General features: G+C 42.2%; 2 protein-coding genes across 2 annotated transcripts in view; one reads left to right on the plus strand and one right to left on the minus strand.

Moving 5' to 3' along the window:
* Positions 1-1,135: 1,135 nt before the first annotated feature.
* LIPA (lipase A, lysosomal acid type) lies at positions 1,136-35,295 on the minus strand (the record flags this gene model as incomplete). The annotated part of the gene is made up of 9 exons (XM_080693785.1): positions 1,136-1,384; positions 2,382-2,453; positions 10,155-10,226; positions 10,990-11,136; positions 14,564-14,700; positions 16,411-16,520; positions 18,965-19,163; positions 33,330-33,447; positions 35,191-35,295. The coding sequence occupies 9 exons, from the start codon at positions 35,293-35,295 to the stop codon at positions 1,151-1,153; spliced, it is 1,194 nt and encodes a 397-aa protein (XP_080549911.1). The 3' UTR covers positions 1,136-1,150.
* Positions 35,296-68,365: 33,070 nt separating this feature from the next.
* Positions 68,366-72,089, plus strand: part of LOC308262411 (interferon-induced protein with tetratricopeptide repeats 2-like) — a gene marked incomplete at both ends in the record, with an annotated part of 20,525 nt that continues 16,801 nt past the window's right edge. The window contains 3 exons of the mRNA XM_080694829.1: positions 68,366-68,392; positions 70,943-70,980; positions 71,851-72,089. The exon at positions 71,851-72,089 is cut by the window's right edge and continues 1,153 nt beyond it. Coding sequence (XP_080550955.1) covers positions 68,366-68,392; positions 70,943-70,980; positions 71,851-72,089 — 304 coding nt within the window. The remainder of the gene's footprint in view (positions 68,393-70,942; positions 70,981-71,850) is intronic.

Genomic DNA, 72,089 nt, shown 5'->3' on the forward strand with positions numbered 1-72,089 from the left:
CCTTTTAAATGTTACAAAATAGTATTAAGACTGACTGCATGCATTAGTAGATGCCACGTATTGTTTGTTATTGTAGTTAAAGTAACTACATCAGAAAATCCTATCAGTCGTCATTCGTCCATCTGAGTCTGGTAAGGAAACAATGCTATGAGAAAAGTAAAAAATATGGGCTTCCTGATAGAGATGCAAAGCAGGCTTATTAAAAGTACAGACACACGCACACACGAGTTAAAAATGAATTCCTGAGCTGAACTTTAATGTGAAAACATCCATTCACATTTCATCTGAGTGAAAATGAATGAGGACACTTCTCACGGCAACCGCGGGGCTCTGGCTCCACAGACGTCCAGCACGGAGCTCCATCTGGCTCCTGGACCCGAGAGTTTGTTAATTTTTGGAAAAGTAGTACAGTCTCTCCACAGGACTTCTAGACAAGTAGAATTATGGCCCGCCACACAATCTAGTGTTCCTGAACGCAGGCAACTGAGCGCATCCATCTTCAGCCTATTTGTAGAATTTTTTAAAATCAGTGCAATGGTTTTGAAGACTCTAGCAAACTACTTTGGCCTGAGCAATTTAAGCATTTGCTATTTAGATGTGATAAACCTCATTATAGGATTTTATTACTGGCATAGCTTGGATATCACTGGACTTGATTAGACACCTGGAGCATAAAAACAAGATGTCATTTCGATCCCTAAATACAAGACTAAGAGTACTTTAAGGCAAGAAAATGAGAATCAGGGATTCTTTATACCATTCAAGGCAATGACAGATTATTTACTAGTGACAAACACAGTTTATATTTTCAACACATGATGTCCTGGGAAGTATAAAAAGGCAATAGAGCAGGTTTTACATTGTAGGCAGAACGGAATGGATATAATGCCCTTGTCACATGTCAGTATTTGTAAAAGACTTAAAAGGACTGAACACTGTGGCTGAGATACTAGCTGTATATTCAGTCATACAGAAACAGGATACAGCTAGTGTGTTCTAATCTTAACGAGAGAGAATTGGGCATCTTCAAAGTTACAATTTCCTTGTGTATTAAAATACAAAAAAAAACTTGAAAAAGAAAAATGAGAGTACAGAAATTAAGCAAAAGCATTTTCTGAGGACTTGGTGGCCCCCATCTCGGGTCTGGCTTTCACGGGTATTTCCTCATCAGTTCGATCATTTCCTTGTAGAGACGCCAGGGGGCATCCAAGCCCCAGATGAAGTCGAGGTGCTCCCACTCGGGGATGTGCTTGTGGTACATCAGGTTGGGGATCTGAGTCAGCAAGACGTTGACGTCACTGGCGTCCGCAAGCCAGTCGTGACCCCCGCTCCACACCGCGGTGGGCAAGAGCATATCCTTCACGTTGTACGTGGGAGGGTAACTCTAAAATGAGAGGGGGGGGGGTTGCCATTGTTATCATTTTCAAAATCACAAGAGAAACACCATCTCCATTCAACAGTTTCCAGTACGTCTGATAAGAGAATGAGAGACTAAATTTCAAAGATCACTTTTAGTATTAAAAAAAAAATCCAACCCACAAGAAAAAAAATACAAACTGTGGGGATGCCCCCGTCTGCAGGGCACAGCAATGACTAACTCCCAGTGGGGAAGACTGCTGGCCCCAGGGAGTAGATATGAAGCAGGGGAACCCCAGGTAGTTAGGCAAAGGCTTTGGCGTTAGAGCCTCCTACTTTCTCCTTCTGGGTGTAAGAGAAGTCATGGAGCTGCTTATTCATCTTTAAGTCAGAAATAATCGTGCCAGCTGAGCGTAGTGGCACAGGCCTAAAATCTCAGTACTTGGGAGGCTGAGACAGGAGGCTGGCAGGTTTGCAGTCAGCCTCAGTCACTTAGTGAGGTCCTCTGCAAGTCAGAGAGACCTTGTTTAAAAATAAAAAAAAAAGTAAAAATAGGGCTAGGGGGTATGGCTTATTAAGAGGTAGTACACACCCCGAGGTTCAATCCTTGGTACCACTCCCCCCAAAACGTAAGGAAGGAAGGATGGATCACATCTAGGTCACCAAATTGTATTAATTATATAAGAAAAACCCAGGCTCAAACAACGGTAGTTTTATTTGTGCAGGGGCAGGTGTGAGCACTGTGGTCTGGCCAAGGATCCCCCGTGACCACATACTGGTCCGAGAGCCACCTGCTCTAAGAGTCCCTGTTTGTGATCATTCTGAGTGGTGCATCACAGTGCTGGATCTTACTTAGAGCCAGCAAAAAGGTAACAAAAAGAGGCTTAGGCCACCACACCAATTGCAAAGCCTGAATCGCCCTGCAGCAGCCGCTGAGGGAAGCAAACTCCATCTCACCAGTGCTCCCAATGGCTTCCTTGACGAGTTTTCAGGGCCCCATTAAATTAAAAGGCTGAAAATTTTACCTGGTTGTAATGAAGGTGATTCTTGGCGCTGCTCCCCCAGTCAAAGGCTTGAAACTTTTTAAACCTGATAATCTAAAAAGATAATTTGGGGAATAAAAGTTACTTGACATTGAAGTCTGAGATAATTCCATAGGCTGCTGGAGTTGGCTACTGTCTTCAGAAACCAGTTTTATACCCAAATCCAGATTTACTCATTCATTTCCACATAAGACGTTAGAGAAGATGGAACTGTTTGATTCTCTTTTGCTGCCTGACTCAATTTCTCATGGTAAAACTGGAAAGCAGCGGGCGCACGACACAAGAAAGCAACTGCACAAATGCTTTGGGTGCGCTGCATCGGTGCTTTCCCACTGGAATCTGCATCTTAAACTTTTTCAAAGAGTTTGTGATTTTATTTGGAAATACAGGCAAATACACAGTGCATTATGCAAGGGCATTTCTGGCAGTGGTGGCCGCACAGACAACGGTAGTCTCATAAGACAACACCCAGCTGTTACCGCTGCATGCGTTTGTGTAAGCACACGCCGTGAGGTTGGTACAATGACCAAGTTTCTCAGGTACACACCTGTTGAGAAATGCCTGATTTATATAGATAGAATTAGGTTGTCAATGTAGCCATCCGGCATGTATAATACATTATTTGTTTGTATTCAATGATTTCATTGACTTAACAACACTTTTTCTTGAAAGCTGGTATTATAATCATCAAATGGTACTGTATGCCAGCACAGTTCCAATGAGCTGCCGATACTATAGCTATGAAATAAAATTGCAGAGAAAACTTAAATGTATGCGTATTTAGAAACACACAATAAAGATATTTAAAAATTCACTTACTTTTAAAATCATATATATTCATACTTCTTGTATACACCCAAATGTAAAATACATCAAAAATTAAACCCCAAATGGACAAATCAAATAAATTAGAATTATAAATTCTGGCCAGATGGTGGCGCCTGGTTAAAAAAAATAACAGCCATTCTTTGTCAGATGCCTTTGATTTATGAGAAGTTCCAGTCCTCCTCAATTATAAAAATCTACTGTTGGGTATAATAAAAGACAGTGTAAGACTGCTACAGGATGTTTAGCCTATGTTTTTGCCATTGCAAATGACAGATGCTAAGTAACTGGCGTATTTAATAATACATATAGCTATGGTACCATATGTCTGTTCCCTCTTTGTCAGTGAAAAATCACCAAATGGAAACTGCCCTGCCACATCACAGACATAAATCTGCCCCTGTCTACATGCCTTCCAGCATTTATAAAAAACACCAGCCATGAGCATGGAGTAAGAGGGAAATATGCTCGCAGCTTAAACGTCCAAACCTGGCGCTGGTCCTCAGTCTTTGCACTGCCCTCTTAAGGAAGTATCGCCAAAGGCGGGAGGTGTGAAAATTACTTACAGTAGCCAAAAAAACCTATTTTCAAATAATTTATATAATTTCTACATGAAATTATAATAATTATAATTCAAATAATAATTTCTATAAGGAATATTAGGTAGAAAAAGACACAAAATGAAATTAAATATTCACTATGGTTATACTGTGATAATCTAATATAGAGAAAAATCGAGAGGAAATGCTTATAAAACATAACAATGAAGTGACATATATATATATATATAATTTTTTTCATTTTTTATTTTATTTTATTTTTTTGGTGGTACTGGGGTTCCTGGAAGCCCTTCTACCTCTGGGCTACACTCCCAGACCTATTTTTACATTTTTTTTTTTTTAATTTGGAAACAGGGTCTCCTAAGCCAGCGCGCACAGCTGGCTTCGAACCTGCGTGATCCTCCTGTCTCTGCCTCCCAAGCGCGGGAATTACAAGCGTGCACCACCACGCCCGGCTCATGAAGTGAAATTTTAAAAATTAATTTTAGGTATCAAATACTAATGAAAAATTGGTTAAATTTTCTAAAGTACAGTATGTATCAGAAATCTTAAATATGTATACCTCTCATCACTTTTTACATCTTTGAATGTAGCATCCTAAGAAAATAATCTTCCTGATGTCTAAGGACAACTCTGTCTATTTCTATAAAAATCAAGAATATTTCTCCCAGGATGGTTCACTATTGCAAAACTACTAACATAGCCAAAAAGAAAATGAGAAAAGATAATAAAATTCACACAACAAAAAACTGGCCTCATCATGAATACTTTTAAATTTTAGTTAATGATCTGGAAAGGCATTTTTTATTATGGGAGAAATTAGTTGTCCCTCAGTGCCATCCTTGTTTTCTTCTTTTCAGTAATAGAATTCTTAATGCTTGCTGGAAGCACAGGGCTGCCAGGTTCGAATCCTCCTCCCAGTGTGAGTGGCCAGGCTGTGGCTGACACTGGCTTCTCAACTAGCTCCTGCACGCAGAGCCACTTGCCCTGGCCTTCCTCTCTCCGACCCCCCAGGGGCTGACACAGACATGGAAGCGACACACACAGCTTCCACCAGGCAGAAAAGGACAGCACCCCAAGAGTGCCAGCTACACGTGGGACCCTGCACGACCTTGTGGGGCAGTCACGGCATTCTATGCTGGGGGGCTGCTGTTGTCTCAACTGTAGTATGAGAAAGAAATAAACTATTTAGCAGCTATATTTGGGATTTCTGAATAGACTGTATCTAACAAATACAATACTATTTATCTAAATGAAAAGTTACTAAAAAGTACATGTAGCATGATCCCAATTTTGTAATTTTTGATTATACCAAATTATTAATTATGATCACTGTTTGGTAGCAGAAATACCAGTGATTGTTTTCCTCTCACTCATGCATTCTCTAAAATTTCATAAAACATAAAAAATTTCATGTCTGATTAAAAATTATAATGAAATTTTATAGTGTTTAAAAGCCAACAGAATGTTTTGTTTTCTTGCCTAAAAAACACATTGTTTTAAGCAATGGAGGCCCTCCCAATCATCTGAGGTACTTATTAAATGCAGATCCCAGGAACACACACTCAGAAATTTAGATTCTCAACAGGTCTAAGAAAGGCCCAAGATCATGTATTTCTCTTAGTTCTGACCAGTACTGAAAATATATGTTAGGACTAGCTTTCTTCCAATGGGAGCAAGTACCTGGGCTCTGGAGAGGATTAGATTGGAGAGTGGACAATAGTAAAAAGAGATCTGGCTTGGAGAATACATATAAAAGCCATGAATGAACTAGGTTTTGGAACTGTTAGTAAGTCAATGGTAAGTAATACTTGTAGAAGTCCAAAAGCTAGATCTAAAAGGACCATGTAGCATCCATCAGGTTTGCTGGGGACACTCACTTTGGGGCAAGCTTACTACCATGTAAGAAAATACATACAACTACTTTGAGATCTCCAGGCTGGAGAGGCCAGGCTGGATTCTCAGCTCACCACTTCCAGCAGAGCTCGGTCTTTAACTGATCTCACTTAACACAACAACACTCATAAAAAGACTAAGAGTTAACAGTATTCATGGATACAAAGGAAAACAAAGATCATGTGAGATTTTAACATGAACTTCAGCAAACTTTTCTCCTGTTAATCTATGTCCTCCACACTCATACAAAGCTGGAAACTGGCTCCAGAAAAAATCTGCCTGTACAGTACTCCTCCATGACTGGTCATTATCCCATCTATTCAATCCATGGGCATCAAGACAAGGCCTCCATGTGACTTCCCAAAACTGGAGTTTCCCAAGGATATCACTTGAATAAAATTCTTACTTAATTCTTATAAAAATAAAGTTCTTATTTTTTCAATTAGTTATATTGGCTTTTGGATGCTGTTTAAATTTTTAAGTGTTAGACTAACTCATCATTAATCACAGTTCTAAATACTTCTCATCCAAAGGCAATAGAGGCAAATGAATTCAAATGAATATAGCTTATAGCTTCGTCAGACTAAAAGGACAGTATTCCCAGTCCTGGTACTGCAGATGATATCACGATTCCCTTAGATCAAAGATGTCTGCCGCTTACATCTGAACCAGCTATTTCCAAACTATCTTCTCAGTCTTGGATCCAGGGGCTTCTCCTCCCCTTCAACATACACCTCCTGCCCACCCCCTCACTGTGAGATAAAGCCACTCATCCAAATATGCTCCTCTAATGTTTTACTGAGTGTTCCATGATAATGTGCTACTATGAAGCTCATAATTACTTTTAACTGTATCATCTACTGCCATGCTATCAGTGGAGAGCACCACCTCCTTCTCACTCAGAAAAAAATACAGCATGTTTTTCCCCCAAACATCTACGTGAACACGGTTTATGTTTTCCTGGAATATAGGCCAAGTTACAAAATGGTAGCTTCTGGAATTATCTAATGTGAATTAGCCTGGTTGAGGGGAAACCCACTATATAATTCTATCTGTAATCAGTATCAGAATGGCACAATGCTACTTTACAAATAAAAGGAGAATATGTTCTTGAGTAATTATTAAAAATCTTAGCATGTATCTTCATAATTCTTTTTTTGTCAATTAAACTATTTTTGTCAATTAAAATATATAGTTAAGAAAATGAAAAGAATAAGTGAATGCTAATTGTTTTTTTTTTTAAAGCAAACTTCTGAATGTCCTGTGAATAAAATGGCTTTAAAGGCCCCCAGCAGAGCCTGCAAGCCCCACACCAGGACCATGGCCTCCAGCCTGCCCGCCTCCAGGCCCTGCCACACGCAGCATGCCTCCCTGACAGACCTGTGGGGCCAGGCAGCCTGCCCTAGAGAGGTGGCCCCTGGCCACAGCCCAGAGGAGAGGGACACGGCAGGGGGCTAGTGCAGCAGCTGCATGAAGAAAATGTGCTGGGGGGGGGGGGACCATGACGAGAGGGTAGAGGGCAAGGCCGCAGTGCAGTGAGGCTGAGCCTTGGACACGTTTCTGAAGCTCCTCCAGTGCGGTTCAAACTGAAAACCACAAGGTCACTGGGCCAGAGAGCAGTGCTCTGGACCTCAGCCTGTAGCCTTTGACCCTGGCCAGCTGCCTGGTAAAAAAAAAGGCTAGAACAAGGTGGAAGGCTGATTTGTGGACAGTCCAGCTGTTCCCCGCAAACCCAGGTCCATGGCCTGGAACGCCATGGGGAAACAAAACTGTTCTGTAACATAAAACAGAACAGTCTCAGGACAGCGGGGTCTACATGTTTCCCAGTGCCCTGAAAGCCCAGGTCTGGGGCCACATGTGCATCATGAGGCGGGTGGTACACACGTGGTCCGCCAGTGGTCCCAGCTGTAAGCGTTTCAGCATCTGCCTTTGACGGTCATCCCCCAAGCGTCTCAAGGAGTCGCATGACTAACCCCTAAGGTGACGGGGATTGAGCCTTTTGCAGACTTATTAGGAGGAGGATAAAAGTGCTCAGGGAATATCAGGGAATTTTGGTGCAAGGTATATGAAAAAAGAAGTGACTATATACAGAAATATAAGAAGAGCTGGGAGCTGGGAGAGCACTTGTGAATGAGGACTGTGGAAGGCCTGGGGCGATGCTGAAGGGGCAGGGCGTGCTGCCCGCGTGCCGGGAACACCCTGTACTCCAGGGGCCTCTGCTGAGCCACGTCACCACTGACACTTAACATTCACACCTCTGGTCAGACCGAGTCCTGGCACCTGGGGGCTCAGGTTAAGAAGTACTTATTACTGTACTTAATATCTTACTTCCTACAGACAGGGCTCATGGGGCAACTGAGGAAGGAGACTAAAACATCAGTGACGTCCCTGATCCGTGACCCCCAAGCCTGGCTGGGGAGAAGAATCTGCTAGGCAGAGTTTTAAAACTACAGCTCTTCAGGGATAAAAAAAAGACTGGCCTACTGATATACACAACATGGCTGAATCTCCAAATAATTATACTGAGCAATAAACGCCAGGCAAAATCAAGTATAATGGTATGACTGTACTTAAAAAAACTCTAAAAAATTTAGTAACCTCAAGTGAGAGAAAGTCATTATGTGGGGGGAAGGGTAGGTATTAGAAAGGAGCCTGGGGAAGCTGGATGGGGGCAGGTATGCTTGCTATTTTGATCAAGATGATGGTTTTGCAGGTGGACATCTATGCCAAAATATATATGAAATTGTATACTTTAAATATCATATGTCATTGGGCATGGTGGTACATGCTTGTAACCCAGCATTTGGGAGGCTGAGACAGGAGGATCGTGGTTCACGGACAGCCTCAGCTACTTAGTGAGGCCCTTTGCCACTCAGTGAGACCCTGTTTCAAAATAAAAAATAAAAATAGGGCTGGGGGTAGAGCTTGGAGATAGAGTGTCCCTGGGTTCCATCCCAGTACTGCAAATAAAAAATAAAATAAAATAAAGTCAGTTGGAAGAAAATTGTCAAAAATATGTCCTGAGGTAGAATAAGGCCCTAATATATTTGTCAGTGGGAGAGGGAAAGCAAGCTGTAGGAAGCAGGAGAACATCTGCATCACCTACCTCTACCTACATTTCTGTTTGTTTTTTAAACGATAAACAGCACGAGGTGTAGAACAGAATACAGACACGTTCATATCACTGAACACACATTTTTTATCCCTGGATGGGGTTACTGAATAACTATATTTTCAATTTAATATCCAGCTGGGCGTGGTGGCGCACGCTTGTAATCCCCGCGATTGGGAGGCAAAGATAGGAGGATCGCACAGGTTTGAAGTCAGCCTCGCTGGCTTAAGAGACCCTGTCTCCAAATAAAAATAACATAAAATAGATCTGGGAGTGTAGCCCGGAGGTAGAAGGGTTTTCAGGAACCCCAGTACCACCAAAAAATTAAAAAAAGATAATATCCATTACTTGGAAGCTGAATGTGGTAGCACACACTTATAATGCCAATACTTGGGAGCCCAAAACAAGAGGATTGCAGGTTCAAGGCTAACCTCAGCAACTTAGCAAGATCCTGTTTCAAGCCAGGCATGGTGGTGCACGCTTGTAATCCCAGCATTTGGGAGGCTGAGGCAGGAGGATCCAGGTTCGCGGCCAGCCTCAACTACTTGGTGAGGCCCTTTGCAACTCAGTGAGATCTGTTTCAAAATAAAAAGTTAAAAATAAGGGCTGGGGGTGTAGCTTGGAGGTACAATGCCCCTGGGTTCCATTCTCAGTACCCCCCCCAATAAAAAAAAGGATCCTATTTCAAAGCAAAAAATAAAAAGGGCTGGTGGTGTAGCTTGGAGGTAGAATGCCCCTGAGTCAATCTCCAGTACCAAAATAAAAGACAATTTTCATTTTTGTATATAAATAATTTATGGATCTTCTAGAACAGACTTATACTAATACAATAAAATGATCAAAACTCTAAACATTGGTGGCTCTTGTCCACATCCATGGTTGGTTTAGCTCTGGCTTATTCAATGATGTTTCAGGTCTATTGTGTTTGTGGGTCACAATGCCAAAATTAGTGGCTTCTACCCTTCAAAGTTGCTTCACAGTCACGTTTTATGAAGCAATGCAGAAATTAAATCCTGCACTCTAGGAAAAACAAATGTGAGGAAAAAAAGCAGAAAGGAGAAAGGAAGAAAACAGATAAATTTAAGATGCTAACAGAGAAGAGGAAAAGAGGGGGGAGGAAAAAGGAGTAAGTCAACCCAAGAGCTGTTTGGTGGCCCCATGCCCAATACAGTGTGTCTTACAGAAGATAACAAGAACAGCACACACAAGGACCAGGGGCTCTGGGGAAGGAGCCAGGTCAGATCCAGAGGCAGTCGGTGCTCTTCAGGAAAGGTCTGCAAGAGGTGCTTTAAGGAACGCACAGGCCTTTTTCCAGTGCTGATCTTATATGACCCCAACCACACTCCTGGAATGAATGCTTACCTGGGCCCAATGCATCATGTTTTGCACAGAAGTCCCAGCAGGACAGTGTGATGCATACACATCCACTCTAGACTGCAAAGAGACAATAAGTTAATGAATTAAAATAGCATTGAGGTGGCATTGATAATAAATATATATTTACCTTGAAAGTATTAAAAACTACAAAGCCATAATCTCAAATGCAGGAGATCATGGGTGGAAAAAAATTCTTTGACTGCAAGTATGTCCTACAAAAATATGAAGAACCACATATGTAGAGTAATTATGAAGAAAATGCAAAAAGTATGGTGCTTTAACAGGTTAAGATTAGAGGTCTTTTTTTTTTTTTTTTTTTTTTTTTGTGGTACTGGGGTTCCTGGAAACCCTTCTACCTCCGGGCTACACTCTCAGACCTATTTTATACTTTTTATTTGGAAACAGGGTCTCTTAAGCCAGCGCGGCTGGCTTCGAACCTGCGTGATCCTCTTGTCTCCACCTCCCAAGCACGGGGATTACAAGCGTGCGCCACCACGCCCGGCTAGAGGTCATTTTTATTTTCTTCTTCATGTTTTACTGAATTCCTCAAATTTTAAAATAATCACACCTTACTTTAATCATCAGGAAAAAAGTAAAAATCACTGTTACTTTAAAAAATTCCCTAGACCCTTCACTCGAGAATTTTAGAAACTAACTTCAAAATACAAGAGCAGCAGATGGCCCTGCAGGCACAGCTGAAGCCAATCCCTCTGAAGAGGGCATCCCTACCTCTCCCATCTCCTCTAACACAAACAAGGGTGTCCACTCACAAGGAAAATCACTGGAGGCTTAAATCAAGTCTTATTATCAATATACATACCATATTTAAATTCCTCTCATTAAATCCACTCAGAACAAAAAAAAGATTTCCACAAAGCTCCTTCAGAATGACATGGCTACAAAAGTGGGTACTCAGCCACTTCAAAATCGCATTCTCTGGGAGAAATTCCTTTTGTCCAAATATGTCCTACAAAATAAAAGGAAACACAAGAAGATCTGAGTGTCCTGTTCTGGTGTACCCTCCTCAGAAGCAAGGACAACCGAGTGTCCTCAGGAGCGAGTTCTCAGTCGACATCCAGACTAGGGTATTTACGAGCTAAGTTCGCTAGGCAAAACTAGATGTGTTAAAGATGTGTACTTAAATTCTCAAAATGAAGCATGGAGGTAAAAATCAAATGAGCTTACAGCCAACTTTTACAAAGGAAAGGGGCCTTGACTGAATATTCATCTGAGGGCCATCCCCAAGTCATCTTCATAGGTCTCTGAGTGATGGTTGGGGCTTCTGAGAAGTCAAGGCTGTGGCTGATCACCAGTGTCTGCTGGGTGTGCTGGTGTCTTAATCTCACATGGGCCATATGCAGCCCATGGCTGGTTGGTTTTGTTTATTTTTACTATTTTTTTTAATTTTGGTAAGACATACCAAATTTACATAAAATTTACCATTTTCACCATTTTAAGTGTCAGTAGAATTAAGTACATTTGCTTTATAGTGCAACTATCACCACTACCCATTTCCAGGATCCATCTTCCTAGACTGAAATTTCATACCCATTAAACAATTTTTCCTCATTGCCCTAGAACTGCCTGTTTCTCTAAGTAAAGTTTTATTGGAATATAGCCACTCTTTTTGTATTATCCTTGGCTGCTTTCATGAAACACTGGCAGAATAAAGTAGTTACAACAGAGAACGTATTGCACACAAAGCCAAATATATTTACTATCTGGCTCTTTATGAAAGAAGTTTGCAATCCCTGGTCTACATCATATCTAACCAATGGTCAATGGACCTGTATTCAAGTGCCACATTATCGAGGCAAATCTTCACGTATTGCACAACAGGAAATGGAAAAAATATCTTCCTTATGTTGAAATCAAACCTACCTCTCTGTGCTCTTGCTCATGTCCACCAGCTGCAGAGACACAAAGGAATGAAAAACTAGAAAGCCTACAAAGGCAGTTTTATGGGTTGAATTCTAACTTCCCTAAGAAACAGATCTCATTTAAAGACAGGGTCTCCACAGGAGAATAAAGTAAAAATGTGGTGATTAGAGTGGGCCGTGATACAGTAAGATTGATGTCCTTCTATAAAAATGGAAAATTTGGAAGCATTAGTAGATATGCATACAGGGAGAACACCAAGGGAAGATGGAGGCAGAAACTGGGACGATGCTTCTCTACAGGCCAAGAACTGCCAAAGATGGCCAGCAAAGCACTGCTCGGGGAGAGGCATGGGACAGATTCATGCTTCAGCAGCAAACACAGGCAGGCATGTGAATACTACTGAGTAAAACCGAAAGTGGAAAACGCTACCCTGGCTCAGAGCTGATGATTATGGGGTGTTGAGAACTATAGCAAAATGGAAAGCTTATGCTCGGCCTAACTGCCACTAGCAACCACTACCTGTTCTGGCTTATCACTAACCCATAAGATTATGAAGTGTATCTTCTTTTTTTCCTTCCCCTAAACAAACAAACAAACAAATAAATAAACAAACAGAAAACAGCCCTCAAGGCTGCAATGTAAATATCTCTCTAATATTAATTAATAATACCATATGGGGCCATTCATATTATAAATATGAATGTTCCCAAATATCAGAACATTCAGAACATGTAAGAATCAACACTTCCTCTAGCAAATTTGGCCACCATAGACAGCCCGAGAGCTCTGTCAACCTTCTATAAGATAACTAAACAGTACCTAAGGACAAGTATCAGGTCTTTGTGAATGTTCCTCTTCTTTTCTCCAGACTAACCACATTAGAATTAGCTGAGGAGAGCCAGGTAATAAATACCACGTGTAGAGACCAGGTGCCACAGCCATATGACATGAAAAAGCATACTTTTTAGAGCTCCTGGCTTTGAGTCTACATAACAGTTGCACATGACAAGGACACGTATTTCTCAAGTTCTCTGCTAAACACAAGTTAAGAGAATGACACATCCGATCACCAATGTAAATCCCAATTAACCAAACTTTCCTTTTGGTTGACAAAGGATGTGAACTGACATTGTCCTTCTGAACTACAACCCAAATATTACTATTTGGGTATTAGAATTTGGAAAACTCCACCAAAATTACATACATCCAAGATTAAGAAAAATGTACTGTACACATTCGCAGGCCTGCTCATAGGAATGTTGAAATCTTTCTAATTTATCCCTTTTTATTTAAAAAAGGATTAGAGTGAATCCTCTATTTCCCAAAAAGAAACATGTATTTTTTTCAGCTCAGCTGATTCAAAGGTTTTATGAACACATTCAGTTTTTTCACTCTATGAGCATACTGTAAAGCAGTATTATCTGAAACAGTGGTTCCCAAATATCCGAACATTCAGACCACATAAGAATCACAAAGGTGTTTTATAAAAACAAAGAACCCTGAGCCCTCTCCAGACTGCATAAAACGTCATCTCCAAGGTGAGATACGGAGGGGAAAGAGGAATGAGAATTTGCATTTTTACAAAGTTGTTAAATTATCATCTCCAAAGATTAAGTTATATTAAAAATATACATTCCTATGACAAAGCAAATTTACTTCCGCATATCTGCTTTGTGGATATCCCCTCTCCCCCTGCTGCCACCACCACTACCACCAGAGGGACAAAAAGATTCAGCAGTAAAAACAACTCAAAAATCTACCATAAAATTTAACATATTTTAACCCTAACAAGCAATGACTTAAATAGGAGTCTGGCAAAATAAGTAGTTCCTTATCATCCAAAGCTTACTATACAGCAGTGAAGAAGGAAATGAATTAACATGACAGCTCTCCAAGAGTGAAACATAATAACATACAGAACAATCTACACAGGTGTGTGTGTGTGTGTGTGTGTGTGTGTAAATGCGTGATACACAGACATAAAGCACAATAATAAACCACCTAGCCTCAGCTGGCTTAAAACTCACGAAAGCTGATTCCTTTTTCAACAGGACCTGAGGCTGCATACTTCAGGGCTGAGTCCTGAGGAAGTCACTGGTTTGTGTTTGGGGGCCACATTATAAAATATATAAAATTGTGTCACTAGATCACCCTCGCTCAGTGTGGCCAGGGAAGGGCATGCACATAGGAATGGCACATTTTCTGTCTCTCATCTCCTGACTCTTCTGTGCATGGGCTCAGACTGTGGAATAAACGTCGACTCCACAAATGTTTAAATTACTTTTTGTGATGGGCTGATGGCTGTACTAACATATGTCTCCCACCATGTGCAGTTACAGTCTCCATGGGCTCCCCCTGCACAGGAAGTCAGGGTGAAGGTACAAAGAAAAACCCATTGCTCCACTAATAACAGCAAACAGAGTAGGATGCCACTGGTTCCCCCGCCAAGGCAACCTTCTTCAGCTCTACAGAGGAAGTCTGCAGGGAGGGTAAAGGGCAGAGGGACTGAGTACCTTAACGAGAAGATCTGGCAACAGTCCTAATTTGGCTAGAGGGCTCTCACAGTAATTGGCTAAAACCACAGGCGCCAATGCAAAAAACACTTTGATCCTTTTGGCCAGCTTGGGCATCTGTGAAAATGCTATAAAACCTGTGGGAGCAAAGGAAGAGAACATGAACTCCATCTTCTCGGATTTCCTTTTCAGAAAGGGCAAGAAGGTGTCTGTGACTCCCTCCAGCCACAGCCAGAGAGCCATGCAGGGAGGGAGTGCCCTCTGGAGGCAATGCTCTTGGAAATGGGCCTTCCGCGTACATGGGCCTTTGCAGGCGTAAACACCAAATTAGATTAAGTTAGTAGATCTGTTGCTTGTTAAGTGCTGCTCTAACTCTCAACCTAGACGTACACAAGAAGTCCAGGTTGGGAAAACCAAGCTCTTCCCTTTTCCTTTAACAGTGGGAGCCAAAAGTCTATTTCTCTAGCTCCAAATTGCCACCTCCCTCCTCCTGCCCCTCCCTCCATCCCCAATTCAGAGCCACATTCAATTAGACACCAGTGACTCAAACGGGATGGAATGCACACATTCAGAATTCCTCTTTCAAAGTATCTTCTAGCCCTGTCTCAGGTCTCTTCTTGCCACTTGGCCCCGGAATGGCACTTTAGAAAACTGTAGGGTACAGGACACAAGTGAATTAACTGAAGGAAGGAATCTAAATTTAAAAAAAAAAAAAGTCCAGTTCCATATTTCTGAGAGTGAGGCCCATATTTTTTTTTTGGGGGGGGGTGTTACTGGGGATTGAACTTAGGAGCATTCTAGCCTTGAGCTACACCTCAGCCCTATTTCTTATTCTTTATTTTGAAACAGGGTGTCACTAAGTTGGGAAGGCCTCACTAAGTGGCTGAGGCTGGCTTTGAACCTGCGATCCTCCTATCTCAGCCTCCCAGCACTGGAATTAGAAGCGAGCCCACCTTGCCTGGCTGAGAGTGAGGCCATTTAGATAGTGGCATGCTTCCAAGCACTCAGACTTCCCCCCTGTGATTCTGCTATTAGGAATGTACTCTAAGGAGGTCATGTGACAGGAACATGAAGGTGTTAGTCACAGTGGCCACCCAAAGGGAGAGTTAAATAAACTCTGGGGCATATCCCTGTCCCTAGCCCTTTATTAGAAAAAACACTTCTGCCCGGGATGGTGGCGCACACTTGTAATCCCAGCATTGGGGAGGAGAGACTGGAGGATTGCGGTTCACAGACAGCCTCAGCTACTTAGTGAGGCCCTTCACAATTCAATGAGACCCTGTTTCAAAAAAATAAAAAGACTAAACACTAGGTCTGGGAATGTAGCTTGGAGGTACAATGTCTCTGGGTTCCATCCTCAATACTGCAAAAAAAAAAAAATCAAAACAACAACAACAACAAAAAAATACTTATTAGAATTATGGGTAATTTGTATTTTCTTTACACTCTGCAAAATTCTCTATTTTTCTGTTTAATAAACTCACATTACCCTCCCCTTAACTTTAAAAGTCAACTTATTTTCTTTTTGAAGTTTTCTGACTTTAGAAAACTTCCGATTTTTTACCTTCTCACACCTCATATTGCTTAACTTGGAAAATATATATGAGGATGTGCCTTACATTAATTCTTTAATTTTAAGAGAACCACATACCATCTTAGCAATCTATATTGTTTGAATTTCCACAGAAGTCTATTACCAAACTTCCTTGCCCTATTTATAATTCCTTTTAGCATTACAAAAATAGCTACTTGAGCTAACATTATTTTTTATATTTCACTGTCAAGACTAAATGTAAAGTCTGCAGTAAAGACATTCTATCCACTTCCAATGTTTATTACATACATACCTATGGTCGTGCCTTGAGAATGGCCCACATAATACGCTTGTTCTTGGCCAGTTTTATTCAGAATGAAGTTAATTGAAGCTGATAGGTCATATTTTGCCATCTCATCAAAACTGTAATCCAAACAAAGAAACTTTCACTGAAAAGTCCATAAAATAGAAGACCCCACAGGTACTGAGTATGAAATTTAAGGAATTAGCACCAACCAAACACAGCTGCACTGAGTTCGGGAAACTGAACATCACCAGAGCCACAGGGTCCCCTTGGGCTCGGGATCATACAGTACCTGTTCCTCTATACCTGCTTTCATTCACGTTGATGCATTGAGTCATTGTTGTTTATTCTGGTTCTATTATGTTAATATGCCACACTTCACTTATTCATCCTATTATGTTAGTATACTATACTTTGTTTTTCCATTCATTCTAGTCACTGCTGATGACTTGCGTGCATCTTTAAGTCATCAAAAGCTTGGTATCAGACAAATGAAACTGTTATGTGAGATTATCATTTTTAATTTTGGATAAATTGCTATAATACTAGATGTCAACCACTAAGCCAAGCATGGGAGGGAGGGATGGGGAGAGAATGGGGTGGGGATCGGGTGGGGGCTGACTGGGCGATGTGTGCATGTATGTCTACAAAAGTTTGTATCCCACTATGATGTATGAATACAGTGCACCAATAAAAAATAAATTTAAAAAAAAAAAAAAAAAAAAAAGTGTTCAATGCTTCACTACTGCAAATGGCACTACAATAAACATATTCTTGCACATACCCTTTGGTAAAGCCGCTCATTCTTGTGTTTCATGTCCTTGAGAGGCTCTACTTTTATAAATGGCGGGCAAGCCTGGAGATATCCAAGATGCCAAGCTATACCCTCGACCTGGCCCGCGTATGCGTGCACTTGTGTGTGTGCTTGTCATCGGCAGACAGACGAGCCAAGTGTTAGTACACACTGGCAGTGTGCCTGGCTCTGTGGAGGTTCCTTCCCAGCATCCTCTAAGGCCCCAATGACCTTATAAGGTAAGTGTTTATTGTCTTTGTTTTAAAAAAGGAAACAGGCACAGAAGGATTATGAAACATACCCAATGACATACGGCAACTACTCTGTAGAGCCAAAAGTGAGAGAGAAAAAGGAAAATTCCTAAGGAAAAAAAAAAAAAGCGAACATCTGAGGTACGTCGTGTTTATGGAAGACGGAGGAGGTTTAAGGGACAACAGTTACCTAATAGGTCCCTCAGCACCAGGAATGCCAAAAAAACTTAGGAATTCCTAGGCCAGGCACAGTGGCACAGGACTGTAAACCCAGTCCTTGGGAGGCTGAGACAGGAGAAGCGCAGGTTCAAAGCTAGCCTCAGTAACGTAGCAAGGCTCTCAGAAACAAAGCGAGACCCCCTGTTTTCAAAATAAAATAAAATAGGGTTGTGGGTAGGGGTCAGAAGTAAAATGCCCCTGGGTTCAATCCCTAGTAACACACACACACACACACACACACACACACACACACACTGAATTCAATTCTTATGTAAACATTTGCTTATGCTTTACCTTATTGCTAGTTATTAAATTCCTGGCAAACACTGGACATGATGTCACATGCTTATAATCCCAGTACTTGGGAGGCTGAGGCAGGAGGATCACAGGTTCACAGCCTCAGCAACTTAGTGAGGCCCTCTGCAAATTTGTGATATTGTGTTTCAAAATAAAAAATAAAAAATCAGGCTAGGGATGTAGCTTGGAGGTAGAATGCCTCTGGAATTCAATCCCTGGTAACACACACACACACACACACACACACACACACACACACACACACACACACACTGAATTCAATTCTTAATGTAAACATTTGCTTATACTTTACCTTATGGCTAGTTTGGGGGGTTTTTTTTTTGTTTGTTTGTTTGTTTTGGTGGTACTGGGGGTGGAACCCAGAGGCTTTCTACCTCTGGGCTATACTCCCAGACCTATTTCTTTTTATATATTTTATTTGGAAACAGGGTCTCACTAAGTTGCTGAGCACCTCACTAAGTAGCTGAGGCTGGCTTCGAACCTGCGCGATCCTCCTGTCTCAGTCTCCCAAGCGTGGGGATTACAAGCGTGCGCCACCATGCCTGGCTTATTGCTAGTTATTAAATTCCTGGCAAACACTGGACATGGTGTCACGTGCTTATAATCCTAGTACTTGGGAGGTTGAGGCAGGAGGATCACAGGTTCACAGCCTCAGCAACTTAGTGAGGCCCTTTGCAAATTAGTGATATTGTGTTTCAAAATAAAGAATAAAAAATGAGACTAGGGATGTAGCTAGGAGGTAGAATGCCCCTGAATTCAATCCCTGGTAACACAGAACGAACACACACACACACACACACACACACACACACACACACACAAATAAAATTCCTGACAAAGTCTAAAACCTTTCCAGAGACATCAGTATCCCCTCTGAGATAATTCCAGTTACTCATCTAGCCGCCTCTTCTGCTCAACTCCTGTATATCTTTTTTAACGATGCTAAGGAATAAGACTCAATCCATAATTGATTGAAATATACCTAAAAGCCCAGAATTCATCCTGAGAGATTGAAAGAGTCTTGTGTTTCCGAGACCAGGTGTTTCCTCTGCTGTTCCCCATCCACACGTCAAAGCCAACGTCGGCAAGAATGAAGCCCAGGCTGCTGTTGGCGAGGTTTGTGACCCAGTTACTGGAATCTGCCAGCAAGCCATGCTGCAGAAAGACAACTGGTCTAGAACCTAAAAAACATACATGTTTAAGAGGTGCTAGCCCCGGGCTTCAAAATAAACATGATATCTTGCTAAGGAGATAATTCTGAAAATTTCCCAAAGCAAATAATGAAAATGAAACAAAACATTAAGATAACAATGCATTCCTATATGACATTAGTAAGATTTTTTAAAAAAGCAGTGCTGACCAGGTAGCAGCAAAATCGACTGTTTTTGCATGTCTGTTAACAAAATACACTGACTTAATCATCAAAAAATTAATGCATTTTAAAAATACAAAATATTTCTATTATATACCATTTCCCCACAATGACTCCTGACAAGATAAATCAAAACAAAAAGATTATACATCAGTGAGATGCCACTATACATTATTTAAATGGCCAAAATCTGAAAACACTGATAATTTCCATTTGCCAGCATGGATGCAAAGTAAGAGGAAATCTCATTTATTGCTGGTAGAAATGAAAACCAGTAGAACCACCTTGGAAGACAGTTTGGCAGTTTATTTTACAAACTCTAAACATATTCTTATCATATGATCCTGCAATAACGTTGTTATACCCCAAGTCCGGGATTCCAGGGTGACAGAGACCACCAACACACAATAACGCAAAGGCAAGGAGGGTTTATTGGGGAACTAGCTTGAGCTAGGGTCCAAGTCTTGACAAGGACCCCGAGTCTTTGTTGCAAGGCAGTTTTATACATTTCAGTCATTCAGGTGAGCTGTGATTTACATTTCAGTCACTCGGGCTGTGATTTACAAAGGAGTTATCTTTAAACCAAAAGGAATCTTTGCTGCTGTTATCACAAGCAACTGGACAGGATGCTTGGTGCCTCCCATTTGGTTCGTGCCTCCTGAGGTTGGTTGGGAGCTTTTCATCCTGACCCAGGTGCCAAAACTGACACTTAACTGTTAGTTGTATTCCTGGGAAACTGAAACTCAGGCCTAGATTGTTTGCTGTATGGATGAAGCCTGTCATGGCCCCACTTTGGTCCTACAATGCTTCTTGGTATTTTATGCAAGGTGGGGGGGCACCAAGTGCTGTGTGCATGTATGTCACTGTCAACATGATTTACATTATGATGTGAGACTATAATGTACCAATAAAAGCATATTTTTTTAAAAAAAAAAAGGAAAGAAAAACGTATGTTCACACAAAAAACTGCCCATAGATGCCAAAAGTGGCTTTATTTCAAATCGTTAAAATTTGGAAGTAACCAAGATATCCTTCGGGAAGTGGGTAAATAAACTATGATGTAACCAGACAGTGGAGGGGAGTATTTTGCAGTCCTAAAAGGAGAAGAGCTACCAAGCCATGAAAAGACATAGAGGAACCTTCCATGTGTATTGCTAAATGAAAACATCAATCTGAAAATGCTGCGCTTTATACAACATTCTAGAAAAGGAAAAACTATGGAGACGGTAGAAAGATCAGTGGTTGCCGAGGGTTGGGGAAGGGAGGGAAGGACAGACAGGCAGGCAAGCAAGCTAGCTAGCTAATTCAGCCTAGGTATTAAAAAAAAATCATCAATAGTTTGAAATTAGAAATTGCAGTATAAGTGCTAATAATAATCACTGACATTCACTCATTATTAAGTTACAGTTGGTGCTAGGAGGTCTCAGGGCCAAGGGAAAATCTTCGTCATGGTCATCTGGACATCAGGGCCCAGCTGGCTAGGAAGCTGTGTCCCTGATGAGGCCAGGCCGTGGGTGGGAGCGAGGAGGGCATTACTCATGCTTGGGAACTGGATATGGTCTCGAGGAGGAAGATGGCCAGTGAGGGGAAGTTCTTTCGGCCTCTAGGGCACTCTAAAACCTTGTGAGAAACCAGAAGAGGTCAGAGGTCTGGGGAAGAACCAGAACCTAAAGCAAGAAGAGGCCAGCACTGAGTGTTGTCATGGAACAGCCCCAGCTCTCACTGGCTGGGAGTCTTGTTGGGTTTACTCAGTTTCTCTGAAGTATGGGCATCCTTTTCTTTTTGAACCCAGGGGCATTTTATCTTTGAGCGACATCCCTAGCCCTATTTTTTTTTTTTAAACAGGTTCTTGCTATTTTTAAGAGAGAGACCCACTACTTGCTGAGGCTGTCCTCGAACCTGTGATCCTCCAGTCTCAGTCTCACAAGAACTAGGATTACAGGCGTGTGCACCACTGCACAATGTTACTGGCATCCTTTTCTAAATTGGGGATAAACTGGTGTCTGATACATGGCAAAGCTTAGTAAATATCCCTGACAACAACAAAAAGTACGTAAGTGTAATCAAGTATCATTAGAACACAAGCACTATAAAGAAAGATGAAGTGGTGTTCTTTAGCTCAGGTAATGTAATCATAGTAATATCAAGAGCACAGCAAGCACTGGCTGGGTGTGAGGTGCTGTGCTAGGTGCTTTAAGTGCATTATCTCAGATACGTTGCCTAACAGCGCCCCCAAAGAGAATGTGTTACCTTACGTGGCCAAAGGCCTTTGCAGATGTAATAAAGGATCCTGAGCTGGGGAGAGCACCGTGTGTTATCCAGGTGGGCCCAGTGTAATCACGAAGTCCTCCTGTGTTGTTTTTGTTTTAGTTTGGGTACTGGGGATTAAACTCAGAGGCACTGTACCCCTGAGCTACATCCCCAGCCCTTTCTATTTTAAAATAGGGTCTAAGTTGCTAAAGGTCTTGCTAAGTTGCTAGGGTTGGCCCTGAACCTGTGATCTTCCTGTCACTGCCTCTCAAATACCAGATTACAGGCACGCATCACCATGTCCAGCTAACAAGGTCCTCATAAAGGAAGACAGAAAGGGCTGGAGTGAGAAAGACACTGGAAGGTGTACACTGCTGGCTCTGAAGACGGACCCAGGACCCGGGAGGCAAAGAGCCCAGGCAGCCTCTGGAAGCCGGAGAGGCTCCTGAAGGAACACCATGTCCACCGCTGACCTCCAGAACCGTGAGATAAGAAGCCTGTGTTGTTTTAAGCCACAATGTTAGTGGTAATTTGCTAAAGCAGCCCCAGGACTCTCGTGCAGTCAGGGTCTACCTTCTATCCCCACATTTCAGAAGGACTCTGAGGCGTGGTGTAGCTAAGGAAGCTGCCCACAGCCCACAGCCCACAGTGGTGGAAACAGGCCTCCCCGGCTGGCTCTGGCCTCCTGGAGGAAGGGCGAGCCTGCGAGGTGTGGACTGTTTTCAAGATTATGTTGGGTCCTCACGTGTGCTACTATCTGTCCTCAAAGTTCTTCAATGCACGGGCTTCAAGGAATTCCCAAACCTCTTCTGAAACTGTTTGCTCTATTTTACTATAAAATCATTTATTCAGCGTCTACCCAGTGGCTCCTAAACCTGGCTGCTCATCCGACTTCCCGGGTAGCCTGTCAACCACTCAGCTCCCTGTGGCCTTCCCCTAGGGGTTCTCAGGTAAAGCCAGAATTTTGTCTTTGAAGGCTAATTCATGGGGTGACTCTAAGATGCAGGATCTCTGCCTTGCTCAGGAACTCCCAGCTTGACCACTGGCTCCCCTACTCAGAGGGTCAGCTTGACTCCTTATTAATTTGGGAGTAACCTGCCAATCCCACATAAGGGACACTTCTCCCTTAGCAATGCCAGGTTCTAAACAAAATGCAACTGGAACGTTGTATACGGCAGACACGTGTTCCCAGTACTTTATGCTGAGTAATGCAGTCAGAATTGCCTCTTATTTTATACCTCCCAGGATGGTCCATGCAAGTAAACAGACAATTCAGGGAGGCTTAATACCCAGCCAAGTAGGCCTTTGGCTGTGGCCAACCCCTAGTCCAAGCACTGGCAAAATCATGCCTAAGACAGGCTTTAGATCACCAAAAGCCTTGAGGGCCACAGGCTTCCTGAACCTGCTCCACCTATCTAAGAAGTGCCCAAGCAAGCCCTCTGGCACCTGGGCAACCTGCCTCTATTACTAATATTTGTCAAAATGGCTTAGTTATGTACCAGGCACTTGAAGGATGAGAAAGCCTAAACCCGGAGAGGAAGGTTAAGTAACTGCCCTAGTATATTCTGTCAGCAGAATGCTGGAATCCAAACCCAAGTCTGTTTCATCCCAATGTCTTTGCTTTTAACCATTTCTCTGAAGAAAAAGACATCAAAACCCAAAGCAGGGGTTATGCACTCAAGTATTACATTTGTCTCCAACCATTTCATAGCAAGCCAAGCGGCATCTCCCAAAACTGGCTGCATGTGAAATCACTTGAAGTGTTTATAAAACAGATACATTCCTGACCCTGGCCCTGTTTTATGGAATCATGAACTCCAAGGAGAGCCTAGGAATATTTGTTTTTGACAAGCTCCCGTGGTTGTTCTAAATCAGCCCATCTATCGCTGTGTTCAAACTGGGACTCATCTAAAGTGCACTAAGTCCAGTCACCTGCTCTGCCCAGCTTGCCTATAATGCCCAGAAAGAGGCCACTCAGACATGGTTACCCCTGGTCAGCCCCACAGGCCAGAGTGTGGATCTAGGGCCTCGCTCTAGAGAATGAAAAATAGACTCAGGGGCAGATTCATAGCTTGGTGGTGTAGCATAAGTCTAGATGCATTAGGCCCTGGGTTAACTCCTCAGCAACACACACACACACACACACACACACACACACACACACACACAATCAGTTTTTATTTTTTCAAAGCAGGGAGCTACACATGAACTTTTACAACACAATTATAATTTAGAGACTTGGTCTCAAAAAACAGCCCCAAATGCTATTGTTTTAGTCCATTTTCTGCTGCTGCTATGACAAAATGCCCGAGACTCCATAATTTAAAAAGAACAGAGACCAGTTTCTCATCGTCTCTTACAGTTTCCACCTCTCAGTACAGTTGTACTGGGGTTTAAGTTTCCAACACCTGAATCCTGAAGACACATTCAAACCAGTACAACTATAAACAAATACCGGCTGTTTACTGGAGTGAACAAGGAGAGACTGAGCTGCAGAGCATGCATCCCAGGTCCAGGTATGAGCAACAGAAACTTATCTGCAGGCTATCTACATCAGACAGATCCCGATTTTATCATGGATAGCACCCAAGGCCTGAGAAAGGGCTGAGTGGGTAGGGCCAATTAACCTCTATAAACCTTGGTTTCCTCATATGCAAGATAGGATCATCAGAGTCCTTGGTCCTCCAGTTGGGTAAGAATTCATGGATGTGGAGCACAGTGCTTGCCTGTCTTTGGGAAGCACTCAGAGAGGTCTGTGGCCTTTGCCACTGTGCAGGGGGAAAAACCATCTCTTCCTCAGAAGGCTGTCCCTACCACCAGCAACAGGTACCATGATTTGGAGACAGAAGGCAGCCATCTGGCCCACCTAGATCACTGCAGGCCCACGGTACCTGATGCTGAGGTTCACAAATGACAGTGTTCGCTTGAGGGAAATTCAATGAATAAACGAAACAGTAGTCTCCCTACGTGGAGGTTTTACTTCTTGTGGTCTCAGTTCCCTGAGGTCAGCTAGAGTCTAAAAATATTAAATGGAAAATTCCATTTAATATTTTTTGGTATTAGAGATGGAACTCCAGGGCACTGACTGCTGAGTCATTTCCCCAGCCCTTTTTTCTTTGTTTGTTTGTTTGTTTTAGGAAAGGGTTACGTACTTGCCTTGAGTCAATCTTACTAAGTTGCCAAGTCTGGCCTCAAATTTGCAATTCTTCTATCTCAGCCTCCTGAATAGCAGCATTTCCTAAGTTTTAAATTGTGTATCATTTTGAGTAGCATGATAAAATCTCAAATGGTTCAGTTCCTGCCACCCAAACATGAATCATTTCTTTGTTGGGGGTCTACAGGCCGTATGTGCCATCTGCCCATGAGTCCTTTAGTAGAGATGTTAGGTGCAGCTTTACTGTCCATACTGTTGCATTTGTGTTTAAGGAACCCATTTTGTATTTAATAGTGCCCCCCGCAGCACCAGAGCTGGCATTGTAGTTCATTGTTATAACTGTTATGTTTTATTAGTAGTTATAGCTAACTTCTTACTATGCACATTTTATAAATTAAATTTTATAACAGGTATGTATATTTAGAAAAAAAACAGTATATATATATATATATAAGGTTCAGTACTACCTGTAATTTCAAGGGGGTCTTGGTCCATATTCCTCACAGATAAGAGGGGAATAAATGAAATAAAAAAGCATTATCTACCCACATGCAGGGGATGCACACGCTTTATGCACTCTCCAGGGCTCATCTATGAGTTCACCCTGTAGCCAGGTTGGTGCTAGGCCACTTAGATTCTTCTTCCTCCTCTGGCGTCTCTGAGGCTTAGAGAGAGTAACGGCTCTAGCTATTACATCACATGATGGTGGAGCTGGGACCCAAACCCAGGTCCTGTACACTGTGGTATCCATCATCTCCATGCTACACTGCCTTTCTGCCTTCCCCTCCTAGTCTCTGCCACCAAGGCCTAGCCTCAGACAACTTCACATCATGGCAACCTAAGTTCATGGCACAGTTGGCCAAATTCTGGGAAATTATCTAGCTCTGGAAGAAGCAGAGAGGTCAGAGAGGGGGCAGACACCTGGCGGGCAGGACTGTGCTCGTCACATGGCCCTCAGGCACAGGTCTACCTATGACAGTCATTACTTTAGCCTCTTCTGCCCGTGGTAGGCAAATGCTGACATCTTCCCAGCATCTTTCTCCTTCCTGAATAGTTTAGAATACATTCCCTGAGCCGGACGTGATTGTGCACACTTTTAATCCCAGCATTTGAGAGGCTGAGACAGGAGTATTGAGACCCTTTGCAACTCAGTGAGACCCGGTTTCAAAATAAAAAATAGGGCTGGGGGTGTAGCTCCGAGGTCAAATGCTCCTGGGTTCCATCCCCAGTACCACAAAACAAACAAACAAACAAAAAGAATACAATCCCTGAGAAGGCAGATATCAGAAACCACTATCAAATCCATCATGCCACCAGAAAGTTTCAATCAAAAGCTTCAGGCTCCATTTACACCATTTATACAAGGTAATATGTTCCGTAGATCTTACAGGGACAACCTATGAAGTAACATATGTTATTCTTCTGTGTAACAAATAACAAACACATTACAACTCAAAGAGGTTAAATAAATTGCCTAAGTCATGCAGCTAAAGTAGCAGAACTGAAAGGAAAGCCCAAGGGTGGCACTTCTAATGTGCTCATAATTAATCACAGCTTCTAGTTTTAACCACTACAATGAACACACAAATTGTGTTTGTGGGCGCCCCTAAGCCCAGAAGTAGGGAATCATTAATGCAAATGTGGCCTAGAGCATGGAGCACCGTGAAATCTCTACACTTTGCTCAAACCAGTCCCAGGAAGGTTGCAAAAGGGTTCATGGACAGACTGAGGCCTTGGGCTAGAGTAATTACTAAGCAAACTCTTTGGGCTCCACAAGGACTATAGTCTAGTGGGAAAGGCAAAGGTTACTCACATCACAGCCTACTTAGGTTATTTATTGTCTTACCTGATAGGAAAGAATCTAAGAATTCAGAATGTCACCCCAGGGTCCTGATTTGGTATGAGCAGCTGGGGAAATCTCCCTGGCAGGTAACATTTCACTGTTAGCCAGAAGGGAGAAAAGGAGGGCTGGAGGAAAGAAGGGAGCGGAGCAGAGTACGCTCTTTCTTCCTACACTGACCCTTTGCTCCAAATCCTATATAATACAGGAGACAAACCACACAACCAACACGGTATATGGTTTTCTTTTTTTATGATTATGAAAACTACTTTTTAAATTATCATCATCATCATCATTCTTTTATTGGTGCTTTACTGGCATATACCTTAGTGGGGAACAAGATGGTATATGTTGCTGGATTACACAAAGCAACCGAACATACCCTTTACACAGCGCACCATCAGAGGACCCAGCCAGCCCGTGCTTGAGCTCAGCCTGTCAGCAAGCTCCGGCGCTGATTCATGAACTCACAACTGTTCATTGGCACGGAAACAAGGAATTACGTGCCAGGTTATCAAGGCCTAAGTGAAGTTTGTTAGAACACTGCATTTATTCAGAAAATGGCTTCTTTAAAAAGGAAAGAATTTCTGGAAGGAACAAAAACCCTAGCAATCAGTCAGAATCCTAAAATAAATAAGCAAAGCCAAACACAGGCCTGTGGACTTTCCTCTCAAACACTTAACTCACAAGCCATGTTGTAAATTTTCAATTGTGACTTAAAAAGCCCGAAGGGCAACCTGGGGAGCCTGGCGTAGGCCACCGCTGAGTAGCCTGTTCATGCATGCTGCCCACGGTTTTCCTGGCCTTGCCAGCCCACAGTGCCACTCCACCCCCTGGGCCATCACATGCATATCTTTTTTTTTTTTTTTTTTTTGGTACTGGGGTTCCTGGAAGCCCTTCTACCTCCGGGCTACACTCCAAGACCTATTTTTTATATTTTTATTTGGAAACAGGGTCTCTTAAGCCTGCGCGGCTGGCTTCAAACCTGCGCGATCCTCCTGTCTCCGCCTCCCAAGTGCGGAGATTATAAGCGTGCGCCACCACGCCCGGCACATGCATATCTTTTCAGATACAAATGCATTATTCTTTTTTTTTAATTGGGTGCACTGTAATTTTACATCATACGAGGGTACAAGTGTTAGAAAAACACTTTTACAAAAGTCTTGTTGCCCTCTCCACCAGATACCTCTCCCTTACCCTCACCACACAAGTCTTTGAGATTGGAATCTTTTAATGCTATAAATAAATAAATAAATAAATAAATAAATAAATACATGGTAACTGAACTAAATAGACACTCTTCAAAAGAAGAAATACAAATGGACAACAAATACATAAAAACATGTTCAACAGAGAAATTCAAATCAAAACTATACTGTGATTCCATCTCACTCCAGACAGGATGGCAGTCATCAAGAACACAATAATAAATGCTGGCAAGGATATGGGGAAATAGGAGCCTTATTACATTTTTAGTGGGACTGGAAACTAGCACACTTTAGTGTGGAGATTTTGCAGAAGATTGTGAACGAAACTACAATATGAGCCAGCAATAGTACTCCTGGGCATCTTCCCAAAGGAAATGAAATCAAAATATTATAATCAAACTTGCATATCCATGTTTATAACAGCACAATTTACAATAGCCAAACTATGGAATCAGCCTAGATACCCATCAGTGGATGAATGGATCACAAAACTTTGATCTATACTCACAATAAAATTTTACTCGGCCATAAAGAAGAACAAAATTAGACCATTTGCAGGAAAATGAATGGAACTTGAGAATATTATACTGATTGAGTACACCCAGTCCCAAAGAAGGAGTAGATGAATGTTCTCTCTTATATGTGGAAGCTAGAGAGAGATTCAGAAATAAGGGCAACATCAGATAAGTGAGGAGACTCCAGGAAAGTGACGGGGATTAGGGAAGGCAGGGGGAGATGAAGTCATGAAGATAATGGTAATAGAAATAACGCCATGAATGTTTATGTTACAGTTTAGGGTCCCGGACACAATTTCCCTCAAACCACAAGAAGATGAAAAGATAAAAAGGGTGCAGGTTCTTGTCCTGAATTAAGGATAAGTATGCAATAGCCTGGACTCTTGCTGAAGATTTAAACAAGTTTATTAAAAAGATAGAAATACAGAAGACAGTTATAGCCTCATGGTAACATAATGGGGTGGTTTGAACGAATTCACCAAAGATACAACATGTGGACCAGACTTTTTATACACATGACCTCCATCTTGTTCAAGTAATTCTGATGTAGTAAATGTCCCTGTAAGGTACTTCCCCTTACCCTGTAAGGTACCTCCCCTTACTCTCCCGCCTAGGTCATGGTCTAAGGTTGACCCCCTCCTCCCATCCTAGCTAAATTATACAATTATTATGTAAACCTGTCTTTAGAATGAAGACAAGGAAGTCCTAGTTCCCCTCTCCTATGGACTTGTTAATTACCTTTAGCTAGGTTAATTTATATTGGAATAGTTGCCTGCTTTTTTGGGGGGCAGAAACCAAGTCCTTTCACCAATTTTTAAAATATAATAATCAGAGCTTTCTCAAATCTTCCTAGGCCATTCCCAATACTGGTACAGTTTACAACTGCACCATTCTGATGTTTTATTTGTGGTTGGCCGATTTCCCAATTAGGCAGCAAGTCTGCCCTGTTTTTGTTCCTGTTTTGTGTATTTTATTTATAATATTGGCACAACCATTATCTCCTGTTTTAGCTAAATATAACATATATTATGAACTATCATGGGATCAACTTGCTCAATACTTAATTGCATAAGGCTATGTTCTCAAACTCAAGGAATGATGAATCTACAGGCAGAATGAAAAGGCAATTACCCTTTGACCTGAGGCAAATTTTCTTTGCTCTTTTGAGCTTGGTTGTCTCCTCAACAAAATGAGGGGGTTGGTCAAGAACTCAAAGGTCGAGCTGCCTTCGAATCTACCATGGGAGTGTGTTAAAAAAAAACAAGCTATCCAACTCCCTGGCCCAAGTAGGAATCTAAGATCCTTCTAGCACTAAGATCCCATGACTTCCTAAAATAAGGCTGAGCAGATGAAAATAAAACCACTTCCCTAAAATTGGTTGATTTCTGAATTTTAATTCCCTTAAGTAATCAGCAAAAAACAAGAGCAGCACAACCCTCGATGAGAAAGTTGCTCAACAAAAGGAAAAAACGCGTGTATACTCCAAGTAGCCAAAGGCAACCCCTGTAGAGAACTGGGGTGAAAGGTGCAGACAACAACTAGACCAGAGTATTAAGCAAGGTGTATATCTATATCCATCAGACCCCTGCAGATTGTTGCCTAGCAAAATCACGTAAGTATAACTGGGCTTTACTTCATTTGTAAAACCATCTAAGACAGACAAGAACAGGGAAGCTGGCAGAGGGCAGAGCTTACACAGAGGAGTCACCTGGCTGAGCCCTGCATTCATACACAACCTCCAATAATCTCCAACTGAAGCTATGCCCACTATAAGAGAAACCCACTGCACCAACACAGAGAAATGCTCAGCACTTAGCTGAAAACTCGAGTTCCACAATGAATGTGGTCCTGATAAAGGAATGCTTTAACAGACTTGTAAGTAGCAGGGATGTGTGGCATTATTGTGTTGTGTGTGTTAAAAGCATCAATTTTGGATGGACATGGTTGTATGCACCTGTATTCCTAGTACTTGGGAGGCCAAGACAGGAGGATCACAGGTTCAAGGCCTGCCTCAGCAACTTAGCAAGACCCTATTTCAAAATGGAAAATAAAAAAAATGGCTGGGGTGTAACCTAGAGATAGACTGTCCCAGGTTCAATTCCCAGTAACAACAACAACAAAAAATTACATCAATTCTTAAATCATAAACAGGCTAAATTTCCATATTCCTTTAGATATTCTTTTCCTTAATAAATGGAAAGCCTTTTAAAAAAAGTAAGTTCTTGGAGCCTCTCTCAGCTTCTGAGCTTATTTCAGGTGGCCGGGTGAAAGGGAACAGGAGCCTAAGGGAAAGCGGGAAAGGGATGAACTGAACTGGATAACACAAGTTGCCTGGAGATGGAGGATGGGCCTCAATAATGATGCTGCAGTTTTCAGCCTAGGTCACTGGAAGGGCCATGGAGCTATGAATAGGAAGTCAGAAGGAGAAGTAGCATGCAAAAGAAGAGGAGTTCTATCTGGGGTCCAAAGGACTTTGTATACTCTGTCTACTTGGCTTGCAATGAGCCAAGGTAACTCACTGACAGCACTGCTCTTGAACAGTCAGGAAAGGTAGTTGAAGAGCCTCCATCCCACGCTTTGCCCGGGACCATGGAAAGCAAACTCCCAGAAAAGCACCTCTGTAGTTCTTGGGAAAATCGCAATTCCTTTTGGAGAACTGATTTACTCATCGCAGATTTCCTTGAAAAGTCCCCTCTGAGGTTAGCTCATTGCAGGTATTATATACACGTCAGTGATCTGATACCATAGAGGGGGCTCTTCAGAAAATACGGACCTAATGACAATCAGATTTAGCATAGAGTATTTTCAGTCTAGGTTCCCCATTCACTTCGCCAACTCCCCAGCCCTTCTCTACAAAAGAATATATCCCATAGAACCACAGAGTGATAACAACTAAGCAGGAACTCTGAGGTCATCTCTGTCAACCCACTGCTGGTAGCAATGAGGAATCAGAGACCCACAGTGGAAAAGATCCTAAGCAGTGGGGCAGACCCGGCTCCGGCAACACCTCTTTCTGCTGCCTGGAGCTCAGCAAAGCCCAGGTCACTTTGTCTTCACCTTCACCTGAACAGTGTGATACACACCCACCCAGAGACTACTGTATGCTTGGAGGTAGACTCAGGAAAAGAAGAGAAAATACATTCTCTCAGTATGTTTTTACTACGACTCCCAGCACCTTTTAACAATGACTCATGGTACTAATTACACTAGTCAAATTAGTATTTTTAAAAGATATGATATTAACACATCTTTTTCTTTATATGTATTTATCAACACATATTTTTCTTTATACTAAAATTAGTACATAGGGCCGCTCTTTAAAAAGAAAAAAAAAGGGAAAGAAACCAAGATCATATGCTCACTTTGGCATAAAATATCTGCCTTGTATGTTTTGAGCAGAGCAAGAATTAGAAGCTATCACTGTATTCATCACTCTGTAATACATGCACAAGAGAAGCTTAATAGCATGTAGCTGCAAGCCCTAAAGATTTTTTAAAGAAACTAAATTTCAAAAGGAACCTTAAGTTTTTTCATTAGTCATTTAAGCATTATTTGATGCCTTATTACAGCCAGAATGTATGGGAGGGAAAAAATAGGTAAATCAGATTAGAAAAAATAAAGCAGATAACGATACAAAGCGCAGGTTGACACAAATGGTTAAGATTATTTTAAGTAGCTTGGGAAGAAGCTGAGAAAAAGAATAGTCTTCTACTTTTTATAAAACTTTAACTAAAGAAGAGATACTCATCCAATTACCTTAATTTAAACCTAATTCCCCAAGAAAGCGTCTAGAAACAGAAAATGTAGAGATGAATGAATAAAGATCCTTAATTCTGGTATCTATGTTTAACAATGACTGGAAGTAGTCTATGTGGAAATTCTTTAATCTGCATCAGATACTGCAGTTTTGCTTGAGTTGTAAAATGAGGAAAAAGATATATATAAGATATGTATATGTCTATATTTTTTAAGCCAAGGCTACAAGGACTTTCATATCTTCCTAGTGAGTAGTTAACAGTCCATAAACACATGGAAAAAATTTAATAATATCTATCAAAAACACAAAATCATACATCCTCTGACCCCAAAATTTTATTTGTAGAAATGTATCTTACAAGCTTGTACACATAAAGGGTATTTTTGTAGCAGTAATATCTATTAGCAAAAAACTGAAAATAGCACAAATGCTCACCAATAAAACACCTGTTAAACAAATCATGATATAGCTACATAGTGGAATAATATATATCTACGGAAAATGTACTGTGTATTGGATAGAAAAATCTCCACGATATTAGGCAAAAGAAAAACTCAAAGAACAAAACAATATGTACTATATGATACATATACTATATGATACCATAACAAAAATGGAAAATGAATCTGTGTTTGTTTTAATTCCTAGTGATACTTTTGGAGATGAAAAGATTAAAAACAAAGAAATTTCAGAAATGGGAAATAGAGAATGAAATAGAAGGGAGGTTCTGTGTGTCTTTTATTCTCTTTGATTTTTAGACTATATGAATATATTACCTATTTAAAAATTAAATAATTTTCAAATAGCCAAAGTCATCTATTTAATGATCAAAAGATTTCATTGGATAAGATGCTTCCTTATAAAATGAAGACAGGAGACATTCTGGCATATTCTCAAAGGATTTTGATCTTTGAACTTTGAAGCAAAACATGAAATTAGATGATTCATCCTGACTCTTTAAAAGCATTTTCCTGGGTGGGGCATTCATTTGAACCACCACCCCCCCATGCCATTCTGGCATGGGGCTATAACTATCTTCTGTATTTCTATCTTTTTAATAAACTTCTTTAAATCTTCAAAAAATATAAAAATAAAAGCATTTTCCTATATCTTGTATAAATGTGACACATTTAGTCTTTGGTCTAGAACTAATCCCATTTCAATGTTCTCAAGTTGACTCTGACCCTGGTTACCAGCATCAAAACAAGCCAAACTTCAGCAACAGTTCCATCAACACAAAGACATGCATACCTTTATCAGAATGGTCCTTCCTCCCATGAGGGATTCGGTGAAGGCACAGAATATACCCATCTTCTGTCTCCACTAGATGTTCCTCAGCAGGGTAGCCCCAGTAAGTGATTATTTCACTCTGGGAAGAGTAAGGGCAGAAGACATTTCATAGACAGAATCAGAGGCAATCTCCCATGTTAACAGGCAAAGGAGAAAACAAAGTATCATGATGTCTGCCTAGCTTTACTGAAGAAATTAACTGCTACTGACATTTTCATCTGCTCAATCCAGTAGCCAACATCTCATCACAGGAGTGAGCCCTCCATACCCACATATGTTTGGTTAAACATTGGTCTGATGTTACCATAACTTCAGGCCTCACTGTTTCTGGACTACCTGCCAGGCACAAATAAACACTTCCTTTCTTTCTTAAATGTCCCAAGTACTACTTTCCTGTTTTAAGATGGCCCATCCTAGAAAATACAACATAAAAAATTAATCCTTTTTAGCGGGAAGGGGAGGCCTAGGGACTGAACCGAGGAGTGTTCTACCAATGAGCTATATTTCTGTTTTGATTACAAAACAAGGTCTTGCTAATAAAGGTCTTGCTAAGTTGTAGGAAAATTAATCTATTCTTATCAATGAACTACAAAATTTATACTAGAGTGTCAAGATACCATTGAAGAAAAGCTGAAAAAACAGAATTATGGCCAAATTTACTTCTTTAAGGAAAGACTCACAAGGGCAATTCTTAACTGGGAGCTTGGTAGGTCATGAACAAATCAGTTAACCAGATTTAATGCATGTAAGTGTTCATATCCTTTCTATTATAAATACTTGGAGGGATTTAATTTCATTATTCTTATAAGAAAAATGTATTAAAAGAAGGGGAAATAAATAAAAAGGAGATTTGGGACAAAAACTAAAACTTAAGCCGATGACCCTGTTATTAAGCTGTATGTTCTTGGCTCACTATGGATTTGTCTTGGTCTCTAAGGTCACCTGATCATTCAGCTGGAGTCCTTGTATCTTCTACTTTGAAGTTGCTATTTTCTTTAGTAGTCTGTATTTTTCTGGTATTTTATGCCTAAATTAAGCATTTTCAGATTTTATTGTTTACTCAAGAGTAATAGCTTTGAAATGCTTTAGCCAAAGAATTATAATTTACTTATTTTATCTTTTTTCAGATACTTTGACTTTTGTATTGAAACATTCACTAGAAGTGTGTGTGTGTGTGTGTGTGTGTGTGTGTGTGTTTATGGTGTTAGAGATTGAACCTAGGGCTTCTCACTTCATTCCCAGCCCTGGACATTCTTTTTTTTTTTTTTTTTTTTATTGAGCCCAGAGGCCTTCTTCCTCCAACCTATACCCCCAGCCCATTTTTTATATTTTATTTTGAAACAAGTCTCACTAAGTTGCTAAGACTGTGGCTGTCCTTGAACCTGAAATCTTCCTAATTCAGCCTCCCAAGTACTATAATTACAGGTGTACGCCACCACATCTGGCCCTGGACACTCTTAAATAGCAATTTCTGTTCAATATATTCTTAAACAAACAGTAGTAGTTCTTGAAAAGTCTGACACATTTTTATTGTTCTTTAAACAAATTCTGTGAGACTTAAAAATGAAATGAATTAATAAAAATCACCATTTATCTTAAGAAGTATATAGTTTTCAATAGTAAACTGAAGTTTGATAAGCACATACTAACTAGTAGCAAAAATCTAGCAAACCGAATCTAAGATTCAGAGAAAGCAAAATGCATAAAATGAGTTACTGAGTCAAGTTGTGGCTTCCTGTGGCCCACAGAACTGGATTTAAGGAAATGACACTTGTCATAGTTGCACTTTAAAAGCAGGTGCAGGTGACTTGGAGACACTTACCACATTCATGGTTGCTTCAGGATCAATAGCTGCCACCTTCCCTCTGGACCCCATAGAATGCAGGATCCCAAGGACCAAACAGACCACCAGCCCCAAGAGCTGCATTTTCACTCTACATAAAACAGTCAACTCTTATTTGCTTGGATTTTACTATACACAAATATATTTGCAGATAAATGCTCTCATTGTAAATTCTTACAAAGACACACACGTATATGCCCATGCAAAAACTTTACATGTTTACAGAAACTTTGCATGTCAAAAACAAAACAAAACAAAACAAAAAGCTCTGCGTAGCAAACACTGGAAAAAACCAAAATGCTCCAGATGGGTAAATGGAAAATTAAATTATGTTCTATGTCTACTACTCTGCAATAAAAAGGAATGAGCACAGGACAATGTGGACAAATATCAAGATAATTATGCTGCATCAAAAAAACAGACCCAGAAAAGGAGACAAACAGAATCTATATTGACAGAAAGCAGATCAATGTCTGGGGTGAAGGGGCAGGAGGGAGGTATTACCAAGGGGTGGGCACAAGGACTCGTCCATAATATTGAATGTTTTGATGGCTACACAGCTGTATACATATGTCAAAACTTATAAAATTTTACAATTTAGCCGGGCGTGGTGGTGCACGCTTGTAATCCCTGCACTTTGGAGGCAGAGACAGGAGGATTGCGCAGGTTTGAAGCCAGTCTCGCTGGCTTAAGAGAACCTGTTTCCAAATAAAAATATATTTTTTAAAAAAATAGGTCTGGGAGTGTAGCCCGGAGGTAGAAGGGCTTCCAGGAACCCCAGTACCACGAAAAAAAAAAAAAAAAGAAAATTCTACAATGTAAATATGCCCTGTTAGTATATGTCAATAATACTCACCACTGCTGTTTAAAAAAAAAAAAAAATCAAGTACTCCACAAGTTTTAAGAGACTGGTTCTCAGGAGATTTCAAAAGTGGATGACTCCCTTCTTTTGCAATTCCTCCTGGAGTTATTTTTCCAAGCAATAGTGAACCCAAAAATTTTGGAAAGAAGGGAAGGTGATCTGGAGTGATCTTGAGTCTGCATCGGTAAAGCAAGCCTACATTTTTTTTTTTTCTTTTTTGGCTGCACTGTCAATTGAACCTGTAGGCATTCTACTTCTGAGCTACATCCTCAGCCTTTTTCATTATGTTTTTATTTTGAAACAGGGTTTCACTAAGTTACCACATGCTGGCCTAGAGCCCACAATCCTCCAGTCTCAGCTTTCCAAGTACAGGGATTACAGGCACGCACCACTTCAAGGGCTCCACTGCTTCAAATTTTACAAGCGTGTCTTCTTTAAAGGCATTGGGAAAGGCTGTACAAACCTACACTACCTTCTATAGCAAAGACCACCTCCCTAAAGTCCATTATGACTGCAAGATAAGGAGTGTACTGAAAAAGAAAAAATAAAAATTGTTAACACACTCTAAAAGAACGAAGCTGGTAGCAGCGGCCACCCACACAGTGCCATCCTAGAGAACCTAACCCAGGAGACCAGAGTACTCTATGGGGGAGACAGCTGAAGTTTATGCTAATAGAATGCCACTCAGTTTTTTCCTTCCTACACCACACTTAATTTCTCTTCATACTAGATAAGCAAGTCTCCTCAAGGAAGAGATTGTGTGAGGTCAAAGAAGAGAAAACACCCTCTAGGCTGGCTCACTGCGTTGATTTGGGTTCTTAGCACCTTTATCGCAGGTCTTGTAACAACCCAATTAATTTTGGGTCTGCCTTCATTTCACCCTACACAGACAGGCAGAGCCAAAGTCCGACTCAAGTTGGTATTCTGGACCCGGCCAAGTGCCACGCACATATTCGATGCACAATGCAGGTTGTGAAAATCGGGACAGGGTGGTCCAAAAGCAGAAAAGCCCCAGTGCAACTTCTCATTTAGAAAGTAAGAACTGCACAATCAGTTCTAAGCTGCCGCACCGTGCCAGACCTTAGCGCTTCCCGCAGGACTCCTTACTCCTCCACCAACCCGGTGGCAGGTCCATTAAGCCCCCACCCCTTTTTTCAGGATAATAGGCTCACACCGATTAAGCAGAGGACACATAGTGCCAACTGGTTAAGGAGCAGTCTCTCTGGGACTGTAACCAGGACGGATGCCCAAGTGCTGACCACGCTGCTGGTTAACACAGTAAGAGCCCGAGGGCAGGCTGCCCGGGGAAGCTAACGGGAGCAGAGGAGGGGATCACACACCCGCTGTCCCCGCCGTCCGGGGGCTCGGAAGGCTCCACCGACCCGGGACCCGGCCTGCGCAGAAAACCGGGGAGACCCCAAAGAAGGGCGAGCCCCCGCGGAGAGCCCGACCCTCAGCGCTCGGGAGACGCCTCGGGTCACGGGCCGCGGACCCCGGGGAAGTTGCGCGGAGCCGGGGAAGGAGCGCGGAGCCCGGGCGGGCACTGTCCCCAGCCCGGGAGGACGGCGGGCGCCAGCTCCCGCGCCCGCACTCACCGCCGCGCTCCGGGGCTGCCGTCCCGAGTACTGCGGGTGTCCAGACGCGGGGAGGGAACCCGCAGCGGGCTGAAGCCACCCGGCCCGGGCCATTAGCACAGCCAACCAGAGCAGCGCGCCACCGGAAGTGGCTCCCGAGGCCCCGCCCAGGCCCCGCCCCCGCTCCCCAGCCCGGAGCATGCGCAGTGGGAGGTGCGGCGGCCGGGGACCCGCAGCTCGCACCTGCTGCCCTGTGTAGACTACCGTAGTTATGAGTGCAAAACAGCCATGTGCTCCTTACAAAGTGCCGAGCTGCTTCCTGATGCAAAGCAATCTTGCTGTACATTTTAATATTATTAAAGGCTTATCAAAAGAGGAAGAACATAACTATTCAATATGCACATATTACTTATTAATCATTTTAGTCAAGGAAAATTTTATTGAGCACCTGCTAAATGCCAGGCATTATTCGAAACGGGGGTAGGTATAGTAGCCAAAGCCCCTGTTTTTCTGTTTATGTTCGAATGGGAAGGAACAGTATGAATAAATAACTATGAGCTGGCATGGTGGCACACCTGAAATCCCATACTCGGGAAGCTGAGACAGGAGGATCACAGATTCAACGCTAGCCTTAGCAAATTGGCAGGACCCTCAGCAACTTAGTAAGACTCTGTTTCAAAATAAAAATAAATACTGCTGGGGTTGTAGCTCAGAGGTCGAATGCCCCTGAGCTCACTTCCAGTAACACACACACACACACACACACACACACACACACACACACACACACACACATCATTTATGATATTGTGAGAGCTGCTTTAATGAAGAAGGATGCTATGTTATATATACAGTAAATAATAAAAAAGGGATTCTGACATTGTCAACTGATAACAGGAAAAGAGTTGATTGAAATTAACTAGATAATGGAAGAGAACATTCTGGAATTAAAAACAGCAAGTTCAAAGGCCCTGAGGCAGTATATTTCTTGTAGGATCTAACAAGAGCAACAGGTCCATGTAGCTGAAACAGAATGTACATCATGGAAGGAGAACAAGAGGTCCTAAAGGTCACGGGGTCACTTGGGCTCAATTGTCAAGATTTATTTTCATCTTTTGACCAAGATGAGTGTTAGGTCAGAGTATGCATGGGGCCTGGTGGATTTCACAACTGGTTACGTGGATCTCACAAGCAGGGCTACCCCGTGATAATACAGGGCGGTTTGACCCAGTCTAAGGATACCAAAAACAAGAAAACAGTCATGAGGAAAAACATTCCAACCAAACCATTGTAGCCCCCACGACCTATGAGTAACTGAGCAACTGAGTCAGGCTGTTTCCAGGACTGGGCACTGCCTCCTCTTTTGCTTTTCCAACCAGGCACTATCCTCTCCCTTGTTCCCCTGATATAAAGATTTTTCTGCAACTTAGTGAAACCCTGTTTTAAAATTAAGAATAAAAAGTAGGGCGGGGGGTATTGGGGGTGTATCCCAGAGGTAGAATGTCCCTGGGTTCAGTCAATCCTCAGTACCACACACACAAAGAAATCTCACTTCCCCTTAGAGCTACTGATCTCCTGTTAGAGACAGACCGGCAGTTAACTGCTAACTTCACCTGCAATAAACTTTCCTAAATAGACTGGCCTCCGGGGTCTCTTGTCTCTTGGGTCGCGCCATCACCTTATGATGGAACCAGTGAAGGGTTTTCAGTAGAAGGCAACATGGTTTTCAGAGAAATCACTCTGGTGACTGGGGTCAGCCATCGGAGCAGAGAAACTAAAAGGCTACACGGTAAGCCAAGCAAGAGTTCCCATGGTTTAAACGTGGGTGGTAGTAGCAGTAGAGGTGGGAAAAGAGCTGGTTCTAGGTATGTTGATAAAGTGGAGCCCACATGCTGGGGACTGGGTAGAAGTAGGGAAGGGGAAGCAGTTCAGATCTGAGTTTAATGATCTAAATGTTCATTAAAATGTACTGAAATGGAGATCAGAGTCTCGGAAGAGCAGCTGGAGAAGGAATGATAGCAAGAGTCTGCTGTAGATGTTTGATTTTGAGATGCCTGTTGGAGTCCTCCACCAACAGAGAAATAGAACCCACTCGAGGCATTCTTAGCAGAGGAAATGGTTACATAGGTAATGGGATTTCTGGGAAGCCAAACAGGGTTTGGATGGGCATCCTGAAAATTACTAGCATCGGTGTAAGGGCTGAAGAATTGTTGGGAGAAGATACTGTCGGCAAAGACCGGAGGTTGAGAGGCAGCCTCTGCTAGAAACACGACTCAAGGCCAAAGGGAAAGCATAAATACCATGGCTTTCCCTTCCTCCTGCTCTCCAATCTTCCTCCAGTCCCTCTGGCAGATCAAAAGCAGCCTGAAATGAATTGGGAAGAGAGGGGCTGTCCCCGGTAGGGAGAATGGATGGAGTTCTGGAAGCCAGGAGGTGATGGAAGAAGCAAAGGCTGCTTCTACTTTGAGTTTTTCAGTCAGTCCCATCACAAAAAGCGAATGTTGACTGAGAGCGACATATCCTAGCACCCCCAAAATTTCTAGAAAGTTTTCAGTAAAGGCCCAGTAATAGCAAGCACATAATTGTCTGTGATATCCTTTAGTAACATCTATGGACACCCTCTAAAGACCTAGCCCCGAGCTGATGAGTAAGGGCAGGGTTTTCGCACCCTCTCACACAAATGTGAGTAACTGGGCATGATGCCCAAACCAAAGGCCAGACCCAGAGGCCCTCAGATGTGCTTATCTGCACCACCAGGCTGCCAGAGTGTTCTAGAAATTTGATTTAGCATCTGACAGTTAAAAATAAAAAGAGCTCAAATAGTCATGGTGGCACACACCTGTAATCCCAGAGACTCGGAAGGCCAAAGCGGGAGTATCCCAGGTTCAAAGTCAGCCTCAGCAACTTAGCAAGACCCTGTCTCAAAATCAAAAACAAAGAGAGCTGGGGTATAGTTCAGTGGTAGAGCACTCCTGGATTCAATCCCCAATACTGCCAAAAAAATCAGAAGAGCTCATATCAAAATTTATAATACTGACTTCTCTTAAAAAATCTAAAGGGTCACTGAGGCCTCATCCCTTGTGACAACAATATGCTAATGTCACTTCACTAAGAGCTCAGGTTTTCTTTGAAGTGGCAACTACCTTCCACTCTTTTCTACCACACACCTGGCCTGCTTCACTGCAGTGGGATAAGCACCTGCTGCCTCTGTAGGTGCTGAGGTGTTTGGGGTCTAGACGCAGGCACAGCATACAGCATCCCTTTGAGATATGCCCTTGTGATATGCAGCCATGTTGAATAATATCTAGTTCCCAAAAGATCATACTTTCTACTGGGAGTGACTTCATCCATCCCATTCCTCAGTGCCTACCTGTCAGCATGGTATGCAATCACTTTTTGCCTGCATCATTCATTTAATTATAGAAGAGTAATCTTCTAGATTACTAGAAGGGCCAAATCCCTGGGATCCTCAGGAGAAAAGAAGGAGTGAAAGGAAACAGATGAAGGCCTGGAGAAGGTCATCAAGGGCTCGCTGGCAAACAGACCCCTACAGGGTCCCCATCACACCATGAGCCCTGCCAATATGGAAGCCAGAGTCAATTCTAAGTTCCAACCAGTTGTAGACTGCTGCTGTACTCAGTAAGTTGGGTCTTTCCAAGTATTGCAGAATGTATATGTTTCTGAAAAGCACAGATCTTCACGTAAAGAAGCAACTATAGGTAGAACTAGCACATGCATATTGACTTTTAAAAAAGTTCCATGTCTTTATATCTGCTAGTATGGAAGCCAGCTTTCTGATACCGTAACAAGTCCCTGAAGCAATAACTTGTAAAGATAAAAGGTTTATTTTGGCTCATGGCTTCAGCCCCTTGTCAAGGCCCCATTGCTTTTGGGCCCATGGCGAGGCAGTGTATCGTGGTGAGACTGTGTGGCAGAACCAACTGTCCACCCTGTAGCAGGGAAGTCCAAAGGACAGGGTCTGGGGTCCCACTCTTCCCTGGCAGGGCACATCGCCAATTACCTAAAACTTCCCAGGAGGACTCACCCTCCAATGGCTCCTCCAACCTCCCAAGGGCACCAAGCTGGGAACTAGGCCTCCACTTCATACAGTGTGGAAATCATTCCAGGGCTCAGCTTAGGCGATCTGGTGACATTGAGACTGATATACAGTCTAAAAGATTTTCACTGATTCTAAGACCAGGGCAAATCGGTTTTCATCTGTGTCTCTCAAGCTGTTCTCCATGCCCCAATCCCTGAAAGACCCAATGGTTTCTTCTTGGACATTCCAGGAGAGTGTCCATGGGCCAGAGCCCATGAGAACGGCTATCTCTATCTGATTTGATGGTGTACCAGCAGGCTTCCTTCCTGCCAGTAAATGTCAGAAGGTTAGAAATGGAGAGGACTGATCTGTAGGATGCCAAGTCAAGAAGAATTGGAGGCAGAAAGAGTTCCAAGTACGAAAAAAGTCAGTTTGACTACATGTGCTTGTGTGTACATGTGTGTGTGCACTTGTGAGTATATTTGTGTATCGTGGATGTGGAAGAGGAAAAGACATTTGACTTCACAAATTAAGCCTTGCTAAGCTGGTTCCTGTGACTCTACCAGGCCATGAGCACATTCGGGGACAAATGAATACTGGTGGCACCCCTCCACAGGGTGGTACCTTTGTAGGAGCCATCACTGGGAATGAGTAGGAGTCTCTTGAGAAATAATTTAGAGTAAGGAAGGAAAAGACGAAAGGATACAAGTCTGTTCTGAAGAGAATGACTTAGAGTAAAAGCGAAGTGGAGGGGTTGTATTTTGCGCTCAAGAGCTTCCTTTTCAAAGGCCAAGTGTAGTGGCAGAGACCTGTAGTACCAGGCTGAGATAGGAGGACCACAGGTTCAAAGCAAGCCTCAGCAACCTAGCAAGGTGCTTAGCAACTTACTGAGACTCTGTTTCAAAGAATAAAAAAGTAAGAGCCGGGTGTGGGGGCGCACACTTGTAATCCCTGCGCTTGGGAGGCGGAGACAGGAGGATTGCGCAGGTTCGAAGCCAGCCTCAGCTGGCTTATGAGACCCTGTTTCCAAATAAATATAAGTCTGGGAGTGTAGCCTGGAGGTAGAAGACCCCTGAGTTCCATCCCCAGTACCACCAAAATAATAATAATAATAATAATAATAATAATAATAATAATAGGAGGAGGAGGAGGAGGAGGAAGAAGAAGAAGAAGAAGAAGAAGAAGAAGAAGAAGAAGAAGAAGAAGAAGAAGAAGAAGAAGAAGAAGAAGAAGAAGAGGAAGAAAATAAAATAGGGCCAGGATGCCAATCAAAGGAAGAATACCACTGGATTAAGTCCCTCAGACCCCAGTACCAAAACAAAAAAGATAAAAAATATTTTCTTCTCTTCCTTTTCATCTTCTTTTCTTGTGCCAGAGTCTTGAGGGATGATGATTAAAACAAAAAAATCCTTTAAAGTCTTCACCCAGTTCTCTTGGCCAAAGCTTGGCATGGGCTTTGGATAGAACAGAGGCAAGAGTATGGCCGTGGCACAGGGAGTGTGGACGGGAGAGTCTACAGACAGCACCCTGGGCTTCCTGGAGTGTGGGAGGTGGGTAGACTAGAGGAGCGCTAGATTCTGCTATTGTGGGTGGGAAGTGGATCCAGAGAAACAGGGTTCTGTTTGTCTGCTTCTCTGATGGTGACCTTGAGTTTGTCTCTAAGATAGACTGGAGAACACTTTATATTAGGAGTATAAAACCAATCACATTTGTGGAAAACCTGCTTTTTCTAGAACTCATTGAAAAACAATAATCTCACTCTTAAAAGACAATAAAAACAAGTTAGACTTGTTTTAATTTGATGAAATTAGTCAATAAAAACAATAAAAACAATTTACTTTAGATGGTGGTGCATGCCTATGATCCCAGTACTTAAGAGGCTAAACAGGAGGATCACAGATTCCAGGACAGCCTCAACAACTTAGGGAGGCTCTCAGCAACTTAGTGAGACCCTGTTGCAAAAACTATTAAAATAGAGCCGGGTGTGGTGGCGCACACTTGTAATCCCAGAATTTGAGAGGGTCAGAGAGGATAATTGCAGTTCATAGCCAGCTTCAGCTACTTAGTGAGGCCCTTTGAAACTCAGTGAGACCCTGTTTCAAAAAAATAAAGAATAAAAAATAGGGATGGGGGTGTTGCTCAGAGGTAAAATGTCCCTGGGTTCCATCCTCAGTAACACACACACACATACACACACACACACAAACAAAATAAATAAATAAATAAATAAATAAAGGCCTGTGAATGTAACTCAGAAGTAGAATGTCCCTGAGTTCAATCGCCAGTACCACAAAATTAATAGTAATAATAATAATAATAATAATAATAATTAATAATAATTTACTCTGAGCCAGGCATGGTGGTACAAGCTGGTAATCCCAGTTCCTCAAGAGGCTGAGGCAGGAGGATCTCAAGTTTAAGGCCAGCCTGGGTAACAGCCAGATCCTGTCTTAAAATAAAAAGGCTGGGTATATAGCTCAGCAGTGGAACACTGGCCTAGCATGCACAAAACTCTCCAAAGATGTGGATAATAAACTTGATTTACAAAATAAATCTTCATGGTAGGACTGATTGCAGACATCACGAAATTGCAACCATATGGCCAAAGCTGCTCTGTAGTGACGAGATGGCTTTGGTCCTGCCCCTCCATCTCTGTTTCTTGCAAGAGCTTGGTGCTAAGGCGTGCCCCTGAGATGTGACACTAGGGGCCCTTTACCTGATCTGCTTCTAGGTTGTTGTGAGGACCAAAAAGAGCTAGTCTATGAGAGGCATTCAACCGTTTGTGTAGTTACCAGAACATACTAAGAACTCAGAAACGGTTCAGTAGCAACAAGGCCCGGACTCACACAGTAATGCCTGCAGGGATTTAGTACAGAGAGATCCAGGTGAGAGAGCCACTGAGCAGCTGCTTTGTGAGAGGAGAGACAGCCACACAGGAGCAGAGACCCGCAAGCATTTGCAGTGCGTGTGCTGAGCTTGGAGAGCGCCAAGGCCAGGGGCCGGAAGGCTCGGGAGGTGCTCAGGAACAGTAGTCAAAGCTCCCCCTCCACCCCCAGCTGCAGAAAAGGTTTGGGACAAACTGTCAAATTGAAGTCAGTTTATGAGACTTTGAAGGAACAGCGGAGAACAGAAGGGAAGAGCGCCCCCTGGAGGCCAACGGCAGGACCCAGGGGAAGCCAGGCCGATAGATACAGGTGGGCTGATGGGGTGCTGGGGTGTGTATGTGGGTCTCCCCAAAACAGTCTTGCTGCTGGTGAGAGTGAATGCTTTTCTGACTAATGAACTGGGGGCTCCCCTGGGCTGCTAAGGAGGTCTGAGGATACCCTGCTCACTTTACAAATGGTGGGTATCTTCTAGGGAGGCTCAAAAAGGATTAGTGCCACAAACCGAACTAAAATTTAGGGAACACACACTGAAACAGGATTTTTATAGCACTGGGGATTGAAACATTCTACCTCTGAGCTACACCCCCAGACCTACTTTTTTATTCTTTATTTTGAAACAGGGTCTCACTAAGTTGCAGAGGACCTCACTAAGTGGCTGAGTCTGGCCGTGAACCTGCGACCCTCCTGTCTCAGCCTCCCAAGCAGGGTTACAAGCATGTACCCAACTGAAATAGAATTTTTTAAAGAAAATTGGCACTGGGTATTGAACCCAGGGACATTCTATCTCTGAGCTACATCCCCCAGCCTCAGCCTCATTTTATTTTCTTATTTATATATTTTTATAAATTATTTATATTTTTCATTTTATCTCTAAGCTACACCCCCAGCCCTGTTTTCTTTTTTATCTTGGAGCAGAGTCTCACTAAGTTGCTGAAAGTCTCCCTAAGTTGCCAAAGCTGGCCTCCAACCTGTGATTCTCCTGTCTCAGCCTCCCACCAGGTACTGGAATTACAGGTGTGCACTACCAAGCCCGTCTGTGAAATGGTATTTTTTTTTTTCAATACTAGGAATTGAACCCAGGGGCATTCAACCTCTGAGCTACACCTTTGGCCCTATTTTTTTTATTTTTTATTCTGAAACATGGTCTCACTAAGTTGTAGAGGGCCTCACTAAGTAGCTGAGGCTAGCCTCAAACCTGCAATCCTCCAGTCTCCACCTCCCAAGTACTGAGATTACAAGAATACACCACCGCACCAGGCTGGGATATTTTAAATATCTAGTCCCCATTAGGCAAACTGCCCTGTCCCAGAGATAAAGCAGCTGTGTGGAAGAGTGACAGCCTCAGGTACATGCACACCTGTCGCTGTGGTGGTTGGCAGTGCCCTCCAGGGACTGGGGCACCATTATACTCGGGCTAAGCCCTAGAAGGCAAGTCCTGAGAGCCGGTCCTATCCCTCTCCAAGTCAGCAGGAGATTGGGTAAGACTGGAACCCAGTTCACTTCATGCGTTGAGTGTGAACCTTGCTTCTTATATTCAAACCAACACTTTTTCTTCTCTTTCTCCCTCCTCTCCTCCTCTCTCCCTCACCTTGAGGAAAACAAGATTAACATTCTTCCCCTCCTAGGCCAAATTACAGTGTTCTTTAGTTTGCTGGCCACACAAATGAAGACATGCACACTTGGACACTGGTGCCAGTGGGTCTGAGGAACGCTATCTCAAGGACAACATTTGGACATGAATTATGTCTCCTGGTGAACACATCAGGAGCCCAATCCTTGAATTACCCTCTTAACATTTTCCTCTTGGGACAGGACAGTAGTTTGGGGATATCTGTCTGCTACTCTTCCCACTGGTTAGTAAATCAATAAAATTTCTTTTTCCTTTTTCTCAAAATCTTGTTGTTGATTTACTTGGATCGGCACTGGGACAAGGACTGAGTTTTTGAGACTCTCCCAGCAGAACTGAGCATGACCCCTGCTCCCAACTCCTGGGGCAGGATGGACACTCTGAGTGACCCCTCTCCACTCTTTTCTCATCAAAAGGGCAGTGGGCTGCGGCTCCCTGTGCCATTCAGTTTAACTTGACAAACAGGAAAATGGATGCAGTAGTCATGGTGCCTGGGCCACCCGAGTAGGTCCCCCATCATGTACACCAAGACTCCCGATCCTGTGTGTCAGGTCCCCTTTATGGGGACATCTGTGGCATCAAGGGTGTAGGAATTACAGTTGAGTGGGATTAGGAAATTTAGGGAATTATTCATCCCCGTTATTAGGTCTGTCTGGTCTGTGCGTTAGAGGTTCCATTTGTCAGCCTTGGTTCTGGGAATTCCCTTTGGCTGTTTGTGTATGTCTGTATTTGTTACTTTTTTTGGTACTGGAGATGGAACCCAGGGATATTCTACCTCCAAACTACACTCCCAGCACTATTTCTTATCCTTTATTTTGAAACAGGGTCTCAAAGGGCCTCACTAAGTAGTAACTGAGGCTGTCCACGAACCATGATCCTCCTGTCTCAGCCCCCCAAATGCTGGGATTACAAGCGTGCGCCACCACGCCCATCTGTTACTTGCTTTTTGAGACATAGGCAGCTCCCCGTCAGTTCCCACTAGCAATCTCTTGGAAAGGATTTTGGCCACATTGACCACTTATAGACATAGGTCTTTGTCTAAGAAAGAAGTGGTGTTTTACTGTAACATAGTCTGGCACGTGTATATTTTGGAAAGCGAGAAAAGGTAACTGCTGTGTGGTTCTCTAAATTATTATTTGGTCTTGCAGTTGGTGTTGATCTGTGGGAGGCTGGGTAAGTGAGGAAAAATTCCATTAATGCATTTGCATAATAGGGAGTCTGAGAATCAGGATCTAAGTTTAGGGTACAGAAAAAGGCACAGCCTCCTGTGTGTGAGGGTAGCAAAACCCTGAGGAGAAAGCTCGGGAAGATTTAGTAGATTTAAATGGAATAAAACTTTTAAATCCCAGTTTTACCTGGTGCAGGATGGCCCAGCACTGGCCCCAGACCTTTCAGCCTTGGAAGATCACCCTCTGCCCACAAGGGTAACCCATCCAAGAAGATGAAGCAGCCATGCATCCCCTACAAGCAGAACACAAGATTGTGACCAGGGAACAGGAATAATCTCCCCTATAAAGACCCAACAGGGCACCCCGCTTGGCCAAGGAGCACCTCTGGGAACTATGCCACCATCTTGGTACTCCACACCCTCACCCACAAGTGGTAGGCTTGGACCTGCTGTCTTATCTTAACTCCTCCACTAAAAAAGTTACTTTGCCTCTTTGAGCTCATGGTAATTTTTCTCATAAATTCACCTGGTTGTGTGTGCTTAGTTAAGTCTGATTTATTTTTGTTTTATCCAACTAGAGGCTTTTTGGCCCTCTTCCCCCACCCCCTCTCCTGTGTCCTTACTTAGGTTAACCCTCATTTTCATCTTGCATTCAAACAACAGAGATTATCCCTTTTCAGGAATCTCAGAGGGGATAAAAATGAGGGTGTTTGGTGTGAATCTGCCTACCACGAGACAAAGTGACTTTTCCCATGTTTCTGCCATGCAATATATTGGCAATTGGTCATGCTTTTGGTTTCTGGAAGCTCTAAATCTGGCAGGCACTCTATGTAGAAAACATTTATAATTGTGTTATCGCCTATCTGTGGGGACCCAATAGCTAGTAAATGAAAGTTATAAAATTTTTGTTTTTTGTTTATTTTTACATGTAATTGTATATAGAGGTATTGTTTATTATGTTCTGCATATTGTCTACAAGATACCAAATTTGGCTTATACATAAATGAATACTCAGAAATTAAGAAATCATAAATACAAATGTATTTTAGCTCATGGGTTTTTTGGTTTTTTTTTTTTTTTTTTTTTGTGGTACTGGGAATGGAACCCAGGGGACTTCTACCTCCAGGCTATACTCCTAGACCTATTTTATATTTTATTTAGAAACAGGGTCTCACTAAGTTGCTGAGAGCCTCACTAAGTAGCTGAGGTTGGCTTTGAACCCATGCGATCCTCCTGTCTCAGCCTCCCAAGCGCGGGGATTACAAGCATGTGCCACCACGACCAGCTAGCTCATGTAATTTAGATCCATAACAAAATAAGTAGTCTTAAGTTTGTTCATAAGATAAAGATTAAGAGGTACTTAAGATCATTAACATAAATATTTTTGCTTCCTGGGTGGCTAATCAAGGCTACATTTGCCTCTTTAAGACACTTTAAACTACAATGTCGACATTTCTAGCCTTAACTTCCTATCTAGAATTCAGGAGAGAGAGAGAGTGGATAATGGCAGAATTAGAAGCAAGATGACAAGGAGGTGCACACCACGCAAGAAAAGTGATTTTTGGAAGAACACCCCAGAAGAGATTAGAGAAACGACCACTTCAGCCGCGCATGCTGGGAACTCTTAACAACATACCTTGTAAGAAAAATGACCAAGGCATGGAGGGGGGAGCTGAGCAGCGCCAGGTGAGAAGCTGAGTCGTGCGTCCCAGGAAGCCTAGTGCCAGGCAGGAAGCTGAGCTGCGTGTCTCAGGAAGTCCAGCGCCAGGAGGGAAGCCAAGCCACACGAACCGGGGAGCTCAGCACCCTTGGGCTGCACTGGGGCCTATGGTGCACTCAGAACAGCAGATCCCTCTCTACGTGTTGAGGCTGTGGGCCTCTGCTCTTGGAAGGGAGATAAAATTCATTGCTGCTGAATGCTCGATCCCACAACCTCTTAAAAACACACATACTGTCTTCTCTTATTAAGAAAAAAAAGAAAAAATATTGAAGAGGGGTCAAGATGGCCGCGGTGGCAGCCAGGATTCAGGAGATGCAGACAAATCCTATCCAATTCACCTGGAACTTTTGGAAAAGGGTTTGGGGGATTTCAGAGGGATCCCCGCGAGGCCAGAATGGGCTGCCATGCTGCGTATTCTGAGAGCCATCGGCCCTTATGGCCACCGCTGCTCCTCTGTGCAGAGCGGGAAGCCAGGGTACATGTGGAACAGCAGAGCCTGCTCTCTGAAGTAAAGCTGTGGACCTCTGCCTTTGTAGGGAAGACAAAATTCATTGCCACTAGGTATTTGGGGTCCCAGCTTTCACAAAATACATGTACTGCTCTCTCATATTAAAAAAAAAAAAATCGAAGAACACCAGGCATGGTGGCGCACGCTTGTAATCCCCACGCTTGGGAGGCAGAGACAGGAGTATCACACAGGTTTGAGGCCAGCCTTGCTGGCTCGAGAGACTCTGGTTCCAAATAAAAATATAAAAAAAGTGGGTTCCTGGGAGTAGAGCCCAGAGGTGGAAGGGTTTCCAGGAACCCCAGTACCACCAAAAAAAAAAAAAAAAAGGAAGAAAAAAGGAAACATCTGTAGATGACCTGCTCATAGTAGCAGAGAACAGAGCCCAATGCACAGCAAGACAGCAAGGCTGATGCTGGGGCCTCTGAGACCAGGATAGTAGCCTGCTGGGTGGCTAGGCTGGTGCCACGGCCAGTGAGGCCAGGATCGGAGCCTGCCATGCGGTGAGGCCAGTGCTGGGGTCAGCAAGGCTGGAATCGGTGCTTGCCATTTGGTGAGGCTGTAGCTGGAGCCTCCAAGGCCAGGATCAGAGCCTACCATGAGGCAAGGCTGGTGCTGGAGCCAGCAAGGCCGGGATCAGAGTCTACCAGGTGGCCAGACTGGTGCCGGGGCCTTCAAAAGTGGGATCAGAACTTGCAATGTGGCATACACAGAGAAATATCACAGAAAATAAAAAAAATCAGATGCTCTCCCTAATATGTAAAAACTAGGAAGAAATGGGTAATAGGAGGGAATCTAGTGGGAGAAAGGGCCCTATGGAGGAGCAATTAAGGTGACCTATCAGAGGGGATGGAATGGGCGAAGATGGAATCTCTTTAAAACACATGATGTATGTAAACAAATATACCAATGTTAAACACTAAATCAGGTATGGGATTGAGAGAGGGGGAGGGTGTGGGATGGGGATTGGATAAAGGCTAATTGGATGATGTGTACTTGGATATCCTCACAAATCTTGTATTCCATTGTGATGTTTGACTACAGTGCACCAATAAAAATATATTTTAAAAAAACTAAAATGTCCATTGCTTTGGGGGAAATTCTTTGTTAGAAAATTTTCTTACAGGTTAATATTTCTCATCTGGTATCTTGGTTTTCACAGGTAATCTATAACTGTCTAAATTAGATAAATTTAATTAAAATAAATGCTTCTCAGTAAAATTAAAGGGTTAAGAAAATTATACCTCTTCCTATAGCCAAGAAAAAAAAAGGAAAATATATAACACTCAAGATTTGGCAAGCAGGATTTCAGGATCTGGCAAGGCTGGCTTGTACACTGGGTCCCTGGTTTTGGGGCTTCAAAGGGGATGCCAAAAGGTCTTAGGTACAAAGGGGTTATTAACTTTAAATGAGGGGGGGAATCCCCCCCTTGTGTCTGTCTTCTTTTTCAGATAGAAAATCAGATCACAGTAACTTCAAATTCTCCATTGGAATGATTTAAAAGAATTAAGAGAGGTTTAATTCTGAACCTTTAAAAAGAAAAAGGATTATTTTCTTTTGTAATACTACTTGGCCCCAAAACCCAGTATAGAACCAAGAAGCATGACTCCCTAAACAGGAGCCTAAATTTCAACATATTATAGCTAGATCTCTTCTGCCACAGGGAAAGAAAATGGGGGGATATTACTTATATCTGTAATACTCTGTGTCAAATCTGTGTAACCGCTGGGTCTTTCCTTTGTTCAGAAAGTCCATGAAACTGAAAGGGCCACCCACCCTTTACCCTACTTCCAAAAAAGGAAGCATCCTCTGTAATTGGCTAAGTTTAAGATTACTCCCCAAATTCTTGTGCCTGTACATGGGGTCACTATATATAGGGGATCTGTGAGCTAATAGGGGCTGCTGTTGCACTTTGCCTAGCTGGAAAGATGGCGGCCCTACATGGAATTATGACAGCCCCACGTGGAATTAAAATAACCTTCTTGCCTTTACTGAGTGACGGTCTCAATTCTTTTATTCTATGCTTATGGTATAACAATATCCACACTGTCTTTGCTTTAAGAAAACAGCCAGACCTTTGTTCAAGGTACAAAATTGGCCCTGCTTTCCTTATGGCCTTCTGGGAAAAGACTATTCCTCACTCAAATGGACCTCACTACTTTGGAGGCTCCCCCAGAGGAAATGGCTAATTTCTCAACACCTGAGTTTATCACTCAGGCTCAAACAACCTATGGACCCTAGAGAACTCTACCTTTAAGTACCACTCTCAGACCCTAGTCCCCCATATCCAGGGTCACCCCTACTCCCATCTAAGGTATGTTCCTAGCGATGGTAGGTAGAGAATTGGGACCCAGGTACAAGTCTTCTCTCTAAAAGACCTAAAACAAATTAAGCAAGATTTGGGGAAATTCTGATGATCCAGATGGATTTATAGAAGCCTTTCGTCACCTATTCCAGGCTTCTGATTTAACTTGTAAGTACAAGAACTTCATTGTAGGACAGAACCTATCAGAGTTGGAAAAACAAAAGGTTACTGAACTGCAAAGGAATTTGGGGACCAAATGCATTTAACAAACCCCAAATATCCTAGGGAACAATATCTGTCCCCGCAATAGATCCTAAATAGGACTATAATAAAAGTACAGAATATGGGCAAGAGACCACTTTCTTGCCTGCCTTTCAGAAGGATTAAGAAACAGCAGAATCAAGCCCCTAAGTTAGCCACCATAGATCAGGAACTTAATGAAGACTCTTTTTCTTTTCTCTTCTCTTCTCTTCTTTTCTTTTCTTTCTTTGAGTGACTATAAGAAACTTTTATCAAACACACTTCCATGGCCCCAGGGTCTTTGGAAGGGAAGCTCATTCTCTAGGACAAGTTCATCACTCAGTCAACTTGAGATATTAGGAAGAAATGACAAAAGATCAGCAGTATCTGTTACTCCAACCCCTTGGATATAAACTTGGAGAACAAAAATAAAGGCATAGATTTGTACATGAGGAATTGACCCTTCTCTTAGGATGAAACTTGTATAAATTAAATTATAAGATAACCTTTCACCCTAAAAGCAGTGACTTAATTTATAAGTGCCGCTGGAAAATGCACTCTGGTTCCAGCTTTTGCTGTCTAAGCAGGAAAAGAAAACTGAGCCCAGTCTGCAGAGATCTGTGGGAAAGTGAATATGGCCATATGGGCCGACAGAACACCGGGAAGGATGATTAATGCTACCCAATGAAAAAAATGTAGGTCTTCAGCTATATTCATTTGTTGTTGTTGTTGTTGTTTTTACTTTTGAAACAGGATCTCAAGTTGTTGAAACTGGTCTTGAATCCATGGTCCTTCTATCTCAGCCTCTCAAGTACTCAGATTACTGAGTATCAGGATGAGGCTCAGAAAAGGTCACTGCCCTTAGCAGGAGGGGAAAGGTGACCAACCTTTATGCTCAGCCAACCCCTGAAAGGAGGGAAGTGTGCGAGAACTGCCCACTAGAGGGCGCGCTGGGCTGACTCCTGGAGGCCTCTCCTGGACAGGCTGTGGGGCCCACCTTCCTTCTGGGGGTGGGGGAGTGTCTCCCACTCCCTCTGCTCAGAACTGAAATGTTCACAAGCAGCCCCAATTTTTTCTTTCGTGTTTGTTATTTTAAAAGGGCCACGTAGAAAATTGAGAAAAGATAAAAAAGAAAAAAAAAAAACTGGCCACAGACCCTGGAATTCTTTTGTTAGCATGTTAGTGTGCAATGAGTCTATGCATTTAAAAACAAATAGTTAAAATAACAGCTGTAGCCAAGATTCCTCTTTTGGCAGGGGGTGGACCAGATATAAAGAATTTTTTTAAATAAAATGAGCTGATACATTCTCTGGATTCAGAGTGAAATGACATCTGTACTTTACTGTAGGAAGGAGAGAAATGAGGGCTGTCTACTGGAAAGGGGATTCCGTGGCAGGAGGGGTGGGGTGGCATTCACCTCTTATGAATGAATGTGTTTGGGTGCTACGAAGAGGTGTTTATTACATATGTGATCAGCACAAGCCACAGCTGCTGGTGTCAGAGAAGCAGAAGCTCCGCAGGCAGTGAGCCTGGAACCACCCATGCCTTTCTCAAGCACCAATAAAGACCCTGAGAAAACAGAGCTGATGGTCAGTGTCATCTCAGCACCCTGGAAAGTGGTGTGCTGCAAGTATTGTAAAATGGGAGCCAGGCACAGTGGCACACGCCTGTAATCCCAGCTACTTGGAAGGCTGAAGCAGGTAGATAGGAAGTTCGAGGCCAGCCTGTGTAGCTTAATGATGCTTTGTTTCAAAATTAAAAAACATAAAGTAAAAAGGGCTGGGGGAGGTAGCCCAGTGGTAGAGTGCCCCACATTCAATCCCCAGTGACCACTAAATAAATAAATAAATAAATAAATAAATACATAAATACATAAATAAATACATAAATAGTAAAATGAGGAGCTGAACGAAGCCTCAGAAGGTAAATAAAGTTTTATTGGAATATGTATTACCTGGAATTGATTTCATAAAAGCTCTAATAGTTGGCTAGTGAGATATTGACCATATTGTTCACAAAGCCAAAGAAAAAATTTACTATTTGATCCTGAACAGAAAATGTTTGTAGCCTCTACTCTGGAGCATCATTAGAGTCATGATTTACATTCCTGGGATCCTTGAAGACTGTGACAGACACCCTTAAATAAAAGTGCAGAAGCCCGTGGGGTTTTGTTTTGTTTTTCATTTCTTGAGATGGAACTCTCAGCAACCTAGGGAGATCTTATTTTCAAATAAAACCAAAATAGGGCTAGAGATGTAGCTCAGAAGTCGAATGCCTCTGGATTCAATCTCCAGTAACACACACAATCTTATAGAGTGAATTTCCTGCTCCTTGACCCATAAGGAGAAGCACAAGACTCTCGGCAAGGAGAGCATTTTCACATCTGGTGGGAAGGAAGTGACTTTTGTTGAGGTAAACATTCCTGGACTTTTCAACATACAAAGATGAAGGATGATATAATTTGTTGACATCTGTTGCCATTATTGGAACACACTGCTATTGATATTCCTCTGTGATCATGCCAAAAAATAAAGCATGCTTTGTATTCTTCCACTTTTTTTAATAAAAGGTACTTTTTTTTTAAATGAAAAGGCATTTCATCTTGGGAGGGAGGCTCTGCCAAAAGGTTCACGTGACTTAGTTGGGCAAAGAGGAAGAGATGAAAACTGTGGGGGTTTGTAATGTGACAACTTGGCTAGGCTGAACTGAGGTTCCCAGAATATTGCTCTCTGTGTGTTTCAAGTAAGGGCAAGCCTGGGGACATTTTTTGCATGTGATTTGAAGGAAGGAAAAATAAGCAGCCACTCTGCTATTTATTATTTATTTATTTATTATTTTTGAGCACTGGGTATCGGACCCAGGGCCACCCTACCTCTGAGTTGTACCCCCAGCCCTTTTAAAAATTGTTTCCTGGGCCAGGCGTGGTGGCACACGCTTGTAATCCCCGCGCTAGGGAGGTAGAGACAGGAGGATCACACAGGTTCGAAGCCAGCCGCGCTGGCTTAAGTGACCCTGTTTCCAAATAAAAATATAAAAAAATAGGTCTGGAAGTGTGGCCGGAGTGGCCGGAGGTAGAAGGGTTTCCAGGAATCCCAGTACCACTAAAAAAAAAAAAAAAAAAAAAAAGTTTCCTTTCTTTCCTTCTTTTTCTTTTCTTTTTTTCTCTTTCTTTCTTTCTTTCTTTCTTTTTGTTTTAGTACTTGGAACAGGGGCATTCTAACTCTGAGTTACACCCCTTGAACCTCTCCTATCCTCCTGTCTCAGCCTCCCAAGTACTAAGATTACAGGCATGCACTACCATGCCTAGAAATTTTCCTTCTTTCCTTCCTTCCTTCCTTCCTTCCTTCCTTCCTTCCTTCCTTCCTCCCTCCCTCCCTCCCTCCCTCCCTTCCTTTCTTCCTTCCTCTTTCTTAAATATGATCTTGCTAGGTTGCTGAGGGTCTAGCTATGTTGTTGAAGATGCACCATAAAACTGTGATTTCCGGTCTCAGCCTCCCGACTACTAGGATTACTGGCACGCACCACTGTACCTGGCTTGCGTTTTATTCTTGGTAGGGCAGGCCTGGTGTTTCTGTGGCCTGGGGCACATTGTTGGTTATCTCTTGACTGAATTTCTTATCTGCCAGGCAGCAACTGCCACATCTTCCCCGGGCTCCTCCTTCAGCATCTCCACATCCTCGCCCAAACGAGTGTTTAGCTCTATAATAGGGACAGCAGCTTCTGAAGAAGGGGTGGAGGCAGAGAGAGCTGACGCAGAGAAATGGACATTTCTTTTCCCAGTCTAGTCTACAGAATACAAAGAATGATATCTACAGACAACAGAAAGGTGAGTGACGAGTTTATTGTAAAGAGAACAGGGAAGGGGTGCTGTACTCAAAGTTTTGGACCCCAGGGTGACAGAGACCACCACCACACACAATAATGCAAAAACAGGAAGGGGTTTTTTTGAGAAACTAGCTCGAGCTAGGGTCTGAGTCTCATCCAACACAGTGGAGTCTTGACAAGGACCCCGAGCCCGTGTCCAAAGGTCAGTTTTATACAGTTTGATTGCAGGGGTTGTGGTTTTTGAAGAAATTATCTTACTCTAAAGGAATTTTACACAGTGGTTATCTTAAGTAACAGAGGGGCACTTAGTGACTCTTGATAGGTTTATGGCACCTGGGGTAGTTAGGAATTTTCCACCCCAGCTCCAGGTTTTAAAACTGACCTGTTCTGGGAAACTGAAACTTAGGTCTAGCATGTTTTCTACAACTGTGGAGCCTGTCATGGCTCTGCCAGGGCGGTGGCTCCATCAGGGACCTACAGGGGGAAAGAGGAATAACACCTTGCAGGCAGTGGGGACCCTGAAGTCCAGCAGGGCCTTCTGGACACTACTTGGGGGTAGCACAATTCATGTAAACTGCTTCCTCCCAAAGTCCTTGTGAAATTCTGGAAGAGAGGCAAGGTCATCCCTGGGGGCCTCGGTCAGCCTTGATGTCCATCAGAGGCCTTCTGGTCACTACCCAAGCTGCCTGGGCTGAGTGCCATCAACTACACACTGCTTTCTCTCAAAGCCAATGTGACCTGTGAGAGGAAAGAAAGCTCCCAAAAGGGAGGAGTTTCTGAGTGGAAAAAAACAAATAGAGTGGCTGATCTAGGGGTTTACATACTTCTGAGCCTCCTTTTCCAGTTAGGGTCCCAGAGGCAGTTTCCTGGGATTTGCAGAGAGTGCTTGCATAGGGTCTTTCTTTGAGTCTCCTCTCGGTTGGGGCTCCAGATGCTGTTTCCTGGACTTCCCTGGGATCGCTTAACAACAAGAACAACTAGAATTTTGTGAATCCCCGGTCACTTCCTGGAGGCTTTTGATCTTATTATCAAATCTTTTCAGGAGTTTTGGAAGTTGGTTAGCATCTGCTGCCTCTTGGGAAATGAAGCCTTTCTACCATGGCCCTCCGGCCCTATCTGCCTGCCTCTTTCTACCTCCTCAGCAAGATCTAACCCATTGTTGGGAGGCTGCAGCTCATGCTCGCGCTCCAGTTGGTCCTTGCTCTTCCTAAGTCTAAATCCCTCTTTCTTTCTCAAATGTTTGTGGGGCCAGGCATGGAGGTACACACCTGTAATCCCAGGACTTGGGAGGCTGACACCCAAGAATCCCAGGTTCTAAGCAGCAATTTAGTGATTTAGTGAGGCTGTCTGCAACCTAGCAAGACACTACTTCCAAATAAGATATAAAATAGGGCTGTGGGTGCAGTTCAGGGGTAGCATGACACACACACCCTTGTGGACTTTGAGCTCCAGCATCAGATCAATTTGCCAGCTCCCACAGTTGTGTGAGACCAAATAAGACATGTGACTAATACACTGACTAATACATCCTGATACACTGACTAATACATCCTAAGTGAAACTGGGAATTAGAAAGTTAGTGACTAAGTTTCATTTCTGCCAATTCTTATTGTCACACTGCAGAAATTATTTTGTTCTTGTAGTTTTCAGTCCTTAAGGTACAGGAGTTTTGCCAGATAATCCTGTTGTATCCCATTCTAGCCCTAGGACTATCAGATGACTCGCCTCTATGACCAGGAGCACTTGATGCTTCATGTATACCTCTCTATCTGCAACGTACAGAGAACACATATGGCTACTTTTATATTATCTTTACCCTCAAGTACACAGCTTGTGTGACAGCAATCCCAACTCGGGTTAGAATATGACCTTTTGAGTCCATCATATTGTTTTGCAGAGAATGTTAAGCTGAAGAGGGATAAACTATAAAGAGTTAAAAGAAATGTAGGTTCTCAGACAGGTATGGTGGTGCATGCCTGTACTTAGGAGGCAGCGACAGGAGGATCACAGGTTCAAGGCCAGCCTCTGCCACTTAGCAAGGCTCTCAGTAACTTAGTGAGACCCTGTTTCAAAATCAAAACTACAATCAGGCTGGGAATGTAGCTCAGAGGTAGAATGCCCTTGGACTCATCCCTATCACCCCCCCAAAAAAAAAAGCAGGTTCTGGACAGAGCTAGGATACATAGTACCTATAAGAGGAGAAAGGTACTTAGAGCACATTTGAGAAGTTCTCACAAGAGCTGGGTCAACGCTTGCACCGCCCTGAGAGTGAGTGTGTTCTTAAATGTTATGCCGTAGGCACTCACTCAGCTCCAGGTTCTGGAGCCAAACTACCAACATCAGTGTATATTCTTTTGCAAAATTACTTAATCACTTTGCGGTCTGTTAGTTGATACCTAAGGAAGAGATCATCATTGCACCTGTTCTAAAGGCGTCTTAAGAGATTACACACATAATAGATAAGAGTATAAAACATCTAAAACAATTCCTATCACACCATTAAGGATTAATTTAAAAGATTGTCTCCAGCCAGGCATGATGGTGCATACCTGTAGCCCTAGTACTTGGGAGGCTGAGACAGGAGGATTGCAGGTTTGAGATCAGCTTCAGCAATTTAGTGAGACCCCTTTTTTTTTTTTTTGATGGTGGTACTGGGGTTCCTGGAAGCCCTTCTACCTCCGGGCTACACTCCCAGACCTATTTTATACTTTTTATTTGGAAACAGGGTGTCTTAAGCCAGCGAGGCTGGCTTCGAACCTGCATGATCCTCCTGTCTCTGCCTTACAAGCGCGGGAATTTCAAGCGTGTGCCACCAGGCCCAAGCAGTGAGACCCTGTTTCAAAAATCAAAAATAAAATAAGGTTGGAGATGTATCTCAGTGGCAGAATGCCCCTGAGATAATACGTAGTACCACAAAAAGAGAATTAAAAAAAAATAAAGATTGTCTCTGAGGTCAAAGGAAATAGCATTTTTGGGGGGAAACAATTGGAATTCAGGTTCAGTAAGTCAGGAGGCCCTGCTTGGTGTCCCATAAGGCAAGTGCAGGGGAAGATTTTTACAGGAGATTTTTTCAAGCTATTTTCAGAGGCATTCATCAGCTGGTCATAAATCCTAAATCACAAACCCATTCTGATTGGTCAAGTAGGATTTTCCCATCAGAGAGATATTGAAGGCCTACTGACACTGACTGCAGTCTATTGGACTTTCTGAGGTCTGAGCTTTAGCATGTGTGATTACATTTTTCTCTTTATCTGCCCTCTAGAAAGCCTCAGCCTTTAGCTACCATACAACTGATGTTCAACGTTTGCTGAGTAGTAATCAAATAGAACTCAATGGATGACTGATCCCATTTCCTTGCTCATTAAACTCCAAAATGAAGTCTATGTGAATCAAAGTTTTAAGTGTTCAAAAAATGGAAGTCATACGTTTAAAGTAAGAATTCTTGAGAGATTTTTAAAAATTCTTTGTGTCTGGAAGTGGTAAGTATGAAATAAAACACAAAAGATAAATCATTAATAAGTTCAGCTACACAGAAAGGATACCTTCAAAACATCAAAGGGCAATTGCCAAACTAAATGATAGCCTTTCAACACATTTCTAGGTAAAAAAGTAAATTTCCTTAATGCTCAAATAGTTTCTTAAACCAAGAAGAAAAAAAATCAACTGAAGATAAAAAATGGACAAAGGTCAAGAATAGGGAATGAAAATGGCTTTTAAACACATGAAAGGATTGTCAATGTCTCTCATATAAAAGAGCAACTCAAATCAACACTTCAGATGAGACTATTTCAGGTCAAAAAGGAAAATATCTTTGCTCAGTGTGCACTGCAAAGGATATAAATGAATAGGTTCTATCATGCATTGCCATTAAGATAATAAATTATACAAAAGAAGGGACTTTGGTGATTGTCATAAAGTGTACCTGAATCTTTGCCCCAACAATTAATTCTTATTAATATTTGCACATGCATGTAAAGACACATATATGGTGGCTCGTGAAACTATATTTATAATAACAAAGAACAAAAAACAATGTAAAGGACACAAAATAATTTATTAAAGAGCTCGCTAATTTAATTTTAATATTTCATACATGGAATGCCATGTAGTTATTGCAAAAAATAAAGTTCTAAATGTAAAAATACAGAACTCTATCTCTAAGATATGTTTAAATATAAATAAGTAAAAGTGCAGAAGTTTGTTACAGCATGCTAATTGGAATGAAGGAAAGAAGGCAGGAAGGAACTATTATAAGTATACATGGAATATTTGGGGAAAGTTTTTTTCTATGAGGTAAACTCCTGAGAAAAAATTTGTTATCTGGAAGATATTTGGAAGAGAGATAATTTTAACAAGATATCTCCTTGAATTTTTTTTTTACAAGAGCATATATGACATAGTTAAATAAAGTAAGTAAAATTAAATGTAGAAAGTCTCAGGGTTCCATCCCCAGTACAACAAACAAACAAACAAACAAACAAATAAATAAATAAAGACAGAGATGGTCAGATCAGAATGCTGTGACCACCTCCTTCATATTCACTGAGCAGAGTTGCATTCCTACTGTGTGCAAGGCCACACTAATGGTTGAACATCTCTACACAAAATTGACAAATATCTTTGTTAATTTCAGGTCTTTTCTCCTAGAAAATTTCTACTACCAACCACACACACACACACACACACAGCCCTACAATTCTTTCACTAATTCACAACTCTATTAATCAAAAGTGATTTTTGAAAAATCAGTCAGCTCCAAGAAGATTGCTGTGATCTCTTTACTTTATCTCATTCTGCTCTTTTATTTATTTGCCATCCATGTTACAGAATTTATTTTTTATGAAACATGATTTTATTTGGTTCTTCCTCTTTTTTTCAGTACTGGGGATTGAACACAGGGGCATTCTACCTCTGAGCTACACCCCTAGCCCTACATTTTATTCTTTATTTTGAAACAGTCTCATTAAGTTGTGAAGGGCCTCACTCAGCAGCTGAGGCTGGCTGTAAACCTGCAATCCTCCAGTCTCAGCCTCCCAAGTACTGGGATTCCAAGAGTGCACCACCGCACCCAGCTTTTTATTTGGCTCTTAATGGGTGTCAAGTAACATGATGGATGAATGCACCAAGACAGAAGGCACATGTGTAGCTATCTTTGGCCGTTCACTCCCAGGTATGATGCTTCTGCTGAGAACACACACACCCTTCACGTGTCTGATTTTTCAATAAAGCAGGAACAGTTTCATTTACACCATATGCTATTCAGTCTTCTCTGGAATTTCCTCTCTCTGTCGTTTTAGATGTGTCCAAATTTAACCTTGCAATCAGATTATAAGCTCCAGAAAGGCAGTGAACATTTTATTTAATAATAAAACTATGAAACCATAGCCCATGGTGCTTGGTCTTGAATGAGTGTTGGGGATCTTGGTCCACAACCCTTTGTTAAGTACAAAACAAATCTAAAGAAAGGGATCAACTCTGCCAGAAAACTATAAAGTACCCTAGAAACTTGTTTTCCAGAGTCCTGATGGAGCCACTGATAATAGAAGCAGAAATGTTCTTACTACTGATTTTAAAAAATCAGAAGTTCATATACACGCAGAGAACACTGAAACATTTACACACATTTCCTCTGACTACCTTTGCTGTCCCTTGTTATTTTGGGTGTTTTTGTTTGTTTTTTTTCTTTGAGTTTCTTTGTTCTTTTGGGGTTTGTTGTTGTTGTTTATCATCAGACCCAAAAGATTCACATCTCAACCACTGGAGAGATGAGTGCTGATCTCTGAGATCCCCAACCATAAACTGAGTACAGTGATCCTGGGTGGACTCCTTACCAAAGATTTGAGCATGTTTTATGTTTGTAAAGAAGGAGACATGTGGAATTTTAGAGACAGAGTAGGACACTGTGGTAGAAACGGCACACAATCCACCCATATCTATGCTTGCCTTCTCTAGTTTGAAGTTGTCACTGAGGTGGGGGGTTCCAGTCAGAAATTACATTTCCCAACCTCCCCTTCTAACTAGATGGGCATATAGTAGCTCTTACTAATGGAATATAAATGAAAATGACACATGCAACTTCTGGGCAAGATGATTTAAGAAGCAGGTATGGTTTCTCTCAGTGTCTAGGGTCTAGAGGATGATAGAGCTACAGGATAGAAGAAATCTGTGTCTTTGGATCACTGTATGGAGAACTGCTAGCTGTCCAGAAACACCAGCCTTGGATAGTTATTTGAGCAAGAAATAAATTTCTTTTACAGTGTCATTTATGGTTTTGAGCTTCTTTGTTATAGCAGCTAGCCTTATACTAATTAAATAGCCCTATAAGAACAATATACCTTCTATTTATGCACTTTACAAACCTAATCCTAAAATATTTTCAGTCTAGGTTAAACTTTCCAGCACTTTTAGTCAAACTTTCCAGCACTTTTGGCAGCAGAAATATCTCTTTGTACAGAGACACTAACTCTTCTTCCTCTGGAGTGTATCCTGGGCTAGAAAGAAGATGAAAACAACAAGAAAGCAAGAAATAGCAACTCAGTGGCAGCCACCAACACCTGACAACACTATAGCCAATGTTCCACGTTAGAGTATGGAGCTTTTAGGTAAGTGGCCCCTGACCCTAGAAGTAAATGCCATTCATAGATGGTGGTGGTGGCAGTAATAAAGTGATGACCAGCCCTTACTAGATATTTACTATGTGCCAGGCGCCCATCTCAGGCCTTTATATATAGAGGTCCACTTCATCTTCAGTAAGCCTTACATGATAAGTACTGATATCATCCTCACTTTAACAATGAAGAAACAGAGTCATAGAGCTGTACCATGTAGCAGCTATTAGACCCTTGGGTCCCTTCCTTCCCACCATATCTAATTCCTCTTACCCTTTCTACTTACTTCCCCCCAGAGCACTTATCACATGCTGTCTAATATTTCATTATTGTGTTAGTTATTTTAGGCTGCCATCACAAAACAAAACAAAACAAAAGTCACAGGCTGGCTGGCTTAAACAATGGCCATTTCCTCATAGCTCTGGAGGCTGGAAGTTCCAGGCTAAGATACCATGAATTTCAGGTCAGGCCTTTGGGGCACACTTATCCAAATGATAGCAATTCTTGAAAAAAAACTAATGGGAAGGTTTTATATTAACTTTATCATTTGAGGAGGGGGGAGTACTGGAGATTTAACCCAGGGATATTCACCTCTGAGCTACACCCCCAATCCTATTTCTATTTTGAAGCATAGTCTCGCTAAGTTGCTGAGGCTCTTCTCAAACTTGTGATACTAGCTCAGCCTTCTAAGTACTGGGACTACACATGTGTACCACCATACCTGACCCAACTTTATCATTTTTTTTTATGTGTGTGTGTGTGTGTGTGTGTGTGTGTGTGTGTGTGTGTGTGTGTGTACTGGGGATTAAACCCAGGGGCATTCTACCTTCAGGCTATACCCCTATTTTGAAACAGGGTCTCACTGGGTTGATGAGAGTCTCACTACTTGCTGAGGTTATCCTCACACTTGCAATTCTCTTGTCTCAGCCTCCCAAGTACTGGAATTATTACAGGTGTGTACCACCATGCATGACTCCCAACTTTATAATTTTTTAAAGTTTATTTGGGCCAGGCATGGTGGCGCACGCTTGTAATCCCTGCACTTGGGAGGCGGAGACAGGAGGATTGCGCAGGTTCGAAGCCAGCTGCACTGGCTTAAGAGACCCTGTTTCCAAATAAAAATATAAAATAGGTCTGGGAGTGTAGCCCAGAGGCAGAAGGGATTCCAGGAACCCCAGTGCCACCAAAAAAAAAAAAAAAAAGAAAGAAAAAGTTTATTTGGAAGATTACTTTAAACATGTCTATTTTTAAATTAGTAGAGAAGGAAATGTTTTATCAGTTGGGAACACATTGTCCACAAATTATTGGTCATACCTGAATGTTTCTCCAGCAGGTGTGAATACTATTGACTAGTTTCCAGCTTGTCTAGGTGGACAACTTTTAGTTGAATATTCTTTACATACATGTAAAACAAGAAAGATGGTCAATTTACCATTCACAAACATATCAAAGTCAATTACTAAGCCAAACATGAAAAGGAGGGAGGAGAGAGGGGGGAGGGAGTGGGGTGGGAATTGCGGTAGGGCTAAATGAGTGATATGTCCATGTATGCCTCTATCATCTTGTACTCCATTAAGAGGTTTGATTACAATGTACCAATAAAAAAAAACTTTAAAAATTTTTAAAAATCTCAAAGAAAAAGTTTTATAAAAGTAAAAGCAAGTAAAAGCATTTGCACTTACATTCAATTTATCATATGGCTCTCAGACATTAGCATGCATTAGACTATCTGGCAGGTTTATTAACGAGGGATTTCTGGTTCAGTCAGTCTAGAATTGGGCCTGAGATTCTGCCTCTTTAACAGATACACAGGTGATGCTTATACTGGTGGTTGCTGATCACAATGGAAAAAGTATTGCTTTTACTACCTTGTAGCTGATGCAACCTCTCAGGGTAGTTTTTCTCATTCTAAAACCAGTAAATAAAGCCTCTGTTTGAAATCAAGCTGAGATGAGCAATCTGAGCTCTATATCTTAGGAAAAAAGATGCACACATATTTGGGGCAACCAGAACTTTCATTATTTTTTTTTTCATTTTCAAAATAGGAGAGTGTTTGTTACCTTTTTCATTTTCTCTTTTGCAATCTCACCACATCTTTATATTAGCCCTGGTACCAGATGAGCCCATGCCTCCCTGCTATGCTTATATCGTACACAGACATGAGCCGTATAGATTTCTGAAGAGTAAATAAGTTATCTATAGAAGCTTTATATTGATCATGGATAGACCTTTCTCTGTGCCTTAGTTAATATTTTAAATATTTTCCCCAGTAGTTTTATTCTTTCCTCCCTCCCTTCCTTCTTCTTCCCTCTTTTCCTTTCCTTTTTTCTCTTTTTACCTCTGTGCTGTATCCCCAACTCTTTTTAAAAAAGTTATTTCGAGACAGGATCTCACTAAGTTACCCAGGCTGACCTTAAACTTGCAATCCTTCTGCCTCTGCCTTTTGAGTAATTATTACAAGTGGGTGTCACTATGCCTAGCTTTAATAGTTTTCTTAAGTACAAATGCCAAAAAACAAAACAAAATTCACAGTATTTCTACTTCCCTATTTCAACATTTCTTGTACCCCTAAATACATGTCTATAGTACATGACAGAACATCTACATAGAATCAAAACTTGTCATCTTGAGTGACACTTGAAAGTTAGAGCTTCTAACTGGAATAGGTATAGCTGTGTGTCGCAATCAAAGGGTAAAAGATTTTCAGAAGCATAGCTTCTGTTTCTACCCTGATCTAAGCAGAAAAATCTCCTGATAAGTGTCTTTCTCCAAGACTGAGTAAATAACCCCAGTGACCTCAGTTTTGGTGGAGAGTGTGTTTTATTGATGCTCTGTGTAATATCTGATGTCAAAGGTATCTGATGTTGTTACCTTCTCCTCTCCCATGGGTCTAGGCACATTATAACCCCTTTGTGATTAAGAATATTTTATTAGTCAGGGTTCTCTAGAGGAACAGAAGCAATAGAATGTGTATCTGCTTATAGAGGGGATTTATTAGATTGGTTTACATAATCGAAGTTGACTAATACCACAGTGGCCATTTGCAAGCTACAGAGTTGGGGAAAACAGTAGCTGTTCAGGCCAATAAATTGGAGTCATTAGAAAGAAGAGTCACCAATGATGCAGTCCCAATTCAAGGCTGAAGGCCTGGAAGCCTCCTGGAAAATGCTGGTACAAGTACACATTCAAAGGTCAAAGAATCTGGAGTTCAATGTGTGGGGGTGATAGCAACAACAAAAACAAAACAAATGTGCCTACCCTCTTGTAAAAAAAAAAAAAAAAAAAAAAGTCGAGCCTGGGCACCTGTACATGCCTCTTCTTCCTTTTATTTCAGCTCCCTAGAAGCCACAGCCTATCGAATGGTACTGCCCATGTTCAGGGAAGGTCTTCCCTGCTCAGTGCACTGACCCACATGCCCATCATCTCTGGAAACACCTTCGCAGATACACCCAGAAGTGTGCTTTGCCAGTCTTCTAGCTGTTTCTCAATTCAGTCAAATTGACAGGCAAGGGTAACCATCACAACTTTGAATAAGGAAAGAACAAGGGAACCACCTTCCCCTGTCATCTCAAGCCACCGTGGCTGCACACTGTGACGTCTGAGGGCTGAATACCGAAGTGACACACTGGGGATTTAAACGATGTGGGCTTTCAGCGAAGCCAAGAACACAGAGGGACATTAGCGATTGCTCGGCTTCAGTTCTTCATTATGATGGGTCATGGGATACAAGGACTTAAGATTCTAGAAAAAGAAAACATCAAAATTTCCCCTCTGATCTCTTTAGTTAATTATTGCAGTTTTAAGTTTTATAAAAACTATCATCCAGTTATTAGTTGCCAGGCACGACTGTAAGGTCATTGGGTGTATTCACTAATTTATTTCTCCCATCACCACTGTGAATTGGTAGCAGTATTCTTTGCAAGTCACAACTGAAGAAACTAAAGCAGAGACATTCAATAACTTCCCCCAAAGCTTCACAGCGTGTAAGTGGACAGTAGTTTCAAATGCAGATGGACTGACATCAGAGACCCTGCTTAGGGTGGTGTGTTCTTTCATTCAGCATCTACTTTTTAAATGCCAACCATATCAGCCAGTGGGCATCATTACTGCAGGGACTGGAACTTTGGCAGTGAATGAAGCAGATCTAAAACCTCTGCCCTGTGGATGTGACACTCTCTGTACAGTGACCAGCAGGTCATAAGGGTGAACATGGGTTCACATGGGAGATGAGAGGTGCTGTATATGTCCTTCTTCAGATTAGGGTTCCCTGGGTGTCTCAGTTCTAAGACATTCATATATTCTGACTCACTGCAAACAGCTGGCCGCTGAACTGTTTGACTTTTTCTCATGACTCATTTCTCAGTAGAGAGTACTGCCCATTTCACTTTCCAGTTTCAGTTTCTCTGTCTCCAGCTCAGCTGCAGGGAAACAGGAAAAGCAACCGGTAGCCACTGTTATATATGGGTCTCCAGCATCTCTGGGCGGCAGAGGGGAAGGTTTTCTGCAGAATACAGCAGCCTGAACTTCGGCCTTCCAACACAGCTAAGAACTGCACAGCAACCATGAGGTAAAGCTTCTTCCTTCTCTGATCACCCTGAAAATGCAGAAACACTCTTATTGGTGAATGCAAATTCCCAGCGGCTGAGCTCCTATGCAAGGCCAGTTCCACTTTAGGGTTTGCTTATAGTCTTACTGTGCCTCTGTATCTGAAACTGTACATCAGTCTTATCAGTGCTCATTTGTCTCCTCCCAAGAGTATAGTCCAGCTTTCTCCTGTCCTGTCCACTAGAGGAGCTGAGAGCTGTGTTTGGAGATGAGCAAGGGGGCGGAGAAGGGCGTTTAATCTGGCAAGGGGCTTCATGTAAAGATGGGTCTGGGGGAACTGCTCTTGTAAACTGTTCCTCCTTTGTTTCTCATTTGCAATGACTAAGTTGAGGGCTTTTACTACAAGTATTACTTTAAAAAAGAGTACTTTTTCAGAGGCTTTTCTTAAAGATGCCTTTAGAATAGCCACCCTGCTTCCTGCTAAAGTGAATTTTACTTTTGATGGCCTTGTTCACCTCCAATTGGCATAAGGGCTGGGAATTAAATAGAAGTATTTTTGTTACTCCCTTCAAATGTGATCATTTGGCTAGAACCACCTACCTGAAGGATGAATTGGAAATGGAGTGCTTGCAGGAAATAGTCCTCACTTTTAAGATCCACATAAGAATGGCCTGAAGAGGAAATGTTAGCTCACTGGGGGAGGGGCAAGGAGAGGGGAAGATTTCTGTTTTCTCCAGTTCGAGGTTAGAGTGGCTGAACCTAGCAGAACCTGAGAGTTCTGGAATCCAAGACCAGCGCCAGTGCTCGATTCTTCGCAGATACATTGCCCTCCTGCTCTAAGGCTTCTGACCTCTCTTCTTGAAATGATGCTACTCTGATCATCTACATATCTGCCTGAATGGAAAAAAATAAATTTGAGATGTTTACAGTTTTGATTCTATAGTTACCCAGAATCTATAGAAGCTTTATTCTTATGTCTTAGCATTTTAGCATGGCCTTATCTTAAAATCTTAACAATGCAGACTCATCAGTCCCTCTTTTCACTTTTCTTGATTCTTTGGCTATAGGATTGTTCCCCTAGGGTTTGCCCTGTGCTCTTAGTCAAGAGTTCTCAAACTTGAGTGTGTGTAGGTTTGTTGGGGACAAATGCCTGGGCACTGGTATGGTTTAGTGGGCTGGGCTGAGGTTTGAGGATGTGCATTCCTATCAGGCATTCCTTCCTCAAGGAAGCTGAGACTTCTATAAGACCCTATGGTTGCAGCATTAGCTTTGAGCCTGGTAAGTAGTGTCACTGTGACTTTTATCCAGGCAAGAAACAGGGGAAAAATTTGTTGTTGAATAAAGTGTCGATACTTTTATTAGAGATACCAGGAGCATAAGGCTTATAAATCTGAGGCCAGGAGACAAGTATCAGGGGCCAACTTCTCTGACTTACCTGTGGAAATACAAAGTCAAGACCAGCAGTGAAACTGGCTACCTTCTGAATGACGGCTCAGAGTGATTTTGTATGAGTGTATATATCAAATATCTGTATCCTACAAATGTGCAATTGTCTATATGTTTTATATGGTGAAGAAAATCTCCATTTAATTACTCTGTTCTTTATAAAATGAAAAGAAAGATAAAGAGTTCTATGCTAAGTGAAACTTTCAATAACCTCACTGAGAAGGGAGACAGCTGGTTAGATATGGACTTTTTAAGGGAAGGCTGTGCCATCAGGGTGTCCTGTGTCTCCTCCCCTAAAGTGAGTAGTGACACCCTTGTTCTCTGCTAAGACCTGGCTGGGGTTTTGAAAGAAAGGAGGATGCTGGATGTGGTGGTGCACACCTGTGATCTCCCAGTACTTGCAATACTTGGGAGAAAGAGACAGGATAATTGCAGGCTCCATGGCTGCCTCAGCAAATTAGTGAGATCCAAAAGAATGGAAACCAAACTACCAAACTAATGCATGATTATCTATGTTCATAGCTGCGCAATTCACCATTGCCAAACTATGGAACCAGCCAAGATGTCCATCAACCCATGAATGGATTACAAAATTATGAAATATACACACAACAGAATTTTACTCAGCCATAAAGAAGAACAAAATTACGTTATTTACAGGGAAATAGATGGAACTGGAGAACATTGTGCTAAGTGAGATTAGTCAGTCACAGAAAGAAATTGGATGCTCTCCCTAATATGTGAAAGCTAGGTAGAAAATAAGTCAAAGGAAGAACTTTAGACGAAGAAGGAGAAACTATAGATGAGCAAATAAGGTGAACTAACTGAGGAAGACGGGAGGGAGGAAAAGGGAAATTCCTTAATGTACATGATGTATATTCACAAACACATCAAAGCCAATCACTAAGCCAAACATGAGAAAGAGGGAAGGGGGAGAAATTAAGGTGGGAATTAGGGAAGGGCTAAATGAGTGATATGTGCATGTATGACTCTACCATCTTGTACTACAGTAAGATGTATGACTACAATGCACCAATAAAAAATTAAAAAATAAATTTAAAAGGGTGGTGAAAGACTGTAGTGCAAAGGTAGATTGCCCCTCTGTTCAATCCCCATATCAAAATTATTTATTAATTTTTGGTTTATTCTCGAGTAGTTATGTTTCCATTTGTCCCCCAAACCAGACATGAACAGGAAATTATTCAAAGTTCCTGGAGTGCCTCACAGAACCCAACAGTAGCAACCCTAAGAAAACTAGGACAGGGCACTGAGAAGCGTGAGCACTCAGACCCTGGGGCTTCTCCGAGTTCACCTAGATCCTGCTTTCTGGTGAGTCCTCCAGAATAAGGCCACCATTAGCCCCCTGCCCTGTTCCTAACACAGTTCTCTCATTCCCTCTGCATTTGAATCTCAGCTTGGCCCAATCAAAATGAATGTGGTGGTTGGAGATGGAGAGTAGAAAGAGGAGAATATAGTCTTCCATCTGTACATAGACTTCAAAAGTGATCTTTACCACTCTGCATGGCTTTCCAAGTATCAATTGGTTATCTATGTTAGAATTCATCGTATTTAAAATATATAGCTCCCGCCAAGCGTGGTTGCGCACTCTTGTAATCCCAGCATTTGGGAGGCTGAGACCTGAGGATCGAGATTCATGGACAGCCTCAGCTACTTAGTGAGGCTTTTTGCAACCCAGTGAGACCCTGTTTCAAAAAAATGAAAAAAAGTAAAGAATAAAAAATGGGGCTGCAGGTATACCTCAGAAGTAGAATGCCCCTGGGTTCCATCCCCAGTACTGCACAATAAATAAATAAAATATATAGAATATATAGCTCCTGATAAAAGTATTGTTTTACAGATATCATAAAAAAATTAAATGAGCCAGGCACGGTGGTACATGTTTATAATCCCAGGGCTTGGGAGGCTGAGACGGGAGGATAATACAGGTTCAAAGCCAGCCTCAGCTACTTAGTGAGGCTCTCGGCAACTTAGTGAAACCCTGTTTTCAAATAAAGTATAAAATAGGTCTGGTAGTATAGCCTGGAGATAGAAAAGCCCCTGGGTTCTACCCTCAGTACCACACACACACAAAAAAAAGGGAATAAAAAATTGGGCGGGGGGTGTAACTCAGAGGTAGAATGCCTCTGGGTTCAATCCCTAACACCGCAAAAAAAAAATATATATATATATATATATATGGAATTTTGTTCATATGTCTACTTACTGGGTTTGTTTGTTGCTTATGTATTTAGTTATTTTGAGGACTAACATTGAGGGAATTTTTAAAGGAATGGAAGATCTTTAAGGAGAGTTGTAAGGGCACTCAAATGGAAAAAGGGCTCATAAGAGAAGAAGCTACCTGCCTGTTCGCCTTCTTTGCAGCCACACTCCCTGATCCCACTTATAAAAGAAAACTTCAGGTGAGGGAAAAAAAAATGATTCCAAAAGAAAGACAAAAAATGCAAAATATTTTGTTTCTGTGAGGCTGGAGATTAAACCCAGGGGTTCGCAAGCACTCTACCTCTTAGCTACATCCCCAAACCCCCCAAATGCAAAAGTATTAATAGGTCAGCTCAGTGAGACATCTTAAGTATAGAAATAGAAATCATAAGAAGGAGAAGAGGGCTGGGTATGGTGGTGCACATATCTGTAAGACCAGTACTTGGGAAGCTGAAATAGGAAGGTCATGGTTTGCGGGCAGTCTCAGCTACTAAGTGAGGCCCTTTGCAACTCAGTGAGACCCTGTTTAAAAATAAAGGATAAAAAGTAGGGCTGGTATATAGCTAGAAGGTAAAATGCTCCTGAGTTCAATCTCCAGTACCATAAAAAAATAATAAAATTAAATTAAAAATAAGAAAATGGCTAGGGGCGTAACTCAGAAGGGGAATGCCTCTGGGTTCAGTCCTCAGTGCCAAAAAACAAACACAAGATCTCTCTAAATAAAAATAAGTTCTTGCTGAAATCAGTTCCCACAGGTTTTGAAGCCCCTCTAAAACAGAGATCCAGAGCTACTTAGCAAAAATAGTCTTATTTGTGGAAACTTAAGCCTTGGGCTCTGATGGACCCCCTTCCCTAGCTCACTACCTCTGCTGCCCCAAATCACCAAACTTTTGCTTCCCCATCTAAGAATCAATGCATATGCCAAAATATTGGAAAGAAAAATGTTCTTCTTTGACTTAGGTTAACTCCCTCCAAAGAAAAATAATTTTATTGTTGGTAATCCATTTCCTGACAGATCAATCTATGGTGTGTCTCAAAGTACCCATCTTTCTTTCTTTCTTTCCTTACAGCGAGGCCACCAAGAAAGTCTTGGAGAGCAGCCTGCAGCAATTAAAATGCCATTTCACCTGGAAGTTGATAGAGAAAGGAGAGTCCTTGGATGAGTTTGAGGACAGAGTGTTTAACAAGCATGAGTTTCAGAACAGTGAATTTAAAGCCACAATGTTCAACCTATCGGCCTACGTAAAGCACTGCAGGGGCCAGAATGAGGCAGCCCTGGAATGCTTACAGAAAGCTGAAGAGTCCATCC

This window comes from Muscardinus avellanarius, assembly GCF_963383645.1.
Source record: "Muscardinus avellanarius genome assembly, chromosome: 4".
Classification (NCBI taxonomy): Eukaryota; Metazoa; Chordata; class Mammalia; order Rodentia; family Gliridae; genus Muscardinus; species Muscardinus avellanarius.